Source organism: Pinus tabuliformis, chromosome 4_2, assembly GCF_031772625.1.
Source record: "Pinus tabuliformis cultivar Carrire ecotype Pingquan chromosome 4_2, CPIR1, whole genome shotgun sequence".
Taxonomy (NCBI): domain Eukaryota; kingdom Viridiplantae; phylum Streptophyta; class Pinopsida; order Pinales; family Pinaceae; genus Pinus; species Pinus tabuliformis.
This window is the reverse complement of record NC_142304.1, coordinates 1,047,465,532-1,047,537,620: the sequence shown is the minus strand read 5'-3', so window position 1 is coordinate 1,047,537,620 and position 72,089 is coordinate 1,047,465,532. Positions and strand designations below refer to the sequence as shown.

The 72,089-nt window shown below is 37.9% G+C and overlaps 1 pseudogene; it reads left to right on the top strand.

The window, feature by feature from the left end:
* The first annotated feature begins 31,485 nt into the window (after positions 1-31,485).
* Positions 31,486-63,113, top strand: LOC149173208 (putative methyltransferase PMT20; annotated as a pseudogene).
* The last annotated feature ends 8,976 nt before the right edge of the window (positions 63,114-72,089 follow it).

Sequence of the window (72,089 nt, the reverse complement as noted above, 5' to 3'; positions counted from 1 at the left end):
TTACTGTCAAGGAGGGGGTAAGGGGATTGAGCTTGCTACTCTGCCCTTGCGTGCTGTCGGAGTTTAGACTGTTCCCCCAGGTGTCCTTGTTGCCGTTGGTAACCTTAGTGACCATAATCTTTAGGATTCTACCTAAGGTGACGGTGGAGGGAAGATCCCACTGTACCTGGAGCAGACGTCGGTAATACTCACTTGGATTTTCCGGGGGGTTCACTTCACTTCGAGACGGTTAAAGTGGAGGAACTTGTGCCGGTCTATTCATTAAGCAGGTTGCCGGGGTAACTGTTCCACCCGCCATTCCCGTACTGAATTCTGCGAGGTTGGGCTTAATCACCAACTAGTGTTTTCGGTCCGGAGAACTTACTGTTTGTGTGTGGTTTGACTCCTAGATTTGATGGCGTGTGTTAATTTGTTTGTTTTTACTTTTAGAGACCATAGGTGTGAATTGTGAATTTTAATTGTTAAGTGTGAATTGTGAACTGTTAATTTTAGTTTTAGTTATAAATTGTTAATAAAATTCACTGAAGTTGAATATAATGGCAAATGTTCCGGAATTTATCAACCTAGGAACCCCTCCTAATGGGAATCCTAGTACTTTTCCTTACTTTGGAAATGTTGGTCCTCCTTATATGGCTACTTTGTCATTACCTGGATTTACAATAGGTTTACCGATATGGTTATTTTCAACTTCGTTGGCCCAAAGTACTCCAATTGTTCGACCTCAACCGGATGCTTCACCTCAAGAGAGTTCACCATCTCAACATCACCAACCTTCTGTTGACCCTTTACCTTCTTCGCCTAATTTTTCTTCCTCCATTTCTTCCTCTTCGCCTGGTAAAAGCCTTGATGCTAGTAACCAGGAGGTTAAGAAGAAGAAGAAAGGGAAGAAGAAGAAGAAGAAGAAGAAGCAAGATAAGAAAGAAGTCAACCAACCAACCATGGCTGTAAGTGTTAGTTCTGTTGAGGAAAATTCCGACATGCACCGTAAACCCAAATACCCTTGCAGGCTTTGTAAGGGTGACCACTTCCTTGTCAATTGTCCTGGTATTCCAAAGGTCTTGGAAGTATGGTCAGAAAAATCTCATCAAATTTCCGTTGATCCATCAACAAGTGATAGTCAGGTTTTTGGGAAAAAGGGTAAAGTTAGGTTTCCTTGTAAGTTATGCAAAGGGAGTCATCAAACTCACATTTTCCCTCACATGGATGAAGCCTCAACATTGTTGGAAAACCTTACTGTTTTACAGCAAGAATTTCCAACTGGTTACCGTAAAATTTCTCCCAACCTACCGTCAACTGACGGAGTGATTGATCTAAATTCAAGTACAGTCGATCACACTCTCCCATTGGAGAGTGAAACTCATGTCGCTCAGGTTGGTGATCAAGTAGTTGATCAAGTGGTCGATTCAATTTCACATTCAGTCGATCCCACTTTCCCTTTAGAGAGTGAACTTCATACCGCTCAAGTTCTTCTTGTTACATCAGATTCTTCTCTGCCAGGGGGCATTTCACCTATTTCTACAGAACCCCCTCCAAGCACTGAGGTCTTTTCCTTTGATTGGAATAGACTGACAGAACCTCGTCTTCCTTCCTCCATCCCTTTCCAAATCATTGTCAAGGCTGGTGGTAGGGACATACATCGTACACAGGTAGGTGAAGGTGCTTCTGTTAGTATTTTATCCTCAACTATTTGGAAAGCTTTGGGTTCCCCTCAGCTTGCGCCTATTACGCAGAATCTGAAAGCTTTTAACCGAACCATCAGTGAACCTTTAGGGATTCTTCCTAAGTTTTCTACTACCTTGGAAGGTAAAACTGTTTGTATTGATCTTATGGTAGTTCGAGGTCCCTTGGATTTCAATTTACTCCTTGGGCGAGACTATGTTTATGCAATGAAAGCTGTCGTATCGACACTCTTTCGCGTGATGTCTTTCCCTCACAATTGCAGTATTGTGACTGTAGACCAGCTTTCGTTCCCTAGTCTTGTCTCAACTACCAATGATATGACACCCCTAAATGTTCCTGATTCTAAAGTGGTATCTACCCTGCCACAGGTTAATTATGTGGCAACTGGTCCCATGTTTTCAGTTACCAATGTAAGTGAGCCTCTCATTGAATGCTCATCTTCCTTTGATTTAGATCCGGTAATTGACATGGAAAACTCTATGGGATTACTTGAACATGATGTTCTTATCCCTTTTGAGTCCCTTGACATGTGTTCCTTCCAGAGAGCTATTCTTCCTTCTGATGAAGATCTCTTGGAAGCCATGATCAAGGTGTGTCCATTGACATGTCTTTCTTCTAGTTGGAAGCCATGATCAGTGTGTACGAGGATAGTTTTTTCCTGTATCAACCTCGTTAAAAAATGAAATAGGCTGTAGCGAGGAAAGTTCCTTTTACTGTGTCAACCTCGTTAAAAAATGAATCAGTGTGGACGAGCATAGTTCCTTGTCTTGTGTCAAGTTCGTTAAAAAATGAAACAAGGAGTCACGAGGATAGTTTTTCCCTGTATCAACCTCGTTAAAAAAATGAAACAGGCTAGCATGAGGATAGTTTGTTTACTGAGTCAACCTCATTAAAAAATGAATCAGGTAGATTTTAGGATATGTAGGTAGATTGTAGAAAGTAGAATTTTGAGGACAGTTCCTGTTATTGAGTCAACCTCGTTAAAAAATGAATCAGGTTTGAGGATAGTTCTTTTCTTGTGTCAACCTCCTTTAAAAATGAAACAACTCCCTTTTCAAGTTAAATATTGAAAGTAAACCTTCATTCCATCCACCTATTTGAATGCAATGAAGCCTGGGGGGCATGTACCTCACTTTGCATCATTATCCTGGGGGCATGCAAACTTCTTGAGCATAGTTCCTTGTCTTGTGTCAAGCTCGTTAAAAAATGAAACAAAGGTAGGTTAAGTAGGTAGATTGTAGAGAGTAGTCATGAGCATAGTTCCTTGTCTTGTGTCAAGCTCATTAAAAAATGAATCAAGGATTTTCGAGCATAGTTCCTTGTCTTGTGTCAAGCTCGTTAAAAAAAAAAATTGAATCAAGGTTTTTAGACTAAAGTTTTTGTTAGGTAGATTGTAGAGTAGTTATGAGCAGAGTTCCTTATCTTATGTCGAGCTCGTTTAAAAAATGAAACAAGGGTTTGAGGATAGTTCTTTTCCTGTGTCAACCTCACTAAAAAATGAAACAACTCCCACAAGTCTTTCCAAGATCTTGAAAGTAAAGCTTCATTCCATCCACCTCATTGAATGCAATGAAGCTTGGGGGGCATGTACCTCGTTTTGCGTCATTATGCTGGGGGCATGTGAACTTATAACAAGCATAGTTTTTCGTTTCAAGCTTGCGTAAACATGAAACCGAATCCGAGCATAGTTCTTTTCCTCTGTCAAGCTCGTTAAAAAATCAAACAAATCCTCCTCTACTTGAGTCGAGAGATTGACTAAATCTCATAAATGTTAAGTATTTAGGTTAGTTATTTCAGTTTTTTGCATAATTTTCTTACAGTTTTAGGTCGAGTCTTTCAAATGATCTCGTAACTCAACCTTCATTTCATCCAACTGGTTGAATGAAATGAAGCTGGGGAGCATGGGCTCTAGAGTTACGCATAGGGGGCACCAAGCACAGTTTTCTCTTTGTTTCAAGCTTGTGAAAAAATGAAACTTGAAGCATAGTTTTTCTCCGTTTCAAGCTTTTGTAAAAATGAAACCTATCTCGAGTCAATTTCAGTTATTTTCAAGACTCGTTAAACTCATGAAAATCCCGAGATTGTTTTGCTATCTTTCATTCTCGTAAAACAAATGAAAATGCCGAGTTCTTTCCGTCTTTTCCTGCTCGTAAATTAAATTGAAAGTCGGCCATATGAGTACATTTTTATCATTTTTTCGAACTCATTAAAATTTACGAAAAAGTGAAAACCATGAGTACATTTTTATCCCTTTTTCGAACTCGTTAAAGCTTACAAAAAAGTGAAACCTTAGAGTCATCTTTTAAGCCCTTTTCTGACTCCTAAAAAATGAAAAGATTGCCGAGCGTTTCTTTTACACTCGTTAAAACGGAATTAAAAGACGGTCCCCTTTTAGCTCTTTTCTGACCGTAGAATCAGGAAAAGATTGCCGAGTTTTTGTCGTTTCAAACTCGATACGGAAATAAAACGACGTGTCCTTGATCGCTTTTTACTTTTTAGGTCAGTGGCACTAATTATGAAAGTACTCATTGGTCGCAAGATCAAGCGGTTCCCCAGGTCTTATTTTATACTTTTTCGGGCTTGAGGGACACAAATCTACGAAAAAGTTCAACTTGGAGTCTTCTTAAGTTTTTTAGACTCTCTAAAATTGAAAAATGCCGAGTTTCTCCTATACTGGGCTCGTTAAACATTTCACAGTAAAGGACCTGTTCCATTACAAACAGGAATGAACCACTCCTTCCTAGGGTTCGAATCAAAACTGGGTTGGACTCATCCGAAGGATGAGCTTATAATCAAGCATATGTTATCCTCCTCAAGCTTGTTAAAAATAAAGAGGTACTTGCCAGAAATGGTGGGGGAAAAGAGAGAAGAATGAGCCTATTTGTTACCTTTTGTCTCAGAAGAAACTTTATTACCACTCTTGGACACGACACTTTTCATTCACCTGGGTTGGGAAATCCTTTACCTCACAATTGATCAAACCACTTTGAAAGTCTTCAACCGGGTTCCGGGGATTAACTTTGAGTCGTTTATCACCAAGCCATCTGTTGTGTCGTTATGTGTTCAAGAGGTCTGCAAGTAAAACTTTCATCTACAAAATACTTGTCATCCATTTGACCATCCCTGAGTCAGTCCTTACAGCAACATTTCTTCAACTTGAACAATGATTTCATGTTGTGGGCTTGCCTGCAACGGGTCACTTTCTATTGACATTAGCACATTATCTAGAGAGATGACTTAGAAATCGTTAGTACCTTGAAGTCTGCATGCATCAATGGCAGGTTTCTCGCCTTTGACGTCAGTTTACATCATTGACTTTCGATCAAAGGATTCCGTGAAATGTTCGACATCAACTCATTCATTCGCATCTCATGGATTGTACTGGGTACTTTGAGAACCATTGACATTACTGGTGGTCTCTCTCACGCTTGTTAACAGTTCACATCATTGACTGGTAATCAAGTGGTTTCTACCATGTTCGACATCGACTCATTTATTCGCATGACTAGAATCGTACCAATTCGAGAAGTAGGAATGAAGACCCTGGATCAAATATTTACCATCCAGGCTGCGAGGAGTTTTGTATTCATTATCTAAGTAGACTAATCATAAACAGATGGCTGCGACCATACTGTGTCTACAAAAGTCTATGATTATGATGTACTGCAAGATCATTCCTGTATCAGAGTAGTTAGTCTATTAGTTAAAGTTTTTATCTGAGTATGGGAATGCCTACCTCAGTGATGATATAATCTTATCCATGTATTTTGTGTTGAAAATTGCAGGTTCCAACCAGGTTCTCCACGAGATAATCCTCGAAATGATAAAGCGCTTCACCCTTCCTAGATAATACAAAACCCTAATCTATTCCAGGCTTCGCACTTTAGGGGGCAATCTGTTACACTAAAAAATGTCACCATGGCTATTTACAGTTGGTATGGCTCAATCAACAGTCATACTACCCTTTTGAGCAAGTCTTATGCCTCTACTATTCATGTCAAAATCCAAGAAAGAGAGAAAGTCCTTATAAAATATGTTTATCTCTAGGTACGCAGGTTCTCTCAAGCCTTGCCTGCGGGTACGCACCTTTTGTTCATAAGGTCTGCGTCCAAGGATGCTCTGTATCTAAAGGGGCAGGTGCCTCCCTCTGAAAAGGTTAAAATGTGCGATTTTTATCTTCAAAAACTTACTTTTGGTCACTTCTAGAGGTTTCTAGAAGGTTCTTGGATGAGTATTGAGCGCCTCCAGATGGTTCATGCACTCCTATCAAAGAGGAACTTATCCCATCAATAAGGGAGTGATCCCATCCAAAGAGGGGACTATCCCATTGATGGTGGACCTAATTAACTTCCTCTTGAGAACTATAAAAAGAGGCATTGAGCCAGAAGGAAGAAGGTTGAAATCTATAGATTTCTAAGGGTAAATGCTGCAGGAATTAGGACTCCCATTTAGAAGCTTGTGAGGAGAGATTGTCACCCTTACTTGTTCTATTTGGAAGTGGGTGAGCTTTGTCAAAGTAGAGGAAGACTCTTGTGGACCCTGGAAGGAGTTTGCACAACACCAAGGCTCAGGTTGTAATGGTTCCTTTTGATTACCTTTAATGCAAATTGGTCCATTCTTCTCAATAGCTTGTTGTTAATGGGTTATTTCATGTACTCCTTGGTCTATGTGTTGAACATGCTTTGTTTTATGTTATAACCAGATGCTATTTAATTGTTTGACTGTTGGTGATTGCAGGTTTTGGAGAAAGGGAGGAGCTCATCCGGATCAACAAAGCTTGGACTTCTACAACAGCGTTTGGACAGAGGTAAGAACGAAACACTTGATTTCTCATATCATAATGTATGTTTAGAGAAGGATAGCTCCAGTTTGTTTTGTTTGTCATTAGAATGTCTTAGACTTCTAGGAAGGTCAGCTGTGTCCGCACCCTTAACTGATTCCGTGTGACAATTCGGGAAGACATGACTGGAACCCAGGGGGCATGCACCCTGGTCTGTTTTGGCGGAGAACTCTGGGTATAAGGTAGGATTTCCGCGAAAGAATATGACTAGTCCATACCCCATCCGTGAAGGAAAGAGGCTTTTTCTAGAATAGGATTCTTTTGTTAAGGTACTTGGAAGAGGCGGGGCCCGTCTCCCATCTTTGTCTATTTCGGTAGGCACTGCCAAGGAAGTGTCTTGTTTAACAAAACAATCTTTAGGTAACCTGAAAAAGGTAGGCCAAGGAAGTGTTTGATCTAATGAGACAATATTTGGGTAAATAGAAAGAGGTAAGCCTCCCTCAATAACACCAATGTTTTGTCTTTGAGTAGTGTTCTTCTCTTGCGATCTTGCGAAAAATCTATGAAAAGTCGGGCTAACGAGAAGACAAGTATCGTATAGACCCGTTAAAATTAACGAGAAGACAAGTATCGTTAAACTGAACTAGCAAATCAGCAAGTAGCTGTGAACACCCAAAGAAAAACAGAAGTGAAAAGGAGGAGGGGCAGCCTTGAAATCATATTTTATACCTGGGGGCATGAAAACCCTTTTGGAGTGCAAGAAAAGAGCGGCTATTTATCTGTTTTTTGGGTTAGCTGTGTCGGAACCGGTTATTTATCTATTTTTGGGGTTGGCCGTTTTCGAACTTGCATAAAGGAAGGGTGCGGAGCAGAGCGTAGTGAGATGAAGCTCCATAAAAAATAGGGATCTCACAATGAGACAATCTTATCATATGACTGGTATAATCGAGCAGTTTTAGCAGCATAGTTCATGCTCGTTAAAATATAAGCATAAGCTTTCGAGCAGTTTTAGCAGCATAGTTCATGCTCGTTAAAAAATAAACATAAGCTTTCGAGCAGTTTTAGCAGCATAGTTCATGCTCGTTAAAAAATAAACATAAGCTTTCGAGCAAGTTTAAGCTCGTTAAAAAATGAACTTCCCGGTAAATAACCTTTGAAGTGTGTAACTTGATCAACCATATAAAAGCCTTGGTCGTGTTTCTGCAGCCTCACCTCCACCGTTCATTTGGCCGATCATTTACCTCCATATGATTGTTTACCCATTTTGAGGAACAACTGCGAAGAGTGATTTCACCTAGCCATCCTTGTGACACTGCCGTGATTGGAAAATTCCAACCTGTACCTGGAATCAGTTGCTATCCCTGTTTATCACTCGTTCCTCAGAAGACGAGTCTTCTTTAAGCTCTTTTCAATTGACTCGTAAAATAGGAAAAGATTGCCGAGTTTTGGCCTTCCAGCTCAAAGGACAGGAAGAGCTATCTTTCCTCTAGATTTTAATCTTTTTGTACCTGAGGGATTATTGCACAAAACGATCGAGCGCTTGTTTTGTTCGGCTCGTTAAAAGTACCGAAAACTCATCCCTTCTGTATTGTTTTATACTTTTTCGGACTTAAGGGATTAGATGACGAAAAAGGAATTTTGGAGTTAACTTTATGTACCTTTTCAGACTCTCTAAAACTGAAAAGGGTCGTGTTTTCCTTGTCGTTAGACTCGTTAAAATTATTAAATAGCGACAAACTTGTCTTTAGATGAGAACGAGTTTCCCTATCGCTAGGCTCGTTAAAACATAGCGATGGGCTTGCCCAAAGGGTAGGTTATAGAACAAGCATATGTTATCCTCCTCAAGCTTGACAAAAATAAAGATGTACTGGTCAGCAATGACTGGGGAAGAATTTGGAAAAAATCGAGAAGTCTTTGAATGGTAGCAGGTCGCTCTTGAACATGACACTTTTCCTCCGTATCACATCGGGTTGGGTTGTTTCATTCACCGGTCACATCACCATGGTCCTTGCAACACCATCCATAATTTGGGTAATGCTACCGATCCATCGCATCAGTGTCGCCATATGTTCAAGAGAAGTCGTTCCGAAAGAGTCAACTAGGTCCCATCCACTGCCATACATTATCCTTCATCCATTCATGACCGCCACCCTGAATCATATGTCACAGATTGTTTTCACCTCCACTAAAATCATTAGCTTTGTTCTGTGTCACTGATGTGGGATTCATTAAGGCCCTCCTTTGACGGATCGCTTCTTGTCGACATCAACTCATTATCCAAGAAGTTGATCTAGGAACAACCCCTTCAGTACTTTGAAGCTTGCATGCCTCAATGGCAAGTTTCTCACTTCCGGCGACAGGTATACATCAATGACCTTCGACCAGAAGATTTTGCGTGGTGTTTGACGCCAAGTCCTTTATTCACACCTCGTGAATTGTACTGCAGTACCTTGAGGGTCATTATCGTTATCGGTGATTCCTCTTGCGCTTGTTAATGGTTTACATCATTGGCTGGTAATCAAGTGATGTCTTTCCATGTTCGACTTCAGCGAAATTCTCAAATGGATCGACTTGTACTTAGAGTGAAGATCGAACGATTTTGAAGACCCCGGATCTAGTTTCATCCATCTGGGCTGCGATAATATATTCAGGAAAATAAAGACATTTGATATGTACATCATTGCAGTAGATGATCATCCTTCTCAAACGATGATAGTTTCACCAGAACTATCAGTCTACCATCAGACAATCGTCTGTTCTATGTACCAAAATGTATTTATAAAGCTGAGCATGGGAATGCCCGCCTCAGCTAAATCATGAAAACAGAATGAATCATAATGTATTGTATTGTATCTTATTACAAGTCTCCTCCCAGCAAATGGATGAACTTCGGACTCCCCTGGATAAAGCATTTCACCCGATAAACGGCCTCATACTTTAGGGGGCAACTGTTATAGACATTTTTGTGCATTGCATCACTGAGCATGAAATGTCAATAATTAAGGGATCCAAAGTCCCTAAACATGTTGTTCCTACCCCTAGAGGAACAAGGCCAGCAAACCACAACAGTTTATAAAAGTTCTCCACCTGAAAACACTCAAAAACAAGCAATTTCTGGATCATGTCAACTGCTCCACTGAGCATCTGCGCTGAATGTCAAGTGCTCCACTCTGTACCTGTGCTGAATGTCAACTACAAAGAAGGCCACCTGCGCTGAGCGTACTTGGACAAGTGGCAAACTCATTCCTCAAGGTGTCAATGCCCAGGAAGCTTCCAAAATGACACTTGGATCAGGGAATTTGACTGGTGATGAGTAAGAGGTTCCAAATCTCTAAGTGGAAGTTAGAATCTCCAAGTGGACTCAAGAACTGAAGTGAGAGAGGAAACTAGTCAGCTTCATGCCAGCCTCAAGCTGACTCATCCTTTCTCCAAAACTCCTATATATAGAGCTCTCTCATGAGGTCTAGGGAGGCTGGATTGTATTGCAAAGAATTGATGTTGGATTGTGGTTGGATCATTGGGTGTTTATGCTTTTGAAAGGGGTTGAAGAAGGAATTCCTTGCTGTTGGGAAGGTGATGCTGGGTTGGAACCCTAGGGGTTGTATCTCTTCCTGAACCTTGTTTATCAATCAATAAAGCTTCTTGGTTCTTTCCTATATGCTGGTGTTTATTGTATGATTTGCATTAGTGTATTTGATTTACTTCTAATCCTGAATCATTTATGAATATGTATATTTGCCTTTGTATTGTGTCCTTCTCTTGTTGCATGTAGCTGTTCTCTTGTCACAGGTAGTTGTTCTCTTGTGATCTCGTGGGAGCAAAGGCGAGGAGGCAAGTAGTTGTGGACACACAAAGGGGAGGATCTAGATCGAGGGACAACCGAAAGACAACGGTAAGTCTACCAATCTCCTCTCTTTCATTTTCATAAAGGAAAGAAACCGAAGTAGCTGCATTCGTTTGTTGCTAAGGCACTATCACGCCTTAGGTGGATAGGATCGTCCTGCATAGGCATTTTTCCCCACAACATTGTATCGCACAAATATGTGGAATAAGAACTATATGACGAAATCCTCTATAGCTCTTGGTAATGCTTCTGCATCAACCCATTTGGTAACCTATTATGTTGCTACCAAAATATATGTTTTCTAATTTGATGATGGGTTAATTGGACCAACAAAATCAAGCGCCCATCGTTCGAATGGTTCAATAACTAGTTATGGGTTCATGGGCATTTCATCAGCCTATCTAGGGCGTCCTACTCTCTAGGAGCTATCACAAGCTTGAACGAACTTCTTTTCATCTTTGAAGATCGTGGGCCAAATACCCTGTTTGTAGGACCTTCTGACCAGTTCTCCGATCTGCGAAATGTCCGCCACATGGTCCATCGTGACAAGATTTCAAGATGTCAAAAATTTAATCTTCACGGACGCATCTCCTGATGTGCATACCTACCCCTGTATGAAACAGGTAGCCCCCAATCCAAGAAAATCAAGTGTTGTGCTAGACAATCTACTTTCGTTCATTGGGGGTCCGATGTTTCGGTAATTTGTCGACTGCTAAATAATTCGCAACATCAGCATACCAGGGTGTTTTAACAGTGACAGTGAACAAATGTTCATCTAGGAATTGATCTTCGACCACTATTACATCCATTGGTTTTGGCATTCGTCAGAGAAAATTAGCTACAGGATTTTTTTCCCTGGTCGGTCCTTTATTGTGATATCGAATTCCTGTAATAAAATGAGCCATCTGGTTACTCTACCATTTGTGATTGGTTTATTCACTAAATATTTTATGGCAGAGTGATCTGTATATGAAATAACAAGATATCCAGTGATATAATGCCTAAATTTATTGGCGGCATGTATTATAGCTAAAAATTCCTTTTCAGTCACAGTATAGTTCAATTTAGTAGGAGACAAGTTTTTTCTAACATAATAAATCGCATATAGTTTTTTATCTTCTTCCTACCCAAGGACTGCTCCTTGTGTCTGAAGCATCTGATGAAATTGGAAATGGGAGGTGCCAATTTAGTCCTCGAAGTACTGGGGCTGTTGACACAAGATTTTTGAGATCCTCAAAAGTGTGATCACATTTTTCTATCCAAACAAAGTCAACATTCCCTGTCAGTGCATATAAAGGTGCAACAATATGAGAAAAATGTTCTATAAGTCTTCTATAATAACCAGAAAATCCAAGAAAACTGCGTACCTCTATCTGAGTGGCAGGAGTAGGTATTAACAAAATTATTTGAATTTTGGCCGGATCTACCTGTATTCCAGCAGCTGAAATATAATGGCCTAGAATAAGTCCTTTAGTAATCATCATATAGCATCCTTCATGGCTCAAACAGAGCCTAGTGGCAATGCATTTCTACAACACTTTTTCTATTATGTCCAATGCTGGGTCGAAATCATCTTTGTATGGCGTAAAATCATCCATATATACTTCCAGGCCTTCATTTATTAAATCTGAAAAGATGTTGAGGATAGCCTTTTGAAATGTGGCAAGGGCATTGCATAGGCCAAAAGGTAAAACTTTGTAGACAAATGTTCCCCAAGGACAGGTAAAAGTAGTTTTGTCTTGGTCTTCAGGGGCAATTTGAATCTGATTGTATCCACTGAAGCCATCCAACAAAGAAAAGAATTTCCTTCCTGCTAACGTATCTAATACCTGGTAAATGAATGGAAGGGGAAAGTGGTCTTTCTGTGTTGCTTTATTTACCTCGCTGTAATCTACACAAATCCTCCATTTTCCATTCTTCTTTGGCACCACTACAAGCGAAGAGACCTATTTGCTATCGAAGATAGGGTAAATAAATTTCACATCTAAAAGCTTTTTAAGTTTGGCTTTTACGATGTCTTTTAGATGAGGGTTAAGTCTCCTTTGTGGTTGGAAGACAGGCCTTGCATCCTTCTTTGTGTAAATGTGGTGTGTACATAATTTGGGATCGATTCCTTTCATGTCAGGATAATCCCATGCAAATGCTTCTTTGTATTTTCTCAGTAGCTGGATTAGCTTCTCCTCGTTGTTCTAGAGTGAGGTTGCCATTAATGTTTAAAGTTTTTCCTAGCTCAATTTAAATAGTTTTGCTATTTGATAGAAAGGTAGTAGGTATTGTTTGATCGTGAGTGTCTTTGAGAGGATATTCTTCTAATTCATTATCAAATGTTGCTTCTATCATATGACATTGTATGTGGGATCTAAATTTATTTTGGCTAAGAAAGTTGTTAATGACATCATCCTCTGTTTGATCTTTGAAATCGAGGGCATCTTCTATGGTTAATGGGGATCTAATATTTTCAGTGAGGTATAATATAGGATGTTTGTTAGTTTTCATTATTGTGACACTTGGCTGGGCTGGAGGATACAAGGCTAGATTCTTGATATTACCCCCTCTAGTTATGGTCATGCTGCCTTATCGACAACCAATATAAGCGTCATCGGTTGCAAACCAAGGTCTGCCTAAAATCAGTGGATGTCCATCAAGTCAATTTTTGGGATTTATTATCAAAAAGTCAGCAGGATACTCCTAAAAATCAACAGATACCATGATAGGTAGTGTGCCTTCTGTCCTAACCATAGATCGGTCAGCCAGTTCTAATAAAGTGGAAGTTGGTTCTACTGATGTAATGCCTAGTTTTTGACAAGTGGCGGTTGTTAGGATATTAATTGCAGCCCCTAAATCAACTAAGGCATTTTCAAAGGTTTGTCCATTGATTTGTACTATTACTATTGGATTTCCTGGGTCTTCATATTTAACGGGTGTTTCTTTTCCTGATAATAGATCAGATAAGGTGCCAACTACTTGGACTGTTGGGTTATTTGTTATTCTCCTCCTTGGTTTTTTTATATATAACTCTTTGATGGTTTTTGCATATATTGGGATGTCTTGGATGGCTTGGAGGAGTGGAATTTTTATGTACAGATTTTTAAGTTCTCCTAGAATGTCAAAATCAGAATGTTGTATAGGTCGAGTTATAGTTGATTGTTCTAGGAATGGAGGAGAAGATGTGATTACTTGATCATCAGTTTGTTGTCTGATCACATCCTCTTCTTGCAGTGGTTGTTATATAGGTAACTCATTTTCAACTTGAGCGATTTTTTCTCCCTCTGTTTCTATGATGTGCCCAGATCTTAATTGAAGGTCATTACACTCCCTTAGATTGGTTTCTACCTCTGGTGTTTCAGTTATTTGGATGGATTGAACCAGTCTATTATTCAAATTAGGGTTGGGTTGGGCTAGGAGTTGTGGTCTTAAGTTAGACTGGGGGTTTTGTTGTAGTGCTGACAGTGTAGGTTGAGGGAATGAAATGGTTCCTACTGCCTGATTCATCGGTCTTTGCCAGTTTGTCTGCCACGCTTGACTCTGTGAAGTAGGAGGGGACCATTACGCTGGATATACATTGTTTTTCAAATTTGGTGGGGCATAGGGAAAATTTTTCCAATTAGGTTGACTTTCTAGATTTGGCCATGGTGGTGATGAAGAAAATGGTTGTTGTGACCAATTTGAGAATGGAGGTTGATTTTGCCACATAGTATTATATTGCTGAGCATGATACATTGGAGGCTGAAAAGAAGAAGTTGGATCAAAGAACATACCTGATTGTCGCGGTTGCCATTGACGGTGTTGATTAAGTAAGTACACTGGTTCTGGCTCTTCTTCTGCTTCCTTGTAGATTGCTTTCAATCCAGGAAGTGAGGGACAATTTTCTGTAGAATGGTATTTTGTACCAATGGTGCAAACTTGAGCCGCATCTAACGGACACTCTTTGTGGTTGTGTTTCTTTCTGCATCTGGGACAGAAGATTGCCAAATTTTGTTCTGCCTCTGCTTGTTTCTGCTTGGCCTGCATAATATCAAGTTGCATTGTTAGAGTCCCCAATATGTCGGTTTTGAAATTTTCTAATAAATTTCCAATTTTTGCACGAGTTACTCTTTCTGCAGAAATTTTGTTATCTCTTGCAAACCTATCATGTTCTGTTGGCTTTAGTCTTGTGCTACCTCTTGAACTCCTGATACATAAATTAATAATGTTAGCAAAATTTTCCTGATAAATATCTCCTTTTCCCATAATATTTAGTGTTTCAATCCATTGTTCCTTCATTCCTCTAATTAATGTTGTCTTTAATACATTAGCAGGTAAGGGTAATGATGCATAAGGAGATATTTGAAGATTATACTGAAAACGCTCAATATATTCTTCTAATGTTTCATTTGGTCTAGCTACCATTTGAAATATTTCTCCTTTAACTCTCTAGACCTGCAATAATCCTGATATTTTTTTAGAAAAGACTCTTTCATTTGATCCCAGTTATTTATAACACCACCACCCAACCCCATAAACCATCTTAAAGCAACCCCTTTTAATGTAGAGGGAAATAATTTCAGTTTCTGGGGATCAGTGGTATAGTCATAACCTCTACACAGCACATCAAATTCAAACAGGAATGCATCCGGATCTTCTGATGTAAGGCCATGGAATGTAGGGATATGCTAGAAGGGAATTGCTTTCATAGGAGCATTAGCTGCAGTGTTCACAATGAGATATTGCAGTGTAGAAGTTTGGGTGTTCAGCTATTTTTGGTCCATTTGGTCAAATATGTGCCAATAATCTTTTGGGATGTCTGGGAGGGTATTCCTAGGCTGACGAGGGGGATTGGTTTCAACAAGAATGGCCTTAATAGCACTTCCTTTATCTGGGATGATGAGAGTTCCTAATGTTTAGGGGGATTTTGGTTCCTTAGGTTATTTAACTTCATTATGGATGATTTTTGTAGCACTTCCCTTATCTGGGTTGCTTAATGACAGAATAATCCCAAGAGGAGATCTTGGTTCTTCAGTTTCCCCAGTTTCTCCTCTCCCTTCATAGAGGTTGCTAAGGTTCCCTTCTTGCAATGATTTTCGGCTAGAATTCTCAATTTCTTGAAAATATTGCTCTTCGGTGTGACTATGCACCTCAACAAAGGCTACAGATGGTGGTCTTGTTGCCTGAAGGGAACTAGAAGGTTGTCTAGAGGTAACTTTTCTAGGTCCTACTAAAGGCCGAGATTCTTCATTCTTAAGGATTTCTTCTATAAAGGTTGATCGGCTAAGGGTCACTAGCCCCTTAGATTTATCAGGCTTGGGTACGAGTTTAGGATTCTTTTTAGGCTTTTTCTGCTTAGTCATGCACACAAATCAAATGCTAATTTCTACAGGAACAATTCTGTAGGAGAGCGGGTACGGGAGCAGGGCTATTACATGCTCCGTACGTAGGTTCTTACCTTCCATTTTTAAAACGCAATTCTCTCTTAACATGGTCCTACACTACCCTGGAAAAGAAACAAATGGCTACGCTCTTACCTGGAAACGGTGCCAAAATGTCAAGTAGTAAAAAGGATTTTTTTCAGCTTTATTTACCCTACATTAATTATCAATCCAGGAACGATTTGTTATCGCAAAGAGTGTACTCAGTTTGAGGCGGTCATTTTTCAGAGTAATGCTAGTAGTATAGTGCTCTAAATACAAGAGTAAACAGAAGCTTGGAATAAAATCTACTTGCAAAAAGAACCTAAGACTCAAATCATGCGTTCAGAAAGCTACAACAATTTATCAGTCAAGGGTACAGTAATGGTAACTCTTCCCTCTGTAAACTGATGCAATCAAAAAGCACTCAAAGAAAGGATCATCAATCTGGGAACTAGACAACATATGTCAATGTTCACTACAGCTTCAGACCTTTTTCACACCAAGGTGATGATAAGTTTAAATGACAAGAAATGCAACAACAACTATCTATATAAACAGGATTGAACAACAAAACCTTAATCTACGAAAATGAATGCAACAATAATTATAAACTATAAGAATTAAGTAACAACCTTTGAATTGAGCAGAAAACAGAAATGGAATAGTGGACTAACAGAGACAAAATATAGAACAACAACTTAGATCGAATATGAATGTACGAAAAACTAGATTAAACACGCGACACACTTAACGTTAAAAAAGGAACAGTAATCCGAGCTTTGATACAATAAGCATAAATCATAGCTATAAAGTAACAATAATTGCAATCACAATGGAACAACAATCTTGAATGAATAGCAATCATAATTTAAGAATGAACCATACAGTAGTACCAATTTAGGAACATACAACACTATTAATCTGCAATCGAATGACAATCTGTAAGGAAGAACAATGTTATATCAATTGTCAAAAGGAACAAAAATGTGATATAAAGTTAGAATGAATAACATAGCATTCCTCCTGTAGATAATAATGTTACTTAGTCAAGTATATATAACGGAGCCAATATGTAAAACAGTAAAGCATGTCAAATTATTGAACAGAGTAAATGTTAGGGTCCCACCCTAACCCCCTTATGTATGTAATGGGATCAAGTCATAGTAAAGAGTCAATAAAGCCCATATTAGTAATTGTAAGTGCTTAACCCGCAATTAATGACGGGACCACAGTTAGTTGCAAATGGGCCATGGTATTAGATAGATGGTATTAATAAAACCCATGGTATTGATCCATGGTATTGCATGTATGAGTCATATATAAAGGATAGAGACTCCCTGCGAGGAGCATCGTGTCTTATTTTTGTATCGAGCTCTGCTCTATTGGAGGTTGCTCCCTTGAAGAGGCCAGTGAACATTGCTTTCTGAATAATAAAATATATGTTATTGTATCTCATTATTCTATGTTCTGGGTATCTTTCTTCGCATATTCTGTATTTGGGTATCTTTTGCAGGTTAAGAGTATAACAAGTGGTATCAGAGCACTTTCCAGGGCCAGTGGGATCTCCAATTCTTAGCAAAAAAAATTTGGCTAGAGACGTGTTCCGGCGTCTTTAAACCACGGGATCTGTCATTGAGCGCATAAACCTGCGGATTTGGGGAGGCATGCATGCAGGAAATACAAGAGGTGGTCATGCTTGTTGGACTCCCTTGTAACCCCTATGGGTACCCCTTCGAGTAGTAGCGCATTAGACAAAACCACGTACAGACTATCTTCCAAGTACCTTCTGGGTATATCGGAAGCCCCTTAGGTCCTCTGCAACCTAGCCATAGATAAACCATCAGTCGTCTTGCTGCTACAGTACATCGAGAACAACACTTGGAGAGATTACTTGCCCGTACGATAGGGTAGTCGGGTTGTACGGCTAAGGGTACGGTTGATCCTCCTTAGTTAGAGCCCTGAAACATTGGGCCGAGTACTACCATCAGACCCTTATGTATATTGCGATCTGTAGCACCTGAAACTCCTCAAGACCATAGTTCCCTTTTCTATCTTGGGATCACGCATCTCTGCCAGATTCGCTCGTGCAAAGGGGTGCAGCAGCAATAGACATCAGTCTTGCGGTTCTGCATTAGCAAACCAACGATTCCAATCTATTAGATCCACAGCCGCAATTTGTTCCACCGCTCAGAGCTACCTGATCCGCCATTCAGATCTCTCAGATCCACCTGACCTGAGTAGTTGTGTGGGGTTCCTATACCGGGGCATGATTTTCGCAGGACTTTTGGTAGCATTGACATTTTGAGGATTCAGTTACTGCAGTATTCCTAAGGAAGGAGTAAAACTCAGTTAGAAGTTTTCAGAGAAAAAAAAAGTCTGAGATCTGCCAGGGCGCTTATTGGTGATCTATCCCATCAGAATCAGGATGACGAGCTGAGCATGGTGGTACGATTCAATTCTTAGTGAAAAAAATTTTTGGGCGGTCCCAAATTTCAAGAACATCAAGTCGGTGCATGGTAGAAACTAGAGCTCAATCTATGGCCAATGAGAGGATGGACAAACTTGAAGAATCCTTGCAATCCCTCCAAATTCATCTTGATCGACTAACTAGCATAATCCCAAGCATAATCCCGATGGGCAAGGAGGCAGCCCATGAGGAGGCGTATATTGGCAATGGACACAGTCAGGGTGAGTCTAGCCACTCTCTTCACCTCGGGCGCCCCCACCAACAATCCCGTCCGTGACCTCCCAAGTTGGATATGCATAAATTTGATGGTTCTCACCTGGCAGCATGGATAGCACAAATGGAGCAGTATTTCAATCTGAATAACATCTTAGATAATGAGACTCAGCTTATGGTGGGGAGCATGTACTTGGACATGAAAGGTGCCAATGGTGGGAATGGCATCAATGTTGCAATGGACCTTTTGTGGCTTGGACCACCTTCAAAAAGGCTCTTACAGAACACTTTGACCAGGAATCTTCTTTTTTCGGTCGTATTACTAAGCTCTGACAGACTGGCATAGTGGATGAATATATTATAGCCTTTGAAGCCTTAGCCTTCCGCACTAGGGGTCTCTCAGATGTGTTCTACACAGAATGTTTTATCAGCGGTCTTAAAGAAGCCATAAAAGCCCACGTCTTACTGAACCAACCTCCCACATGGACGAAGGCTTGTAAGGTAGCTCGTAACGTGGAACGTGTGTTAGCGGCCCAGTACAGTCGCCCAAATTTCACCGCTAAGGGTCATCCCCTATAGCTCACAGCACGAATCAAACACTTAAGGTTCAAAAGGTGTCACCTACAGAAATGGCCGAAAGAAGAAAGCAAGGATTATGCTACTACTGTGATGAAAAATACTCCCCAGGTCATAAATGCAAGGAGCCAAATTTTTTCAAATTGATGCCACTAATTACAGCTCATTGGAGGAAGACCCACCACTGGAGGAACATGAGGCGGTAGAAGAGGACAACCAAAAGGACAATGTCCCTGATGAACCAGTTATTTTGCTGCATGCTTTGGTAGGGATTTCTTCACCTCAAACTCTCAAAATCAGAGGTTTTATTAAACATTGCCCAGTAGTAGTCTTGATTGATAGTGGAAGCACACATAATTTCATCCATCAAAAAACCGCAGAAGCAGTGCATTGTTTTGTACGAGCAGTTTCTAACTTCTAATTCCAAATTGCGGATGGGGGCACAATGAAATGTGAAGGTCGTTGTGAAAATGTCAAACCTCAAATAGGGGATTATCAGTTGAAGACCCACATGTTTTCCATATACATGGGAGGGTGCAACATTGTCCTCGGTGCTAAATGGGTTCGCACTCTTGGGCCAATCACAATGGATTTCTAGGAGTTATATATGAGTTTTAAGCAGAACAATTCCACAGATACCCTCCATGGACTCCAGGCGGGAGCTCCCTCTATCATCATCTCATATAGGATGGAAAAATTGCTAAAAAAGGCCATCATGGAGTTATAGCGCAATTATTTGCCATCCAGGCAGTCGAAACCAAGTCTCTGTCGATTCATCCTGAGATGCAACAGATTTTAAATAACCATCTGCCGGTCTTTGACAAGCCTAATGAGCTTCCACCCTCGAGAGGGGAACATGATCATAGCATCACCTTGGTTCCAGGGGCCCAACCCCCAAATGTGTGCCCATACAGATATCCGTTCACCCAAAAGAATGAAATAGAAAAAATAATCAAGGAACTTTTGGAAGCGGGTGTCATTCGTCCTAGCATTAGTCCTTATTCATCACCGGTGGTCGTGGTGCTCAAGAAATATGGGGAGTGGCAGATGTGACTAGACTTTGGGGCCCTCAATAAGTTGACAGAAAAAAATAAATTTCCCATCCCCGTGGTTGATGATTTTCTAGATGAACTCAATGGGGCTCAATTCTTCACTAAGCTGTATCTTCACTCAGGCTACCACCAAATTCGCATGAAGGAAGTCGACATTCCAAAGACTGCTTTCCAAACTCGTGAAGGCCATTATGAGTTCTTGGTCATGCCATTCGGTCTTTGTAATGCCCCATCTACTTTTTAGAGCCTTATGAACCACCTTCTCAAACCATATCTCAGGAAATTTGTCCTTGTCTTCTTCGATGACATCCTCATCTATAGTTACACTTAGGCCGCACATCTTCAGAATGTAGATCTACTCTTGCAACTGCTCCGCGAGCATAAATTATTTGTGAAGATGTCCAATTGTTCATTTGGCATGGTAGAAGTTGAGTATTTGGGCCACATTGTGGGGCGTGAAGGTGTCAAGGTGGACCCCAAAAAGATCCAGGCAGTGCAGGATTGGCCTCAACCTAAGACCTTGAAGAGCCTGAGAGGCTTTTTGGGTCTCACAGGCTATTATCGCAAATTTGTCCACAATTATGGTCGCATAGCAAAGCCCCTCACTCAAGGCCTGAAGAAAAATTCATTCTTCTGGAATGAGGATGCACAACAAGCATTTACAGCTCTCAAAAATGCCATGTGTTCCACTCCAGTCTTAGCACTACCTGACTTCACAAAATGTTTTGTCATTGAATGTGATGCTTCGGGTACGGGTACTGGGGAAATCTTAATGCAGGAAGGGCGATCTTTGGCCTTCACAAGCCAACAACTAAGTGGGAAGAATCTGGGCCAATCTACCTATGAGGAGGAAATGATGGCCATTTTACATGCTGTAGAGACCTGGCGACCTTACTTATTGGGGCAACATTTCCAAATCCGCACAGACCATCACAGTCTTAAATATTTTTTGAGCAATGCCTATCCTCCCCACAGCAAAATAAATGGCTTGCCAAAATGCTGGGATATGATTATGAGTTCATTTACAAGAAAGGGCAAGAAAATAGTGTAGCGGATGCATTATCTCGCCAATTTGAGGAAGAAAGTACCTTGCTAGCAATTTCCCTTCCCATTCCAGAATGGATTGAAGAGGCTTGTAGGGAATGGTTTTCACATCCCAGGCTACTCATGGAAGGATGAGATTCTTCGCTACAAGGACAGAGTCGTAATATCACCAATATCCACCCTCAAAAGTCGCATTTTGGCAGAATTGCACTCATTCCCCATTGCAGGACATTCAGGATTTCAGAAGACGTATGCTCGCACTAGAAGATCATTTCTTTTGGACAGGCATGAAAAACAACATCCTCACTTTTTTAGCAAAATGTGATGTTTGTCAATGCCACAAAGGGGAGACTGTCAAAGCACCAGGAACATTACAACCGTTTCCCATCCCGACAGCAATATGGATGAATGTTTCTATGGATTTCATTACAGGTCTTCCAAAGTCAGGAAACAAGTCAGTCATCATGGTGGTTGTGGACAAACTTTTGAAGTATGCTCATTTCTGCACCCTACCCCACCCGTTTACACCAACTTTGGTCGCTCACTCTTTCATGGATCAGATCTTCAAATTGCATGGCATGCCCACTTCTATTGTGTCTGATCGCGACCCGGTCTTCACCAGTAATTTTTGGCAGGAACTCTTTAGGCTACAAGGCACCCAACTAAAACTTAGTACTTCTTAACATCCACAAACAGATGTTCAAACAGAAGCCGTCAACAAATGTCTGGACACCTACCTTAGGTGTTTCACTTCAGAAAAGCAACATCTTTGGGTACAATGGTTACCTCTGGCTGAATGGTGGTATAACACCAACTATCATGCCACCACCAAAATGACTCCCTATGAAGCAGTATACGGTCAACTCCCTCCTTCCCCTACTTCTTATATCAAGGGGGGCTCAAAGGTACAAGCAGTGGATCAACTCCTACAAAACTGCGGAACCATGCTCGCCCATCTTAGAGAGAATCTTCATCAAGCTCAAAACCGCATGAAGCAACAGGTAGACCAGCATCTCTCAGAGCGCCAATTTCAAGAAGGGGATCAGGTCTTTTTGAGGTTGCAACCACATAAGCAAACATCACTCAAAGACAAGGGTTGTTAGAAACTATCTCTAAAATTCTACGGACAATATCAAGTACTTCAGCGCATTGGAGAAGTAGCCTACAAGCTGGCTTTGCCACCTACTGCAAAAATTCATCCAGTTTTCCATGTCTCATGCCTCAAGAAAGTGATTTGGAACAATTTCAGAATTCAAAACAATCTACCTGAATTGGACGAGGAAGGGTCAATCTGGCTCCAACCTGAATAGGTCCTTGACACACGAGAAAGGCATCTACGTGGCCGGATGATTAGGGAAGTTCTCGTCAAGTGGAAAGACACCTCTCCGGAATGCAACTTGGCAACCAGCCACTATTCTTCAGCAGTTTCCGTAGCTTTAGCCTTGAGGACAAGGCTATTCTTAAGGGGGAGGGCATGTTAGGGTCCCACCCTAACCCCCTTATTTATGTAATGGGGTCGAGTCATAGTAAAGAGTCAATAAAGCCCATATTAATAAATGTAAGTGGTTAACCCACAATTAATGATGGGACCACAGTTAGTTGCAAATGGGCCATGGTATTAGATAGATTGTATTAATAAAACCCATGGTATTGATCCATGGTATCGCATGTATGAGTCATATATAAAGGATAGAAACTCCCTACGAGGAGCATTGTCTCTTATTTTTGTATCAAGATCTGCTCTATTGGAGGTTGCCCCCTCGAAGAGGCCAGTGAGCATTGCTTTCTGAATAATAAAATATTTGTTGTTGTCTCTCACTATTCTATGTTTTGGGTATCTTTCTTTGCATATTATGTATTTGAGTATCTTTTGCAGGTTGAGAGCATAACAGTAAGTGGAAGAAATCAAACAACACATAAATCAGAGATAATGGTACAGGAGCAAGTGATCCACCAGGGCCGGGCCCTTAGCCTCTAGGGACTCACTACTTCAGATTACTCTAGAATCAACGATAGAACGACAACAAGGTTTATATATTAAAACATTAAACAGAGTTACAGTGAATCTCTCTTCAAAGAGAGTTGATGATCAAAGTTCAAGTACCGAGAAGAATTTCATAAAAATAACAATAGTTCTCCTTTCTCTCTCCTCTCCTTCAAGCAAACAGTGCTACCCCTTCTTATAACAGCCGAGTCAGCAATATCAACAATACATAGGATTGTTAAGATAGTGATCCCTCAGGATCAGAGGATCCTGAGGGATTTACCAAACTATTAGTTCTCAGTTATCCTCTTGTTCTTTTGTGCCGATTGGAGATCTCCTTTTCCTTTTTCTGGCTATTACGCTCCAATTTGGATCGTCTTGTTTGAATGTGGTCCCCTATCAAAGGGACAATAGTTAACTTGGTCTTGTTCTTTCCTTTTGGATGACAGTCTTTCGTTTTCTCCTATTTCTGCATAGAAAAAGGGTAATTATTAGTTATTTCACATTACATATAAATCTTCTAGATTTTATCATATTCTTTTGTCATATACCTAGCTCATGATGTAAAAAGGTTATGAGTTTTGAAGGAAAGATAACAAAGTAAATGAAAATAACATACCTTCTCCATTGCTCAACGGTAATATAACTAAAAATGGCTAATGTGAATGACTAATGTAGTATAGGAACAAAAATACAACAACCTAACAAGTACTACAATAATACAAATTGGTCATTAATGTTAGCCATTTTAATTGTTGGACTTCAACAATCTCAAATTATAAGTGATAGGGGATTCAAAGGTTTTTAAGTGATAGGGGATTCAAAGGTTTTTATCAATTTTCTAAAAGGTTATACTTCCTTACAAACTTCTTTATTGGATCAGTGGATGACTAGAGCTATGGAGTTGATTATAATATTCAGGGTTATATCATTTGATAACATTCAAGGGGAATTATGTTTCAAGCATTTGTCAAATGTGCATGCACATGACATCCTTGTGAACTATCAACTTAAACAACGAAATCACAATTCTACACATCATTTAGAAACATTGATGGACAAATACAACAAGGCCAACATCCAACAAAAACCCATGTAATGAAGAATGAACTGTAATAAATATTTGACCATAAAAAATGAATTATTTATGCTAACTTTATCATAATTATAAACATGTTATGTTATATTACTCAAGTATGGTTCCATGGAACCATAGTCGAGTAATATAACATAATGAGTTTAGATTTATGGTAAGGTTAGAATTGTCTATATATATATATATATGGTCAAATATATGTTACAGAAACCCTAATAAACACACATGGAATCGTCAATCCTTAGTTTTAAATATTAAGAAACCCATGCAAATGCTCAAATCCACCAAACAATGTGGAAATATGAATGAAAAGGGAAATAAATTAGCAAATAATCAAATCCACTTTGACCCTCACGCATAACACTAAGCATCACAACTACAATATTAACGAGTAGAAACAAAATTGAGAAATACAAAAAATAATAATTAAAAAAAGCAAGCAAAATCCATCTAATGGTAAACCACAATGGTGATGATTGCAACACCAACCACAAAAAGTTGCAAAATAAGAAAGATCCAGCCACTTATAGATTGCAATAAAGAGCCTCACAACATCATCTCGCCAATGCCGAACCTCCATAAAGTTTTGATTTCTAAGGAGTAACAGCTATGCATTTGGTGGCAATATAATTAAATTCAACTTAGATTTCAATAAAAAATTGATTTTTTTCTTTGCATTTTTCTATAATTAATCATTCTAAAAAGTGACTTTGAAGCTCCTATATGCTCCCTCTCCCATATGCTCCCTTCGCCCCAATTTTTGAATAGAAACAGTGGTCATTCACCCTTTGATGAGAATGAAATCAAACTTCAGTTAAATATCATCAACATGTCATAATTGATCCATGAACCATGGGGTTTCCAATTGTAGATATCATGCCCAGGAACTAAATTTTTTCGAGATCAAGATGATATCATCAACATATCGTAATTTATCCTTGAACCATGGGGTTTCCAATCGTAGATATCCTACCCAGGAACTAAACTTTTCTGAGATCAAGATGATGAAGATCCCAATGCTACAATGAAGATTTACTTCCCAGAGTAAAAAAAACTAAGGTGATTCCCTCCTATGAACACGACCACATTTTCTTGGCGGGAGATTCAAAATTTTAGAGTTTCAAATTCTATTTCGACTGTCATTTTTGCATTGCAGAACAAGTATCCATCCAAATTTTGTCCTGCCCATTGGGCAAAGCTTATCATCCCAAATGCTAACTACATTTGCTAGATTTCTATCTAGTGTCTTTATTTCGAATGTGATGGCAATCCGCATGTAGGGTCACTTCTTGTTCTTTTGATGAATTCTGTGTGAGGTTACAGGAGAATTTTATGTAATGTTGAAGTTAATTTGGGGGATGTTTGGAAGAAAATTGTCTATATATGTTGTATGTTTAAATACCCAACTATTATTATATCAATGATTGGCTTTCACTTGCATATAATATGATGGATTTAATCTATTCTTTGTAATGGATTTCAATCAGGTTGCTATGTGATCGTCTTCATTTTGGCTGGAGTATGGTTGTGAAATGGAGCAGTATGGAAAATTGGGGGCACTGAAGAGTGGAATGGGTCTGGTTATGGCATGGACAGACAAAACTTCAAGTCACTCAATTTACTCAGCCTTATATTGTGAATCTCTGAAGGGACTGGTGGATGTTGTAGGTGACAATTGTTGGGTTGTGTTATTCTTTCCATGACTAGCCCACCTAGTGAACGGGGGGTTAGAGGGGGAGCGGAGCCCCCCCTTCGTTTCACTGATTGTGTAGTGGGTGGGTCAGAGGGGGAGGGGGGAAGTATCTCCCCTTGTACAGGGGGTTTGAGGGGGGTGGGTAGCCACCCTCTACGGGGTCCAGACCCTAGATTAGGTTGGGCATACCTACCTATGGTTTTGTGCATGATTTTCATAGATGGTTTTGAACGCGATGGTTTTCGGTCCATGGTTTTGGACGTGATGGTTTTCAGTCCATGGTATTGGATGCTTTGGCATGTATAAATATGTATTGTAACATTGGAAGGAACATAATGAAAAATCAAGCTGGTAGTCTCGGTTTTGGGATCCTGAGGAAAATCTCTGTGTATATGTGTTTTATGTGTTATGCTCTCGCATTGTTTATTTTCTGTGTTTTAGAATTCGTATGCAAGTTATTTGCATATGGGGTGAATACCTACATTTGGTATCAGAGCTGTTTTGGCTTCAAGGGGACACCTTTGCTGCTGAGGGGTTTCGCTCGGGCCTGTGGTGGACCCCGTTCAGCAGGAGATCCATGGGATCAATTCTAGTGGTGAAAGAATATGGCAAGTAGTGGAAAGATAGAGATCGATAAATTTAATAGTTAGAGTTTTGAGTTGTGGAAACTCAAGATGGAAGATCTTTTGGTGGATAAATATCAGTGGATCGCGGTAGATTCGGGCACTAAACAACCGAGAGTGTCCGATGAAGAATGGAAGAAGTTCGATCGGAAGGCAAAGACCACAATAGGATTGTGCGTCTCAGATTCAGTATTTTTGAATCTATCAAGGGAAGATATGGCGAAGGCTTTGTAAAATGAGTTAGGGACTTTGTACCAATCTAAGTCTCTGGTGAATAAACTATTCCTACAGAAAAAGCTATATAACCTGAGGATGAAATATGGAGACTTGGTGACAGAGCATCTGAATGTGTTTAATACTGTGGTAAGTTAGTTATCATCTGTTGATATCAAAATTTCAGATGAATATAAGTGCATTATTTTTTTTATCTCTACCAGATTCGTGGGATAGTCTGGTTATTGCAATAGGTAGCAATGCAACTGCCTTGCAGGTTGATGAAATAGTGTCATCCTTGCTAACAAAGGAGATGAGATGAAAAATATGGAGATCAAGAATGGTGATGCCTTGCCTGTACGAGGATGATCCTAGAACAGAAAAAAAAAAAAAGTCATCGAGTGGGAGATCTAAATCTAGAGGGAGATCTAAATATCCAAGAAAACCTGTAAAGGCGGTGTGCTAGAAATGAAGAAAGGAAGGGCACTACGAAGGGGACTATAAATCTAAAGCTCCTGACAAAGGAAATAAATCTGATTATGCTCCTTCTGCAGAGGCAAAAACCACCTCAGATGAAGTTGGGGATATGTACTTGGCTTCTTCAAGTACACATGTAGATCATGAGGTATGGTTGATTGACTCAGGTGCATCCTTTCACTTCACTCCCCATAGAGAGTGGTTCTACGAGTATGAGAAATATGATGGTGGTGATGTATTCTTAGGGGATGATAGGAAGGCTAGAATCATTGCTCGTGAAAAAGTAAAGTTGAAGAGGCAAGGTGGAAGAGTTAGAACACTTCTGGGTGTTCTACATATTCCTGCATTGGCCAGAAATCTGATTTCTGTAAGCAAGCTAGACGATGCAGGTGTAAAAGTAGTGTTTGAGAAGGATACCTACAAGATGGTTTGTGGAGCACTGGTATTGATGTGGGGAGTTCGGATTGGAACTTTGTACAAGCTGCAAGGTAGCACTGTTGTTGATGGGTGCAATAGTTCTATGGTTCCTGAAAGTGGAGCAAAAAATCTAGTGGTCTCTGGAGAGAAGACCATGTTGTGGCATCAAAGGCTTGGACATATTGGAGAGAAGGGCCTTAGAATACTTAATCGTAAAGGTATGGTAGAAGTTATGAGTAATAGCTCTATGGATTTTGATTTCTGTGAATATTGTGTAAATGGGAAGCAGAATCGGGTGAGTTTTGCCCTCTTGTGGTAAGAGGGCAAAACAAATATTAGAGCTTGTGCACAGTGATGTGTTTGGACCTGTGAAGGTTCCATCATTGGGTAATTCTCTGTAGTATGTATCATTTATAGATGACTTCTCAAGGAATACATGGATATATTTCCTTAAGAAGAAATTTAAAGTCTTCGACAGGTTTAAACAATTTGAGGCTCTGGTGGAAAACTAGATAGAGAAGAAGATAAAGGTGCTGAGGACAGATAATGGTGGAGATTTTTGCAGTAAGGAATTTGAAGAATTCTGTAAGAAGTGTGATATAGCATGGCAGGAGACTACTCCATATACACCTCAGAAAAATGGAGTTGCAGAAAGAATGAACAAGACATTCATGGAAAGGGCAAGAAGAATGTTGAGTGGTGTCGGGCTAGGACATGAATTCTGGGCAGAGGGGGTGGAGATAGCATTTTACCTGGTCAATAGGTCACCTTCATTAGCATTGGAGGATAAGACTCCAGAAGAGGTATGGAATGGTAAGAAACCCTCTCCTTCACATGTGAGGGTATTTGGATGTGACGCATATGTACATTTCCAAAGGAGAAACGAACCAAGTTGGATAGTAAACCTAAAAAGTGCATCTTTATTAGGTATAAGGATGGTTTAAAGGGTTATAATCTTTGGAACCCAGTAACAAGGAAGGTTATGTATAGTCGAGATGTGGTGTGTAGTAAAGTGAAAGATGTTATTAAACATGAAGTCCAACGAAAGGAACCTGAGAAGATAGAGTTTGAGCTAAAGGAGGAACAATCAGACTCTACAGCAGAGGAGGAATTAGAAGATGAAGAGCCACAAACTCCGAGTGTGAGAAGATTAGTTCGAGAAAGAAGGCAACCAGAAAGTTATAGTCCATCTGCTTTCTATTCAAATTTTTCTTTATCTATTACTGATGATGATCCCAGAACTGTGAAGGAAGTAGTAGATTCAAAGGATGGAAAACTCTGGAAAGAGGCCATGGTTGATGAAATGGAATCTTTGCACAAAAATGAGGCTTGGGATTTGGTAGAGTTGCCAGTTGGAAGGAAACCCATTGGCAAAAATGGGTGTTCAAGAAGAAGACAAATGTAGAAGGAAAGGTGGAGAAATACAAAGCTCGGTTGGTAGCAAAAGTTTATTCCGAGGTGCTGGGAATTAATTTTGCTGATATTTTTTCTCCTATTGCCAAGGTAGCTTCTATTAGATTACTTTTATCTGTTGCTCCTGCTTTTGATTTTCAGGTAGAATAGATGGATGTAAAGACAACATTTCTTCACGGGGATCTAGAAGAGGAGATCTACATGAACTAACATGAAGGTTTTGTGGTGAAGGGTAAGAAAGAAATGATATGCAAGTTAAAGAAGTCTTTGTATGGGTTAAAACAGTCACCAAGGATGTGGTATCAGAAATTTGATACATTTATATTGGGACTTGGCTTCACCAGAAGTAAAGCAGATCACTGTGTGTATTTTAAATTAATTGGTGACTATCTTGTTTATCTGGTCTTATATGTGGATATATGTTGATGGTTGGAAATGACAGAAAATATCGAGGATTTGAAGACCCAATTTTCCTCCAGATTCAACATGAAAGATCTTGGTGCTGCAAACTATATTTTGGGCATGGAAATTAAACGAGATTGGGAAAAGAGGAAGCTCTGGTTAAACCATAGGAAGTATGTCCAGAAAATATTGTAGAGGTTTAATATGCAGGATAGTAAACCGGTGAAGGTTCCTATTCCTGTAGGTGTAAAGTTATCTGCTAAACAGTGTCCCAAGACACAAGAAGAGGAAGAGGATATGTCCCGTGTTCTATATGCAAGTGTATTCGGTACCCTGATGTATGCAATGGTCTGTACTAGACTAGAAATTGTACATGCAGTGGGAGTATTGACCAGGTTTATGTCAAAACCAGGGAAGCAACATTGGACAATAGTGAAGCGAGTTTTCAGGTATTTGCGTGGCACTAGTGATTATGGTGTGTGCTACCAAGGAAGACTAGGATTGGACAGAGTTTTGGATATCTGTGGCTTTTTTGATGTGGATTGGGCTGGAGATCTAGATCAGAGAAGATGTACAAGTAGGTATGTGTTTAACCTATTTGGAGGTGCAGTCAGTTGGATGAGTAAGAAACAATCTGTAGCGGCACTATCAGCTACAGAGGGACAATACATGGTAGCCACTCATGCAAGAAAGGAAGTAGTTTAGTTGCAGAGATTGTGTTCAAGTATGGGGTTAGTATGGGGAGCTATAAGGATAGACTGTGATAGCCAAAGTTCAATTTTCTTGGCAAAGATCCTTGCTTACCATTCAAAGAAAAAGCACATTGATGTTCAGTATCAATTTGTGAGGGATATGATAGAAGAAAAAAAGGTGTTGCTGGTAAAGGTGGACAATTTGAAGAATACTGCAGATGCATTGACAAAATCTGTGAGCTCTGAGAGGTTCTCTTGGTGTATAGAAACAATGGGCATTGTAGGATTGGATAAATGACTAAGCTCTCTTCTGCCCCCTTGTGGAAAGAAAACAACAAGTGGGAGAATGTTGGGTTGTGTTATTCTTTCCACGACTAGCGCACATAGTGAACTGAGGGGTTAGAGCGGGGTGGGTAGGCCCCCTCTATGGGGTCTGGGGCAATGCCCCAGGAAATTGTTTTTTGGACCCTATGTTAGGTTGGGTGGATCTACCTATGGTTTTGTGCATGATTTTCACACATGGTTTTGGACACAATGGTTTTCGTTCCATGGTTTTGGACACGATGGTTTTCAGTCCATGGTATTGGATACTTCGCCATGTATAAATATGTGTTGTAACATTGGAAGGAACATAATGAAAAATCAAGCTAGTAGTCTCGGTTTGGGGATCTAGGGGAAAATCTCTGTGTATATGTGTTTTATGTGTTATGCTCTCGCATTGTTTATTTTCTATTTTTTAGAATTCGTATGCAGGTAATTTCTGTATGGGTTAAAACCTACAACAATGAGCACTTGTAGAGGTCATTCTCTTCGAATGTCGATGGATCAGTGAGTCGTCGATGGGCCATCATTCATCGATTCAATGACTAATACTTCTAGTATCTGGCCTATTTGTACGTCCACTCCTCTTCCTACCTCCTCCCCTTCATCCTCATCACTTACAAGGTTTTAATGGAAGGATGTGCTATTTTATGCTAGTATATTGCAATCGAGCAATACTTTTGGAGATGCACTTGATTTCTATGAAACTAGTCTCGAAATAGAGCCTACCAAGATCAAGGCTAGAATTGAAAAATGAATTTGTCTCCAAATACAAAGTCTCATTCCAAGGGCATTTGAATGATTTATAGAAATTATTGTGCTCAATCCCCAGAATGCATGTGTTGTCATGCACTGTGGAGTTTTGTAAAAAGATGATGCACCACTGGTTTGTTTCTCCCAACTAACAATGTTTTATTTTTTTGTTCTTTTTCTTGTGTACTATTTTTTTCGTTACATATTTTTTCGAGCTTCTATATAGTAGTAGGTGTTTTATAATTGATTTGAAACTGAATGCATTTCAACATGTATCTTAAAGATATCAATTCTTGGATTTTTATCTAAAAAACGTCAATGTACACCCATGCACTAGTTTAGAAGTTAGGTTTAAGTTATGGAGGTGAGCCAGCAAATCTGACAATTGGTCCAGAGTTTTATATTATTACAACCAGATTGTCAAAATTTCAAATCTTATAAGACTGGTAATTTCTTAATTTGGTTTACAGGCAAATGGAGTTTCAATCCTAAAGTATGCCACTGAAAGAATAGGTAAATTATATCAAGGAACTATATTTGAATACAACCCTTGCTTTTTCTTGGCAGACCATAACACTAACCAAACTATGGTAGAAGTTTCACAATTGGATATTCTTGCAGAGAATGTTATTTGGGAAGCAAAAAAACTTGGGCAAGAGGTTCAAAATTTGACTATGGAAGTGATTGAGAAAGTGACAGAGGAGTTTGGAAAATACAAAGACAAGCTCAAGGAAATGGAGGTTAGTTTAGAAGTTGGGTTCTCATTAGAACCTGATAATAAATCTCCTGCAATGGATAAAGATGATAATAATTTTTACAGTTGTATGATCCTTCCAAATGTTGATGGGCCTTCTGTTGAAAATAGTGATCTTGTTTAGTCTATAAAATTGCCTTATATTTCAATGAGGGGGATGATAACTAGAGAAGGTTGAGACTGAATTTGGAGATTTAGAAGCCAAGTCTATTTCTCAAATTAGAAATACTTTCACATTTGAGATTGGATAAATAATTTCACCACTGGAGAGGGTATTTATGGGTCAGTTGATTTCACCCAGTCTGGTGAGATAGATAAAAATTTTGGAGGCTGGAAACTCTTTCTAACTAGCCATCCAAACAAAGTGATTCAGTTTTACTTCCATTTATGATATAAAGTTTATTTTTATTTTGTTAAATGAATTGCATTCTTCATGTAGAACAAGTCTTACAAACGAAGCTTATGTTCATTACAATGTCATTTGGAATTATTGAATATGTTGTGGTGATCGAAGCCGGATTCCTTTCTTTTTTCTAAAAGATTTTGATTATTTAATTGTTGGGGTCTTATTCATTTCGACTTCATTATTTGGACTGGGTTGGAGTGGGTCCTTTCTTTAGCTTTTCATACTTACAAATAGGGTGTTTATTGAAAATATCTTATTTTTATTGGATTTTGCTCCACAGAACAAGGCTTTTACAACATGCCTAACTGGGAAAGATGCAAATGATAATTTCAATTCTGTAGTGCCTGGTACAATTTCAATACTCTTGAAGGGTGGTTATGCCTTTGTCAAAACCAAAGCTAAAAATATACCCATTGGAGAGAAAATAAGTCATGCAAATATTGTTACAGTGCCAGACAACAAATTTACAAGTCATGACAAAAATGTGGTGATAGTGAGGTGGTACGTTTATGTACTATGGCCATGATTTGTAGTGCATCAGTTAGTCTAGGGAGCCATTCCTTGAAAATTGAGGCTAGATAGGAACAAAAGCCTTCTAGTATAGATCTTCCTGACATTGGCCCACAATTTACATCATCATGTACCATGCAACTATCAACATTAACATATTTGAATGCAATAGTAGTACCAACATCAATGTTGTTTCATCAACTTTTCACAGAATCACAACAAGTACAATTGCGTGCATAAATTCTTGTGTAATAGTCGCTTATGTGAGTTATCTCTATTGTGTTTATTCTACCTCAGAACCCACAATTGTTCTTAATTGGGATATGCATTCTAACTAGCAATGCATGATGTGTTTTGACATTCAAGGGTCATTACCATATGAGGCATTGATGATAACAACTTTTTCTAATATAGCCGGAGGTGTGTGACCATGTTCTATGCTGAGTTTGTTATCTATGTGGGATGATCATTGCTTACATAATATTTCATTTTTATTTATTTCTTGTCTCTCCAATATCTTTAAGACATACAATTTTCTTGTGTTCTAATATTGTGTGTTAGCATATCAAAATGGTTCCTTTGCATCAGATAGAAGGAGTATGCGGGAGAATTCTTGGTATATTCTTGCATATCATATTCATGTGAAGGGGCTCTATAGTACCTCAGACACACCTATTCACACCCATTGCTCAAGAAAAACATCAACAATATCTAGCAAAATTGTTTAAGTCACAGAGATTACAACTCCTGCATCAGTTGATCCCCCTGATGCAAGGAATCTTGTTTTATGAATGAGTTCAAAAGGCTTGGTAGTGTCAAGGAGCCATCTATTATTGACTAGAATGACCAGGGATTCTAACTTAGGGAGGGTAGGAGAAAGAATACCCCTCGGGCAATTATGAGTCCACTTCGCCCACTCACATTGTCACCACTAGTGTGGAGTACTCCAGTGAATAAAGGGATGCATAGGTACACCATTTAGAGGAGTCTACATTTTCAACCCCACCAAATGACCATAGTAAGGAATCTCTATCAATCTGCACAAATTGGACACTAACTACTCTAGAAGTACTACTCCTTGGATGCCTCACCTACCTTTCCCTGGACCATGGGTGGTCTCTCCTTAATGACCACCATCAGATTTTGGCTTATATATTTCTAGGCTTGAAGTTCCAGAAGGAACTCATGATGCACTTAATAAATAAGGCATTACATGTCACCTTATGTACCAATATGCCAATGACACCTGTGGTTCCCCATTTCCTAAGTATGGTTGGGGCTACTACAATTCACACTAGTACCAATGTTAGTACAAATGTTCGAAAAATAGTTGTGGTAGCTTGTAGGGAGTCCAACAAGGAGCAGAAACCTAGAAAGATGAAAAACAAAAGTGTTTTAGAAGAAATTGTTCGAACTGGTGGCTTGCAAGTGACATCTAGTGTTCCTAAACACCCTACTGAACCCACGTCAATATCTTTCCTTGGGTCATTAATGATTTTCTCAACTACTTCAAATGATTTCATTTCATAAGGTACTGGCATCCTAGGTACACCTTTTGTTTCTCATTACCAAGTAATAACTAGAGGAGAAACTGTACAAAGAATTATATTTTTAGAAGAAAGAACAAATTGTATAGAAAAGGTTAAATTGAATGTTGAAGATGTTGCTTCTATTGAAGCTATTGTGGTTAGGAACAACCAGGGCATTTAGAGTTAGTTAGCGTAATTTCTCGGTGTTATAGACATTTTTGGCCCTACAACCCCAAGCATGAAATGTCCATAAACCAAGGGCTCCTAAGTCCCTAAAAGTGTTGTTCTAACCCCTAAAGGAACAATGTCAACAGATTACAGCTTCTCCCAGAAGTTCTCCATGAGAAACTACTCAGAATTGGTCAAAACAGGATCATTGCAGCTGCTCCGCTGGCTAAGTGCGTTGCATCTCACCTAAATACACTCTGAGGGTGCATTTCATTTCAAAATCCCTTCTGTGGGGTGCGATGGGGGAGAAATGACAAATGGCAGTGTCATTCTGCAAGGTGGAGAGGCAATGGAAGCTTCCAGAATCTTTTCCTGTGACACTTGCCTCACTGAATTCGACCAAGGATGACTAAGAGGCCCTCAGTCTCCAAGTGGAAGCAAGAACTGTCAGAGAGAAGACACTAATCAAATCAAAAGCTGACTCATCCCCCTTACATATATCTATATATGGATCCCTCATCCCAGAGATCCAAAGGCTGGAATTTTGCATATTGTAAGGAATTGTTGTTGGTTTCTAGAGACAAACATCAAATCGTTGGGTGATCAAAGCTTTTTTTGAGGTGAAGAGGGCCTTCTTTGCTGGGAGGTTGATGATGGGTCGGAGCCACTGGTTGTAACTCCTCCTGGACCTTTTCTTGTTTATCAATAAAAACTATTTGAGTTTTCCTCCATGCTTTTGTATCATTGATGCTTGTTACATTTGTATGGTCAATTTATAACTGATCCTAGATTGTTTATGATTATAGTTCCATGTCTTTGTATAGTGCTATGCTTCTGTGATCTTACTGGTACTTTGTGAAGCTAGGCCTGCAAGGGAGCAGGTAGCTGGGGACTATCAAAGAAGAGAGGGATCGAATCGAAGGATTAGCGCAAGACAGAGATTGGTCTTTTTGCTCCTCTCTATCTATAATTCATAAAGGAAAAACCAAAGTAGTTTTTCTCTGTTTGTTTCTAAGGCAGCTGTCACACCTTAGTGGGATAGAGCAATTCTAAATAGACACTTTTCCCTGTAACAAAATGGTGACTCTGCTGGGGAACTAATTAGTTTGTTTGTTTATCATTCTTTGTTGTTTGTTTCATAAACTTACGAGTAGCATTCAAATTGCATTTGCCATAACAAATGCAAAGTAGACAATTGCTACTTCAATCCATCTACTGGATTTGTTTATGATTTAAAAAACTGATTCACAAACTATCTGATTGCCCTTGTGATAGCTCTTAGATCCTCCGTAGATCTACCCCTGATTGTTGCATTACTGATTGCCTTTTATTCGGCCAAAACCCAAGAACTGAACTGCAAACTGTGACCTGAAACCTGAACAGAGTCTCGTTTCTGGCCCAGCACAGGTACTATTCAGGGATTCTGAATTTCAGTGCACTTCCCGAGTGGACAACCTCCACTGCATTTCAGATTCTTTGTGTTACAGGTGCACTGATCAGACTAGCTCTGTGTAGTTGTGGCTTCTGTGATTCATTCTTTCCAGTTCTATTCCTGAATTTTGCTGCCTGTGATCAGTATATGTCTGTTTGAAACCCCTTTTTCATACTGTTATTCCACCTCCTTTGTAGAAAAGAACTGTAGATTTTTTTGTGTGTTTGTTGAGTCGTTTATAGTTCTCCTTTGCAAAAGTAGCGTAATTGTACTATTGTCCTTTGATTTGAATCTGTCGCAAGTGTCGATTTCGATCGTAGGAAAGAGTTTGATTGTTGTTGATGGTCGATTATCCTGTTACTATTTCTTTTGGTCTGAATTTTTAATTTTCTAGTGTCGAGAACAAGTATTCATTTCAAAATCATAAGGTGTTGTAATCGTCTCCATTTTTTGATTTCGAAAGAAGCTTGTTAATATTTGTTGCTTGAAAAGAAATTTAGTTTTGTGCATCAAATTTCTTTTTAGCATTCATATATTAAGGAAGTCGAAAAAAAATACATGCATGTGCATTTGCATATAGACAGTCTGATTGGCTTGATTTAGGAAAGTGCATTTAGAGTGTGCTCTTTGCTCTTTGTGAAAAGATTCTGTCTTTCTTTTCCTTAGTAGCTAGGATTTTCATTGCATAAAGAGGATAAAAAGTTTGTTTATAATCTTAGATTGCATTTTAGGAATTACATCTACATCTCGTGGTAAACCCAAAAGGCAAACTTCATAAAAAAGATCAACTTAAAATAAATTTAATGAATCTAAAAACACTTTGGAACTTAACGCACAACATTTAGAAGTATAGGCTAGAGACATATTCCGGCGTCGTAAAGCCTGGTAACTGTTGTTCTCACTGACAGTTGGGTGATTCCTCCACTTTGAGACGATAAGTGCCAGTACAGACTTGTGCTCCCACGTACCGTCGAGTATATTTTGGGAGACCCCAATAGGATTAATCCTTTATCTATAGGAAGCCGTGTCTGCCGCCCTATCGATCGCAATGCACTGAACACAGCATTCAGGAAGATTGACTGCCGTACCATAAAAAGTATTCTGCAGTTTTGCGATTGGTTTGGTAATCCCTCTACCTAAATTTCCAGAGCAGTCCCTTTCGTTCCTTTTTAGACTCCTTAACAGAAAAGGTCCATCTGAGCACTTGTCACTTCAGGCTCATTAAAAATCGAAGGAGACTAGAGTCATCTTTTGTTTTTTCTCGACTCTTAAAAATTGAAAAAACAAGTTGTGTCAAAGCATATAAAATTCATTTAATTCGGAAACATATTTCCCCTTGATTTTTAGTTGATGAAGTAATCCGCGACCATGGAAGAAAGTCAATCGAAATCGCTAGAAAATATTTTTGATAGACTACATATGTCTGAACAACCATCGACATCCAGGACTGTGTCATTCGACGTAGCAACAGCAGAGCCTCCTGCTACTACTCCAACGATGTTCGTTGGTGTACCATCTGTCCTGGCAAGTTATCAACAACAAGATAGAGTCCAATTAGAGACTGTTTCGACGACATGGTCAGTTCCTATTTCTTCATCCGGATTATCATCTGGTATTTCTTATGTTGAAACTCAACAAATTGATCCAATGTGTCTTCAAAGGCCAATCTACCCTTTAAGTACTGGATTGCCACCATATGGAGGGCAGTATGCCTTTTCATTGTTCCTTCCCGGAGAAAAACCATATGGGAGTTTACAACAAAGTTCAGGTCAAACTGGAATTACATCTAGTGGTTGGGTACCAATACTGCCTCAACAACCAAGGGTTGTATATTCAATGCAACTAGTCCACCCTGTGTCGAATATTCCCACTATACTTGCTATGGTGACTGCATCGCAAGTACAAGGGCTACCTGTTGTATGTCAACCCCGACGGCCTCAGGTTGCAATACAACAACATCTTGTCTCAACGACTCAATCACAACCTCAGGTTAGTGCCTCCTTATTCGGAGCGACTCTGGCTCAAACAAGTACTATGACTTCTCATCTTGGTCAATCATCTAGTACTGGGCAACAGCCAATGGTCCAACAACCATGGTTGATTCAATCTCGACAACCACCATTCCCGCAATCACATCAAGGACCTGAGCAACAAGTCTTTGTAAGTAATGGGCAACCGCATTTCCAAAGCGGTTATCAATAACCATATTATAATGTTTATGCCCATCAACCTTGTCAAAGTTGCCAACATCAAATACATTATGTTGGTATGCAAAGACCCACTGCTCAAGCGATTCCATCTTATCCTGGGTATGCTTCACCTAACCTGAATCAACAGTTACCCTTTGTAGCAACTCTAGAATTACCATATCTAAACCAACTGATGAATGATCCAATTGCTTATGCCCCTTGGTGGCCAGCAATTCCGCATAAAATTCCGTTAGATATTCCTAAATTTAATGGAAATCAGGGTGAAGACCCGTCGAATCATGTGATGACATTTCATCTGTGATGTTCATCAAACACCCTAAACGATGATTCGATTAGGCTTCGCCTTTTCCAGAGGACGTTAACTGGTCTGGCAGCAAAATGGTATATCGAGTTACCCAGAGCTTCGTTTGAAACTTCAGTACTCTAGCCACAACCTTTTTAACCCATTTTCAGTTACCAATAAGGTACGAAACGGGAACAGAACTTCTTACCAATTTCAAATAAACAACGGCCACTCACATATCTGATCATATACATGAGTGGCAACGTTGTCGTAGAATGGTAAAAACATATGTTCCTTATCAGCTTTTAGCTGAATGGTTTATTAAGTCTTTGTTACCTTCCATCATGGAAGGTGTGGAAAAAGGGGTAGTCGTCACCGAAGAGCACGTTATCGCTCATGCACAATATTTAGACTTGATTTACACTCAATCTGGCATGCTCTACAATAAAATACCTGATGCTCCTAGACCAGAATTCTCAGTTCCTCCTCCTCCTAAATCAAAAAATGAACCTCATGCCAGCGATGGCGTGATTGGTGCAACAGACACAAAATCAACAAAGGCTACATCTAAAAAGGCCCATAATATTTCTAGTCAAAATGCAAATGAGGAACTTCTTGCCTCAAGAGTAATTGCCGTGTCGATCGACAAGGGAAAACACCTGAAGCAACCAGGGGGCAAGAAGAAAAAGAAAGGGAGAAGAAAGAAGCAGGATGAGGCATTTCCTGAAAAACCTTCTGCAAATCCTTTTGGGCAAAGGAAACCCCCTTCGGGGTGTCACATATGCGATGAGGATCATCGGATGAGAGATTGTCCACATAAAGTTGAAATTAAGAAACTCTTTAAGAGTTCAAAAACCTCAACAGTATTGACTTATCTGTTTCCAAACTCAGGAACCAAACTGGTTGCTAATCAAAATGCTTCCCGATCCCAAGTGCTTATGTTTTTTATCTCAAAGCGACAAAATGATGCTTTGACAAGGAATAAAGATTACGGGAATCCACAGCTGTAAAATAACAAGGCTAATGAACAGCCTAGTAGTTCGACAACAACTTTGACCAAAGTTGTGCCACCCATCATTCCTGAACCAATGATAAAGTCACCAAAGGGAGTAGTACACAAATCGACATCTAATCCTCGTCCAAAAGTAGCACAAAATTATAATATAATAGAGGACTTGGCCCAATCACCGTGCGCTATGTCGACACTTGGGGTACTGCAAAATTGCCACTCCCAAAAGCAAGCTTTATTATCAGCAATAGGTGAGATTGGCCCAATGCATTCCAATCTTATGGCATTTGATTATAAAGGATATGACCCTCAGCTACGAGCTCAACTAGTTTTCCTTATTCAAGTGAAAGCCCTCAACAAAACTGCTCATCGAACAATTATTGATGAGGGGGCATCTACATGTATTATGTCAATGAGTTGCTGGAAAAATTTAGGCTCACCACCATTGTCACGATCGTCAATGATGTTAAAAGCATTTGATGGACGATCATACACTCCATACAGTATTTTAAGTAACTTGCAAGTTGAATTGGGGGGGGAAATAGTAGAAATTGATGTTGAAGTAATCGACGGAAACCTCGATTACAACATCCTACTGGGAAGGCCCTGGATATATGCCATGGCCGCAGTTGTGTCAACCTACTTCAGGAAGATTGCATTTCCCTTCCAAGGAGGAATTACAATCGTCGACCAACAAACATTTCTCCCCAACAGTTCACAAGTTACGGGAAGCATTCCAATGATCCATGGAAGCAATCAGTTGCTTCAAAATATTGGAGTAGGCCTCCTAAAAGACCCTGCCTTAATGGGTACTTTTGCCCTACTGCCTCCGAGTAATTTGGTGGAAGTAGCCACAGTGGAAACCTACAATATGAAATCTTCTATATCTAATGGATTTGGAAGATTCCTAAACATTTTGTCAGAATGGATCATCGCCATTTTAGAAGTATTGTAGCAATCAATTTTCTTGGCTTGGCGGGCAATCCCAAATCAATGCTCATCGAGTGTTTGGATAGATAGGTCTAAGGAATATGGCACCTCTTCAGATCCTTGGTCGCATGTACATACTACAGACGAAGGAATCATTCAATCAATGATGATAGCTGAGGCACCATGGGAAGATTACCACCATCGTTCCCTTCTTCCGGATTGTGAAGAAGATACTCCTCATGACCTTCATCATCCTTCAGTTTTTGATTTTCTATCAAATACTATAAATACGGTGGATTCCGAGGATGGTTCTTATCTCATGTTGACCTCGTTAAAAAATGAAACACGGAGTCATGAGGATAGTTCTTTTTCAACCTCATTAAAAAATGAAACAAATCCCCTTTCCAAATCTCAAAGGTAAACCTTCATTCCAACCACCAAGTTGAATGCAATGAAGCTTGGGGGGAATGCACCTCGATTTGCGTTATTATGTTGGGGGCATGCAAGCTTATCACGAGTAGTGTTACTGTAGGGTTCAAGCTCATTAAAAAATAAACCCGCCACGAGTGGTGTTACTGCATGGTTCAAGCTCGTTAAAAAATAAACCCGCATCGAGCAGTTTTAGAACATAGTTCAAGCTCGTTAAAAAATAAACATAAGAGATGAGCAAATGTTTCCACCCGCATTTAAGCTCATTAAAAAATGAACTATTCCCCGATAAATAACCATCAAGAATGTAGTACTTCAGCTGTTAAAGCCTTGGTCGTGTTTGCACCGTCACCTCCACTTTCTCATTGGCCGATCATTCACCTCCATTTGATTGTTTACCCATTTTGAGGAACAACTGTGAAGAGTGATTTCACTAGCCATCCTTGTGACACTGTCGTGATTGGAAAATTCCAAACCTCACCTGGAATCAACTGCTACCCATTTTATCACTCGTTCCTCAAAAGATGAGTCTCCTTTAAGCTCTTTTCAACTGACTCATAAAATATGAAAAGATTGTCGAGCCATTGGCCTCTCCAGCTCGTTAAAGGGATAGGAAATGCTATCCATCTTCTAGATTTTAATCTTTTTGGACCTGAGGGATTATTACACAAACATATCGAGCGCTTGTTTTGTTCGGCTCGTTAAAAGTATCGAAAATTCATCCCTTTTGTATTTTATTATACTTTTTCGAACTTAAGGGATTAGATGACGAAAAAGGAATTTTGGAGTTACCTTTACGTCCCTTTTCAGACTCTCTAAAATTTAAAAGGACCGAGTTATCTTTGTCGTTAAACTCATTAAAAATATTAATAGAAACAAACTTGTCTATAGAAAAGAACGAGTTTCACTATCGCTAGGCTCATTAAAACATAGTGATGGGTTTGCCCGAAGGGAAAATTATAAAACAAGCATATGTTATCCTCCTCAAGTTTGACAAAAATAAAGAGGTACTAGTTGGCAATGACTGGGGAAAATTGGGAAGAAAGCTTAAAGAAACTTTGTTGGTAGCAAGTCGCTCTTGAACATGACACTTCCACTCTGTGTCCGATTCGGGTTGGGTTGTTTCATTCACCGGTCACATCACCATGGTAACGCCATACCATCCACATTTGGGGTTAATGCTACCAATCCATCACATCAGTGTTGCCGATATGTTCAAGAGAAGTCATTCAGAGAGTTCACCTGTGTCTCATCCACTACCATACATTATAATCCATTCTTTCATGACCGCCACCCTGAACCTTATATCACCAGATCGTTTTCACCTCCATTAAAATCATTTGCTCCATTCCGTGTCATTGATGTGGGATTCATTAAGGCCCTCCTGTGACGGATCACTTCTTGTTTACATCAGCTCATTATCCAAGAAGTTGATCTAGGAACACCCCATTCAGTACTTTGAAGCTTGCATGCCTCAATGGCAAGTTTCTCACTTCCAGCGACAGGTTTACATCAATGGCCTTCAACCAAAAGATTTTGCATGGTGTTCGATGCCAAGTCCTTTATTCACACCACGTGAATTGTACTGTAGTACCTTGAGGGTCATTATCATTATCGGTGATTCCTCTCACGCTTGTTAACAGTTTACATCATTGACTAGTAATCAAGTGATGTCTTTTCATGTTCGACTTCAGAACATTTCTCACATGGATCGACTTGTACTTCGAGTGAAGATCAGACAAGATTGAAGACCCCAGATCTAGTTTCATCCATCTGGGCTATGATATATATTTAGGGAAAATGAAGACATCAAATGTACATCATTGCTGCACAGATAATCATCCTATCAAAAGGATGATGGCTCTATAAGAATCATCAATCTACACTCAGATGATTGTCTGTCCTATGTACATGAAAATGAATTTACAAAGTTGAGCATGGGTATGCCCGCCTCAACTAGATCATGAAAATATTATGAAGATAATGTATTGTATTGTATCTTATTACAGGTCTCCTCCCAGCATTGAAAGAACTTGAGATCCTCATAATAAAGCATTTCACCCGACACCAAAAGGTTAGTGGCCTCATACTTTAGGGGGCAACTGTTATAGACATTTTTGTGCCCTACAACCCCAAGCATGAAATGTCCATAAGCCAAGGGCTCCTAAGTCCCTAAAAGTGTTGTTCTAACCCCTAAAGGAACAAGGTCAACAGATTACAGCTTCTCCTAGAAGTTCTCCATGAGAAACTACTCAGAATTGGTCAAAACAGGATCATTGCAGCTGCTCCACTGGCTAAGTGCATTGCATCTCACCTAAATACACTGTGAGGGTGTGTTGCATTTCAAAATTCCCTTCTGTGGGGTGCTATGGGCGAGAAATGACAAATGGCAGTGTCATTCCGCAAGGTGGAGAGGCAATGGAAGCTTCCAGGATCTTCTCCTGTGACAGTTGCCTCACTGAATTCGACCAAGGATGAGTAAGAGGCCCTCAGTCTCCAAGTGGAAGCAAGAACTGTCAGAGAGAAGACACTAATCAAATCACAAGCTCACTCATCCCCCTTACAGATATGTATATATGGATCCCTCATCCCAGAGATCTAGAGGCTGGAATTTTGCATATTGTAAGGAATTGTTGTTGGCTTCTAGAGACAAACATCAGATTGTTGGGTGATCTAAGCTTTGTTTGAGGTGAAGAGGGGCTTCTTTGCTGGGAGGTTGATGCTGGGTCGGAACCACTGGTTGTAACTCTTCCTGGATCTTTTCTTGTTTATCAATAAAAGCTATTTGAGTTTTCCTCCATTCTTTTGTATCATTGATGCTTGTTACATTTGTATGGTCAATTTATATCTGATCCTAGATTGTTTATGATTATAGTTCCATGTCTTTATATAGTGTGATGCTTTTGTGATCTTACAGGTACTTTGTGAAGCTGGGCGTGCAAGGGAGCAGGTAGCTGGGGACTATCAAAGAAGAGAGGGATCGAATTGAAGGATTAGCGCAAGACAGAGGTTGGTATTTCTGTTCCTCTCTATCTATAATTCATAAAGGAAAAACAAAAGTAGTTTTTATCTGTTTGTTTCTCAGGCAGCTATCACACCTTAGTGGGATAGAGCAGTTCTAAATAGACATTTTTCTCTGTAACACTCGATTACATTTCCCTCTTAAATTAAACATTGTAAATAGGCTGAGTTAGGGACATGGGTTCCAGGGATGAGGAAGACTTTGTGTGGGGACAAATGGAAAACAAGGGGTAGGTGGCATCATAGGGATTGGCTTGAAAGACTTGGCAAGAAAACATAGGTAAGTCAACACTGACAAGGCTAAGACACATAAAAATATGGAATAAGATGGACAACTATGAAGGATTAGATTGGCTTGCTTGTTTTGTGCTAGGTTGGAAACCAATAGAAGGAGGCAGATATTTTTTTCTTAGGTAGTAGGAGTAGGGGTGTTGAAAAGGAGAAGAGTATAGCTCAAAAGAGGAGCATGGACAGGGGTTTTGTTTCCACTATTGTAACCAATGCTAGGAAGGAACTATTGGGTTGCATGCGTAGAAGGAAGTAACAAGGAGAACATTGCACGTCCTTGTGCATAACTCAAGGGATGCAAATTCACTAAAGGGTGGAGGGAATCAATCCCTCGAAGTTCCTACACCAACCACCTATTTTCAATTTAATCCATGATAAATTTATCCCCCAAGCCCTAGAATATGGCTTGGGGGTGATTGGATTGTAAGAAAAACAACATTCCGGTGTCGGCTAGTCTACATATGTGTGGAGAAATCTAGTCCCTAACTCAATTTCCATACCCGGTTTAGAGATAAGTATTTCCAACATTGTTGATTTTAAGTTATATCTCTTGAAAACATCATTATAAGAATAATCACATTTACATGATGCTATGTTGTTGGGAATTTAATGTTTCCATTGTCATTCTTATTATTTCGTGCATATCTTGATAGGAGGCTATGGGGTGGTACAGGAAATGGGTTTGTCTATTGTACATGAGGTGAAAATTATTCCTGTGCATAAATTTATAATAGGTTGTATGTAGGTTACGTTATGTCTACATAGATTGTTCCTGAAGGGTATGATTAGAAAACCACACCTCTAACCAACGTATATATTCACCTTTTCCCACCACTAATAAGTAAAAACAAAATGAAAGGGTAATATTCAAAAGATGCCCTATTTCTCATCAAAGAGGTGTAAAAACTTATTAAAATATTACTACAACAATGTCGCTGGAAAAACTGCATTCATTATCGATGAGGGATGAAAAATATCTATCACTCCTTAAGGTTGAGTTAATGACTTGTCAAGGAACATTGGGTTCCTATTAGATAAGTGAGTCAAATCCTCCCATTAGTTTAATCTACAACTTCAACCTTGGAATTGGTAGACTTTAGTCCTGTATGTGGTGTTAATATTAGCTTAACATGTTCTTTTCTTAGGACAATTACTTCAACGTTCCATATTATCCCATTTATCAATCCATTTTATTTCCATTAGAAATCACATGAACCATTATCACATCGGTAGTAACTAAAGAAAGGACATAAACAATAAATGCAGAAGACAAGCTAAGATAAGAGAACACAATTATATGGCTCAAGCCACGGAAAGTCCCCAAGATGGGGAAATCCATTGATCAATTATTCTTATTATTAATGTCAAATGTTCAACAGAGAGAGAGTACAATAATTCAAAGTCAAAATGACATGGAAATTTTGAGATCTAGTATCGCTTCCCTTAGACATGTAGATGGCCCAATCAAAACTACAATTTCAACACTCTGTCAACAAAAGGCAAATTGTACCATATCTAATGGTCAACAATGGTTATGTAATCAACAAAACAACCCCTCTTGAGCTCATAATTCTTTAGTAAATTGAATCTTGGTTAGGGCTTATTAGATCACTGTAATAACTCCTTTTCCTAACTTCAGACTTCCTTCAAGCAATTCGAATCATCCTTCTAGAGTTTACACTAATTCTAGCCCTCAAACATGCTTCAAGGCCCTTCTTCTTCCATAAGACAAGGTTCACAGCTTTCCTGGGTTGTTACTTACCTTTCGAGCCCCTTGTCCAAGCACTATTAGGCTTGTGTCCTTCCTGATGAAGCCTCCTAGTGTTGCAGCCTACCTGAAGAAGAGAGATCCCACACAAAATAGTCCCAACACACATTCTGAACTACCCTGAAGTTTGTAATTGCCTTCTTGTAGGATCTCGCCTACAAGATAGGATAAACGTTTGCAAGAACATGCATCAAATTAATCCAGACTTTCTCTTAATAACCTAAAATTCCTGCCTAAGGAACTCGGCCATCAAACAACCCAAAAGAACCTTGCCCTTCCTTATTCGGTGGATACATCTTCTTTCTTTGACTATTTTAGAGAGGAGAAAATAAGAGATGTCTATGTATCAAAAGAGGTTGGAGGTCACTTCCATTTATAGGAGATGGAGAGGGGTTCAACTTGGTTGATTAACCTGAAACTGACCTTGTTAAATTACACATATGTCAGCTTGAATCCAAAAACATATATCTCCTTATCCAAATTTGGGAATCTTTAGGTCAATTTTGGTTCTCTCGAAAAGAGGAATTCAATGCCATGATTATATTCCTCAAATAATATTCCCAAAGTGAAATTTGGCCCTAGTTTCCAATTTTAACATTGTATTAATTAGTGAGAATTCCACCTACCAATCTATCCATCGACATGCCATCTTATCATCATGAGCTATCTCTGTATCCCTTATCAACTCTGCTGAACACTAATGTAGATAATGAAGAAGAATTGATTGAGAGTGAGTCACAAGACCTTGCAACTTTCCACAGACAAAAGTCAATCCACATAACTAGGGGTAGAACCCTAATTGGGCTTGTTCCTAGACCAAGTTTTTGAACACAATCCATCCTAGTTAGAAGGAGTACAATAGTACATGATGCATCCAACTGCAATGCTATGGTCCCTATCCACTTTTCCCAACTCATTGGCCAGATGAGAGGTACTTCCTATGAGTCCAATACTACATGGGTAGGATGTATGTTGGGGCATTCGCAGGAGAAGGTGAACCACTCATCCTATGAATCATAGAGGAAGGTGAACCACTCACCCTATACATGTGTCATCATACTAGGGTATATTCTCACAGGGGAAGTTGAGCGAGTCAACCTGTACATAATGAACCGATAGGGGAAGGTGAACCACTCACCCTAAAGTCATACATAGCTCTAAGAAGTACCCTAGGCCCCTAGGAGCTCCCAGAGCTCAATGTTCAACCAAGGCCCTCATATTAGGGTCTTTCCATGACTCCCAACCTCTCTTTGAAGGAAGATAAACTTGACCTTACTAAGAGGATTTGAGGGGATGTTCAGAACCTACACATCCATCTTGGAATGTTTGAGCTTGATTGCTCCCTATTGTACCATATCCAAAATAAGGTGGTACCTAATACCAATATGAAAGGAAAGTTCATGGAACATGAGATTAACTGAAAGGAAAATCCCACTCTGTAACAATGGTTTCCAATATGTGCCCAAATGGCTCACTGAAGAGCTTCCGCAACCAAATGGATTCATAATAATCCATGCTTACTACCTTATACATTCAGCCTCAATGGTTCTCCTAGAGTAACAAAATTCAGTCTTTGATTTAGTCATGAAATAAAGGTGTTCCCCAAGACATATGGCACTTAGATGTGCTCTTTCCATTTACCACACTTCCAATCCAACAATTCTCAACATCATATTTCAAATCATAATTAATATTAATGAGAAACTATCCAATATATGAGTCTTAACCGTAAATTGTCTCAGTGTCTTAGTATTATGGGCCATCACATACACGAGTTTCCTCACAAATTGTCTATAACTAGATCAACAACGTCTCCATCTTATTAGACCTTTAAGCTTAGGCACAAATCTAGGTCTCTCATCTTGATTTTAAAAGTAAACTCCCTCTTACATTGATAAATGATAGGATCATCATTTGTTGGGAAGAGATCATCAATAGCTGCATCCAAACATCATATCTCCCTCTGAATATCGAGAAAGTAACTTTGTCCAAAACATAACCATTGAGCTATCTGCAACCTGATATTAATCCTTTGGACCATGTACCAAAATCATCCAATCATAGTCATGTGGCTTCTCAAGTAACAAATATTTATCAAATCATCATTAGAGAATTATCACCTGTCATGTCTTGCCTAATGTTCTTTAACATGATCATCCTTCTTGAAATAATCATTGGGCAAAAGGATTCATCAAGACATTTGGCTAGGGATTATATAGCTCCCTCTGAAGTCTTACATCAGTTAGTTATCCAACCTTCATGAATCTGCTCCTCATCTTTAAGATGATAAATTGTCATGCTACATCAATAGTACCTCAATATTACGTATATCACGAGTACTTTTGACTGTATGAAGACACCAAGAGACTTGTTCTGAATTTTTCCTTGGAATGATCTGCTCTGTTCCTTTTGAACTGTCTGCTTCAATTTTGATTATGTCAGGGTGTCTAACCCTTATTAGCATTGTTCCAAACATCTTCTACCATACTTAACATAGTTCAAATAGAACCCAAGGAATGAATATCATATATCGAATCAAGTTATGTCAATTTACTTCTTAGCCACAAATTTTTAAACTGTAGAACATGTTATCATAGGATAGTTTCATAAGGTCATCAATATGATTAGAATATATATAACTGTTGATGTACTAGATTTCTTCAAAGATTCAGTGTTGTTACAAAAGAATGCGACGAATAGATAATGCACTTTAAGCTTGTTGTTGAAAAACTAACTTCTTCCCTCAAGGTTTTGATACTTTCCATTGATTGTTGAAGATGAAAAATTGTGAACACTTGTTGTGGCATAGATATGATGTTCATCACGTATTGCAATATAACTTTCACTTTATTTCTCAGTCCAATTTAGGTTATCTGGTATATAATGTATGGTGATAAAGAGAAGTGATCTCAACCATATATAATATTAGTGGCATCATAACCTCATAATCAACAATGATTCAAAGTTAACTAGCTGCTCATCAAGTCCTCTGGTCCGTTGATGTGCTACTATAATCCTTGAAGATGTCTATTGTTTCAAAATGTGTCACTTGTGTATTTTAAGATGCGTACCAAGTATATCACTAACAATTCCCTCAAGTTTGGTATTCCAAACTTCACTGTACATCTCTTTTCCACAACTATACAAGCCTGAGATTATCCACAATTATTTTGAAGATCCCTCAAGGTATTTTCATACATATTGTAAGGATATGTTTTAATCAACCAAAAATAGCCTCAATCTCATACAAATTTTCTCAGCTTCAGTCTTTAGTTCATTTATGCCACAGAACCTAATCAGATTTTGCAATAGAAATAGACATTCATGCTCTAGACCAACTTTAATGCCTATAATCGGTCATACCTTGAGCGATGTGTCGTTTATCTGTCAATAAGAGTGTGCCTGAAGTTTCTTTTGATAGCTTTCTTCCTTGTGATGAGGATTCATGCTTCGCACTGTCCACTGGCCCTAATGTGTTGTCACTAAAACTACCTTCACACGTGCCAAGTATGAATGCCTTAAGTCTGCTACTGAAATTTTTACTCACAATTGCCATTGAACTGATTATCTCTTTTTATTTTTCCTTTAGAGAGGAGACTCCCAACCAGACGAAGAAGAACTACCTATATTAAAACCTTACTGTTTCAGTTCAATGTTAATTTTTTGCTTCATATTTGTTTGTGACTAAACCCTCTTAAAGTTCAAATATAGGCAAGCCACACTTGCCTTAATAAAATTCAATGTAACTCTTATTCAGATTAAGACTTTAAGAATATATTGAAGAACATATATGATTTTATTAAAGCCAAAAATTTCTACACAGATCTACAACCTCATAAATTGACCTTCGATTGTGGACTTCAATAAAGGTGCTAGAGTGAAACAATGATTTAAATCTTGGATCACATAACCATTAGTTTCAGATCAAATTATTCATGGTATGGTGTCCGTGAGAGGGTTTTCTTGATTCTTTCCTAAATAAAAAGGTTAGGATATCTGAATTTTTCAGAAATAACGCATACCTTAGAATGAGGTAGAAATATTCCTTGATGTACTAGCTCAATGAATTTTTAGCCTGTATCTTGTACAAATTGCTGATATAACTCTTCCATATCTGTCTTGAACAAAAGCGATGATGCTGCTTTAAAGAGGTTGATTACTTGCTTCCAAATGACTTATCAAATAGTTTTAAGAGGTATGTCATAGAAAACGCTTATACCAGGCCTCAAAAACCCTTTGAATAGTCATGAAACTAACCTTGAGAATGAGCGAAAGACCTCAAGAAAGAGGTTCAAGATCAGGTTATAAACTTCCATGAAAAATTGCCTAAACAAAGCTTGGATTACCCTCAAACTACTTCAGAATAAGCCAACAAATACCAAGAGATTACTTCCTGTTCAAGGGAGAGATTTGATCTATATTGAGATTGACGAGACTCCCTTGGATGCAGAGCTATATAACAGAAAGAAATCACTCTTTCAGCTCAACTTGAAAGGCCTTCAATAAACTCCGACATGGTTGCTTCCTTTCTCAAGTAAGAGGACAACTTCAAAAAGTTTTTCAAACAACAATTTAGATAATATATTCATAGTGATTCTGAATTTCAGACCTATAAAGAAACTCAAAGAATTCAGTCCTCCTAAATTGATTTCAGACCTCATATGATGTGCCCATGATTGTGTTTTCTTTGACAAATAACTCGACTTTGTGTGTGGGCTATTAGATTAGCCCCTCGATCTTCTATATTAGGGTTTATATGCCACTCAAAAGTCTTCACTCTTCTTGATTAGTTTTTTGTACTAGTCATAGTGACTATGGCTTGAGATCATGCCCAAAATTTGAGTTAATGTCGTAAGGAGCTTGGTCCTGGGTATGTCTCTATATTTTGATGTGATGAAGGCTTATCTTTAGTGATTTCTTTGTCTCTTGTTTGGGCTTGTATTCACCTGAGCTCTAAAACCATGTTAATTTTAGCTTACCATGTTCTTTGCTTAGGGTAGTTACTTCAATGTTCCATGTTAGCCCATTTATCAGTCCATTTTGTTTTTGTTAGCAATCATATGAGTCATTATCACATTGAAAATAACTAGAGGAAGAACATAAATGATAAATATGGAAGACAAGCCAAGACAAGAGAGCATAAGTATATGGCTCAAGCCAGGGAAACATCCCAGGATGGGGAAAACCCTTGATCAATTCTTCTTATTATTAATGTCAAATGTTCAGTAGAGAGACAGTGTACAATAATTCAAAGTCAAAATGACATGCCAATTTAAAGATCCAAGATCACTTCCCTTAGAAAAATAGATGGCCCAATCAAAATTGCGTTTATGGCACTCTGTCAGCAAAAGACAAATTGTGCCCTATCTAATGGTCAACGATGGTCATGGAATCAACCAAACAATCCCTCTTGAGCTTAAATTTCTGTAGAAAAATGAACCCTAGTAAGGGCTTATTAGATCACTGCAATAACGCCTTTTCTTACCTCCATAATTCTTTCAAGGGGTGGGACCTTCCCTCTAGCATATCAAATATTCCTTCTAGACTATTTCTAGCCCTCAAACATGCCACAAGACCCTTCTGCTTCCATAAGACAAGGTCTGCGGCTTACCTGGGTTGTTACTAACCTTTTCATCCCCCTGTCCAAGCACTATTAGGCTTGTGGTCTTCCTAATGAAGCCTCTTAGTGTTGCATCCTACCTGAAGAAGAGAGATACCACACAAAATAGTCCCAACACACATTCTGAACTACACTGAAGTCTGTGGCTACCTTCCTGTAGGATCTCAGCTTGCAAAAGAGGATAAACACTACCCAGAACATGCATCAAATTAACCTATACTTTCTCCTAATAGCCTTTGCCTCCTACCTAAGGAACTCGGCCCATACAACATTCCAAAACAACCTTTCCCTTCCTCATTCGCAAGAGACATCTTCCTTATGTGACTATTTCAAAGAGGAGAAAACAAGATATGTGTATGTATAAAATCGGGTTGGAGGCCACTTCCTTTTATAGGAGATGGAGAGGGGTTCAACTTGATTCATTAAACGCAAGCCAACATTGTTAAATTGTGTTGAGATTTTATGTTTTAGTCAAATAGGCAAAAATCTCTGAAGGATGACAACAATAGGGATTCAGTTCCTATATTAGCTCCAGGTTGTTGGGAGGGAGTTAATGCCTCCTATATTTGATGTGAGGGAGTTATGAGGTTGTTAGATTCTCTATGCTATATAACAGGCAGTCATTTGGATGATTTGCTAAGAGTGTGTGAGGATTTCTTGATGTAATCTCCAAATTTGATTAATATATTCCTGATGCCTATGTTTGGTGGATGTAGCCCAGATTGGTTGGGTGAACCACGTTAAAAATTGTGTTTATGTGCTTGATTTATTCTGTTGTGTTTTTAATTAATTTTGTTGTGCACCTGACCCAACAATTGGTATCAGAGCATGTTGGAGGTGCTAGTGCAGAGAGGATAGCCTGGATCGTTTGCTGGCAGCGCGCGTGGAGCTGTATATTGCTGGAGCGCGGACTTGTGTTGACCGGAGCGCTGGAGGTGATCTGATCTAATACCTGGTGCGCTGTGGAGCTGTTCAAACAAGTGTGGAGACAAGCTGATACATATACACCTGCGTTAATATACTTCAACATGGTGAATTGCATGGTATGTATTCATAACAAATGCGGATATATATATTTTAGAAAACAGCACGGATTTATTTGAAAAAAAAAAATAGCGTGTTCTTGTTGTTTTTTGGTGCTGCGTGGGTATATATATTTGAAAAACAGCGTGTCAATATCCCTTGGAAAAAACACGGTGTGGATTTTTTCAGTTTGTAGCAGCATGGATATATCTATTTTACAAGCCGGCATTGTTTATATCTGTTTATATCTGTGAAATTGGTGCGTCTTTCCATTCAAAGACCTTGCGTGGGTATGTGTTTAAACCAGCATGAATATATAACATAATGGAAACATAAACGGTATAACATAAACGGCGTAGTTTTCCATATATGCGTTATGGTTTACATATATATGTTTAAAAAGTTAAAGTGGAAACGCATGTGTTATATACCATGTTAAGGTAATGGAAAGTGTAAGTGGTGGAGTACGTAATTTTTTAGAAATGCCATTAAACAAAAAGGGAGTTATAAGGGTTATGTAACATGGGTTTTTTCTAAAAAATTACAAGGTTGGAACGCATGTTAAATGGTGGGGTGTTAAAATATATTGGGGTATATATTTTGGGAACCAGGTTTGTTCAATACAGTACTCCCACGACATTTCCAGGATACTTGAAACAAAAGTTAATAAAACAAATATTTTTTTGTTTTTGGCGGAGGTCTACTGTAATAAGGCAGTTTTTTGTTGTGTCAAAACAAAGGCATAGGCATAAATTTTTTGTGTGAAGGGAAGATATTTTGTTTCAAAGGCATAGGCAATTTTTTTTTAAATTGCTGGTTGGATATTGGAGATTATTGTGTTTTTTTTTGTTGATACAAATGGCGAAAACTCTAAGTGCCCGTTTTGAAATTGAGAAGTTTAATGGCAAGAATAATTTTGAGATCTGGAAGGTGAAGATGCATGACCTGCTGGTTCAACAAGGTGTGGCGAAAGCACTGTTGGAGAAAAACAAAAGGCCTCTTTCCATGACGGAGGATGATTGGGATGAGATGGACGATATAGCTCTGAGCGCAATTCGGTTATATCTGGCGGACGATGTTTTGTTCAACATTGTGTCAGAGAAAACCGCCGCAGGCCTATGGTCGAAGCTTGAGAAGCTCTACATGACGAAATCTTTGACAAATCGAATTCTCCTGAAATGGCAGCTTTATGGTTTGTGGATGAAAGAAGGTACCTCAATTGCTGATCACCTGAATGTTTTTAATACCTTATTGGTGCAATTAGACAGTTTAGATGTGAAATTTGATTCAGAGGATAAGGCAATAACTCTATTGTGTTCATTGCCTGAATCCTGGGATCACTTTGTTACTTCCATAAGCTTTAGTACATCAGATATCCTTGAATTTGACGATGTTGTTGGAGCCTTGTTGGCTAAGGAGACGAGGAAGAGGTCGAATGTAGACACCTCTACATCAGAGGTAATGATTGCCAGAGGTCGCTCACGAGAGAGACACTCCGGGGGAAAGCATAGCGACTCTCGCTCGAAGTCCAAAGGAAAGAAGCTAAAGGTGAAGTGCTGGCATTGTGGCAAGGCTGGACATCTAAAAAAGGATTGCTGGAAGCGAAAGCAGGCTGCTAAAGAAGGCTCTTCGACAGAAAAGAAGGAAGCCAACACCACAGATACAGGTTCAGTATCTGGTTCAGGTATGAGTGATGAAGTATTGTCAGTTAATGTTTCAAAACATGATCAACATTGGTTGCTAGATTCCGGGGCATCTAACCACATGTGTATACATAGAGATTGGTTTAAAACATATAGATCAATTGATGATGGTGTTGTGTACATGGGTAATGATGTAACATGTAATATTGTTGGGATTGGAAGCATACAACTACAAATGTTTGATGGCACAACCAAAATATTAACTGATGTGAGGCATGTACCAGATTTAAGGAAAAATTTGATTTCATTAGGAGCACTTGATTCAGATGGATATAAAACTGTAATTCAAGGTGGAGTTATGAAAATCTATAAAGGTATCCTACTAGTGATGAAAGCTAAGAAAGTAGGAAATCTATTTCAGTTAGAAGGTAGAACTGGGTCAGATCATGTGTCTGTGTCTGAACATGACAGTAGTTCCATTCAGTTATGGCATCAAAGATTGGGGCATATGAGTGAAAGAGGATTGAAAATTTTGGCTGACCGAAATTTACTTCCTAATCTAAGATCTGGAAAATTGGATTTCTGTAAACATTGTCTGTTTGGTAAACAAAGTAAACAAAAGTTTAAAACAGGAAAACATACTAGTAAAGGCATAATTGATTATATCCATTCAGATGTGTGGGGTCCAGCTCCTACAGCTTCATATGGTGGTTCGTCATATTTTGTATCATTCATTGATGACTTTTCTAGGAAGGTATGGGTCTACATGTTGAAAAAGAAGTCTGATGTTTTTACAGTTTTCAAGCAGTTTAGGGCATTGGTAGAAAACAGAACTGGTAGAACAATAAAATGTTTAAGAACTGACAATGGTGGTGAATTTTCCTCCAAGGAGTTTGACAGCTATTGCAAGGATGCAGGGATCGAGAGACATAAGACCACGGTTTATACTCCTCAGCAGAATGGAGTTGCTGAACGCATGAACATGACTCTTCTAGAGAGAGCAAGGTGTATGCTGAGTAATGCCGGGTTGCCGAAGGAGTTGTGGACGGAAGCAGTGGAAACTGCTTGTTATGTGATAAACCAATCTCCATCAACGGAAATAGACTGCAAGGTTCCGCAAGAGGTATGGATAGGACACCCTTGTGACTATTCTAAACTCAGAGTGTTTGGTTGTGATGCATATGCTCTAGTGCCTAAACATCAGCGAACTAAATTAGATCCGAAATCGAAAAGGTATGTCTTTGTTGGGTATGGTGATGGAATAAAGGGATTTCGATTGTGGGATCCTACTACCCGCAAAATCATCATCAACAGAGATGTAAAGTTTAATGAATCCTCTCTTGTACAGTTAGATGTAGATAGAAGATTGAAACAGGATGATGTATCTGATTTCCAGCATATTAAGTTTGACAGCATTTCTAATGATAGTCATAACGACCATAGTTCAGATTCTAGTCTTGAACATGTTTGAGAATCAGATTATGAACAGGGTTCAGATGGAGGACATGAACAGGTCTTAGATGGCGATCATGAAGAAATTCCTACAGTTGATAGACGGCCAATTGTGGAAGCACCAGAAACATTCTTAAGGAGGTCTACAAGGATCAAACGCCGTCCGAGAAGGTATGATGATAATGTTACTTCAGTTGCTTTGATCGCTAATGATGATTAACCTTTGTGTTATCAGGAAGCTGTAGAAGGTTCAAATAGTGACAAATGGAAAGCAGCCATGAAGGAATAAATGATGGCCTTAGGTAAGAATGGTACGTGGGATCTGGTTGAACTTCCAAAAGGCAGGAAAACTGTGGGATGCAAGTGGGTGTTCAAGCTGAAACATGGTGTGAATGATACGGAAGACAGGTACAAAGCTCGGCTGGTTGCAAAAGGGTTTTCTCAGAAAGCTGGCATAGACTTTCATGAGATATTTTCACCAGTGGTTAAAATTGTTTCAATTAGAATTGTCTTAGCATTAGTGGCTTTGTTTGATTTGGAGTTGCAGCAGTTAGATGTTAAGACTGCATTTCTACATGGTGATTTAGATGAGGAAATATATATGGAACAACCGGAAGGGTTTGTTCAGCATCGCAATGCGAAATTTGTCTGCAGGCTCAAGAAGTCATTATATGGCCTGAAACAGTCGCCTCGGCAGTGGTATAAGAAGTTTGATTCTTTCATGTTGAGTCAGAAATATGTAAGAAGTGAATATGATCATTGTGTTTATTTTAAGCAGTTAAATAATGGCATGTTCATTATCTTAGTGTTGTATGTTGATGATATGCTTTTAGCAAGCAAAAGCATTGAAGAAATCAACAGGTTGAAGACTCAGATGGCAAGGACGTTTGATATGAAAGATCTCGGAGCGGCAAGACAGATTTTGGGCATGGAGATTTTCAGAGACATGGGCAATGGTAAGCTGTGGCTATCACAACAGAAGTATGTTGAGAAAATACTTTTGAGGTTTGGTATGAATAATGTGAAGCCTGTGTCAGTCCCTTCAGATTCCCATTTTAAGCTTTCTTCGAGTTTATGTCCTAATACCGTTGAAGAAAAGGATTATATGTCTCGAATTCCATATGCCAATGTAGTAGGATGTTTGATGTATGCGATGGTGTGTACGCGACTAGATACTTCACATGCAGTTGGGGTTGTCAGCAGGTACATGGAAAATCCGGGTAAAGAACACTGGTCAGCAGTGAAATGGGTGCTTCGGTACTTGAGAGGCACAAGTAGTTATTGTATTTCTTACAATAAGAGTAGTGAATTTGTTTGCGGATATGTTGATTTCGATTTTGCAGGTGATCTGGATAAGAGAAGATCAACTTTAGGGTACGTCTTTACTCTTGCAGGTGGACCTATAAGCTGGACCTCAAAGCTACAAAATATTGTTGCTTTATCCACTACTGAAGCAGAATACATTGCTATTTCTCATGCTTGCAAAGAGGCAGTTTGGTTGAAAGGTTTGCTTGGTGAGTTTGGTAGGTTATAGGATAACATCAAGTTACTTTGTGACAGTCAAAGTGCAATTCATTTGGCTAAGAATCTGGCCTATCATAGTAAGTCAAAGCATATTCCAATCAAATATCATTTTGTAAGACAGGTTATCACTGAAAGGGGAGTTTCTCTTTAAAAGGTGCATACAAAGGAGAACTGTGCAGACATGTTCACGAAACCAGTTTTGTTGGAGAAGCTATGCTGGTGTTTGGCTTCTCTTGGCTTGCAGAAAAGATAAAATAATAATAACAGGGCATCAGGCGAATTGTTGTCAAGGTGGAGATTGTTGAGATTTTCTGTTTTAGTCAAATAAGCAAAAATCTCTGAAGGATGACAACAATAGGGATTCAGTTCCTAGATTAGCTCCAGGTTGTTGGGAGGGAGTTAATGCCTCCTATATTTGATGTGAGGGAGTTATGAGGATGTTAGATTCTCTATGCTATATAAAAGGCAGTCATTCAGATGATTTGCTAAGAGTGTGTGAGGATTTCTTGATGTAATCTCCAAATTTGATTAATATATTCCTGATGCCTATGTTTGGTGGACGTATCCCAGATTGGTTGGGTGAACCATGTTAAAAACTGTGTTTATGTGCTTGATATATTCTGCTGTGTTTTTAATTAATTTTGTTGTGCACCTGATCCAACAAATTGCACGTGTGGGCTTGAATCCAAAAACATATTTCTCTTTGTCCAACATTGGTGATCTTTAGGTCAATTTGGTCCTCTCAGAAACAGGAATCCAATGCCACAATTACCTTCTTAAAGTAAGCTACCCAAAGTGGAATTTGGCCCTATTTGTCTATCTTTATAGTGGTGAGTTCCTCATTAAAAAAATTCCTTCGTACCACAAAATACGTAACAAATTTGAATATCTCTTCAACTATGGCACTACGAGACTGCTCTCTCATTCCATATCCTAAACAATGGATTAATTCGTTCTTGAATGCTAATGGAAGCATTGAAAGTCGAGGTTGGAATCCCATGCAGAATAGCATACAAGTATTACGCTGCTCGCATGCTCCAAATGTCTAGTATAGGTTACTTAGAATTACATCAACGATGTATTAGTCCTCACATACCTAACTAATCATGGTAACAAGATTTCATTGTTGTATGTTCAGGCTTGAACAACATACATGCTTCACTCAAATCTTATACAAGTCACCTTGATATAGGCATCCTCAGAAGATCTCATATGATGTAGCTGCATTAACCTAATTAGTAAATTATATATACAAGTTTTGTTGCTAATGAAACTTTAATTGGCATGGTATCTAGTATGACATTGTGGCGATTCTCATAGTCACACAACATTGTTTGTTTGCATGATTCTGTGCACTAGTCATGAAAATTTAGTGTTTTCTCAGGTACGCCTTGCTACTGCATACACATTCCCTAGTAGTATTTCCATTTTAGCATATGGTAACAATAACATGCAATTTCTTGAGTGAAAATAAGTATATTATCACCTGTTGTAGTCCAGCAGCATGCCGCATCCCATCACTTATTTAATCCCAATGTATATATCCATTGTCAAGGAAATTTTTCAATCTACTTGCATCGATTCATTGTACAATCATAAGGTCTTTTGGCACTACACGGTTAAATATAGGTCTCCACTCAAAACATGAATATCTATTTTTAAATCCAAATCCAGGGTTTTTAAGTCTACCTTCCCTTCAGGTCGATATGAAATAAAGTTTGTTTAAGTGTTCTGTCATATTTATATCACTAAAATTTAATCATCGAGGATAGTTGGATCATTAAAGATATTGGGATATAAGTTCCATGCCAAGTTCATTGGTTTATTTTGGGTCCTGTTCCCCTGCTTTGGTACAAAGTGTGTATGTGTTAATGGAAAAATTATGCTTTTCCTAGAATTTGCAGGTGATATGAAGAACAATATTCCAATGGCTCAATAGCTTTTTACTGGGTGAGTCTGCATTAGTTTTTCATTCCATGGGGAACAATTTACAAGGTGGATTGTATAGTAAACATACAAGAAATAAAATAAAAATGATGACATCAAAATTAGAGTAACAAATAATTAATTCAAGCAAAAGAGATACAAAGGATTAAAAAAAACATGTAGAATGTTGTGAATGATGAACTGTAAAGGGTTCCCCACCACTGTAATTTCCTACTATTTCTCTGCAATATCTCGTGGAGAATCAATTATGGAATGAAGGTGTGACTACTTCGCCTTATCTGATTTTTTAAGGGAAAACTTGTGAATTTTGATGCTTGATTATTTGTTATTTGGAAGGATAGGGGCCTGTGGTCAATGTTGACCATGCCACCCAAAAAGTGGCTGTCTAATTCACTGGGACAAAAATGCATATCCAAAAGGCATATATTTTGGCCTATTACTGTGTATTGCTACCGTAGTGGATCTTTGTTATGCTAGCCCCTATTTTGACAAAGGATAATTCAAATGATAGAAATTTCCTATTTGTTATTGTGAGTTGTGTACCTTTTTCTGTGGCCATTTCAATATTCCTTGGTTCAAGGCTCAAGCATGTCCAATTTCCTAACTCTTTATGTAGTTGATTGTTGCTCATCTTATCTAGTACCTTTATTTAATATTTTCTTAACTATGAACTGTGGAGTATTCATGGAAAAATGATCTTAAAGAAACCCCATTTCTATGAGTGAAAGGAATGTGCCTCATTCATTCAAGGATATTGGAGAAGCAAAGGATTAGTGTCTTTATTTCATATCTCACCTTTTGTCTCGACAAATTCAAGAGTACCATATTGCATCCTGGACCCGCTAGAATATGGTATTATGTTGACATGCAAGATGATGGTGATGATTATTGAGAAGTCTAGTTTTTTGCAATGGTTGTCATTCATACCTCTTTGAGCCCCCACTCCTTAGATCCAAGCATGTAAGACTTTTGTTATAGGTTTCCCCACTCGAACTCCAAATGTAAACCTTTTGATATTATTTCACCCAAATGTTATAGAGGATCTATGATAATAATTTGGCATTTTTTTCGGACTTATTGCTTCTCTAATGTTGTTATTTTCACAAGAGTGTCCCCTATGAATGGGTCAATAATGAAAAATCAATTCAGCATTGGTTGAGGAAGGAACGAGAGAAATTCCTCTTCCCGGGTGGAGGTAAAATGTTTTCCAATGGAGTTGGTGAATATGTGGATCATATGGAAGAGTTCGTCCCAGGAATGAGAGATGGAGCCATCTGAACTGCAGTTGATACTAGATGTGGGGTGGTAACATTCTGACTAGTGTCAATAGTTTTATCAAAATGAATCCAGTCTTTGATGTCTTTCTGAGTTTATATTGTCGATCACATGACGTAGTCAAGTTATGAAGGAAGTATACTCCATAAACAACAAGAATCTAGAGTCAAGTTAAACTGATGGATGCACCATCAACACACATGGATGATTCACCTTATGATGCTCACTACACCTGAGAGTCTGAGACAACTAGATTATCAAAAGAAAGCTAACATAAATTTTCATGTTAGAAGAAAGAGGATTAATAGGAATTGATCTAAATTTATTTTTCTATGCATCATTTTACTTTACATAACATCTGAACCTGCTCTTGAGCTAAGTTTAATAGTAAACATTTTGTTAGAGAGACATTTCTCTTCCCTCCTACTAGCTATGACAAGCTGGATTTATACAATTAGGCCTTGGTGAACATGTTGACATGGTACTTAACAAAGAATAGCTGTAGAATTACAGCCTTAGTGAACATGTTGACATGGTACTTAACAAAGAATAGTTGTAGAATTATAGGTCTTTTCTAGAAGTTGATTCTTAGATAGCCTTACATCTAGTATTCATTAATCTATCTGTAATTGCTATTGCTTGCCATGATATGTATATTTTTGTATCTTACATGATAAATATCAAAATAATTTACTTAATGTAAATGTTCATAGATATGTTAGTGGAATATGACTTGTGAGATCTACTATATAAGTATACATGTCCTTGCTTATATAAGAGAATACCTTTTGTTCATGTTGCCAGTTGGGGTGGTGATTTGCTGGATCGTGGAATTATTACAATGTCACTGGCACCCAGAGACAATCATGAAGCGCAAGTGCAGTTTGCACTTGAACAGGGTATTCCTACAATGTTGTGTATCATCTCTACATAATGGCTTCCTTATCCACCCAATGCATTTGACATGGCTCCCTGCTCTTAATGTCTCATTCCATGGAAAAAATTTGGTATGTTTGATGCTACCTTCTAAATTTTCCTTGTGTTCTAGGCTTAGAAGTACTCAGATTAACATGGATAGAGCACAACAATTTTCAAATCATTACTTGGTAAAGATAAATATAGTTTCATTCTTATTGCACAATCAATATGAATAACCAGCGACAAGAGTATAAGTTCTACTGCAACTAAGTGTAGGGGACATCCACCCAGCACCCAGTCAATTTCTTATTCTTATTCTTCAATACTTTTCCAAATAAAAAATATTTCATTCCCTTCTCCTTATTTATTGAATAGAAATTTTCATATTCAGTTTTGATTTGATTGTTATAGTTTAGGAAGGTGTACATACTCTGTTTCTTTGGATTTGAAGTAGTGCTTTTTTATGAGAAAACACATGTTCTTAATCATTAACCACATACTAATTATTTAATTAAAGTAGTTACAATTATTTTATTTTCATTTATTTATTTCGTTTTTAGTATTTATTTCAATTCAATCAAATGTTATGGTTATGTAGCATTTTAGATTGATATTCCTATTCATTTTAGTAGGTTTTGTTCATTGATTTAGTAAGAGAGTGATTTTATGAAAAAAATAATTTCCCTAGAAGACATAGGGAACATGATCCAACTAAGGTGTTTGATTTAGTTTCATTTTATCAAAATTATCCTTGATTGCTCTTCAATTCTTTAACTTTTATGGGAGCTTGGTAGCTATTTATTGAGTGAAGTTTTGTTGATGCAAGTAGAGCCTACCTTATGGAAATAGATTGAGGACTGCAACCAGGAGGCTTCTGTAGAGCACCAACAAATTATAAAAGTAGACGACATTAATGGAACACAACTATAGAGGAGCAGAAGGCTGACTATGATGCCCTTCAAGGTCTTTTGAATAAGATGTGCTATAAAATATACAATGAAAAGGATGACATTGTTGTATGGAAAAAATATTTGCAAAATGGTTGCTACACTACCCATGAAAAGATAGTTTACCCCCATAAATGTGATGACAACATTGAACCAGATGCTGCCTAGTATGTTCCCATGTGGTCTTGTGTAGTAAAACCAAATCCCAACTTCAAGCAGTTAGGAGTAAGACAAACTCCAAAGTGGCCACAACATTTGAAGGTAGCCCCAAAGTGGGTCCATACATATTTTGGGGGCAATGATGGTGCTTTCAAAAATGATACAACTCAATGGGTGGCACGCATTAACCATTACAAGATAGTTGTACCTGATCTTGGAATAGATAAAATAAGAAATGTTATGGATATAAACACTCTTTATGGGGGTTTTGTTGTAGCACTGATAGATTATCTTCTGCGGGTCATGAATGTGGTTTCCTCTTATGGTATAAGTTCCTTGAATGTCTTTTATGACCGAGGAATAATTGGTACATATAATGACTGGTAAGTTTTTTTTCTCTCGATGCTATGATTAGGAAATATGGTGTGCTCAACACCATTATCTTCGCTAATACTTGAGGCTTGTGTTGTTCAGGTGTGACGCATTTTCAACCTATCCAAGAACATATGATCTCATACATGTTGATGGTATTTTCAGTGTAGAAAGTCACAGGTAGGTACAAAATTTTCTATCAAGTGGTGCTAAATGTTGGTTTTTTAATCCTCATGACCTTGAGTGAGGAAAAAGTACATTTGATTATTGATTATTTGTATTTTGTGAAACATATATGAGATGAAATATGTTTTGTTGGAAATGGACCGTATATTAAGACTTGTTGGCTATGTCATAATGCGGGAATGATCCCATTTTGTCGATAGTGTCAAGAATCCAGCCATAGGAATGAGATGGAATTTCCAATAGAGGGACACTGAGGATGCAAAGAATGGGGATGAAAAACTTCTCATTTGTCAGAAAAGGGATTGGAGGTTTTCAAAATATACTTCTGAATGATAAATCAAATCTTAAAATTTCACGGCCTCTATTCCTATTCTATCCAATCAATCTGGCATTAAAGTGAGTGCATGGTTGTGAAGGTATCTATTGATAGGATGCATTTTCCAGCCATTATATATCATTTCAGTGAAATAATCCATTTCACTTTCCCAGGATGCCAAGTTATATATTCCCCTCGTATTTGGGAGATCTAATACTGAAGATTAGAACTACTATATTGAATCAAATCCATTTTTTTATCTTGAAGCTCTAAGGTGGGTAGTTAGGTGTTATTTATATTTGCAGTTTTCATTATGGAGGAATTTTGTAATGCCAAAACACTTTGCGCTGTGGTGTTTTAGAACTCTTTTATTACTTTCACTTCTTATGATACAAATAGGTGCCCAATAATGAGTTGTAAAAAGAAAAAGCCATGAAAGTACTTATTGGAGCATTTTAATGCCTATCTAGGTATAGGAAATGTACTTGCATCAGTAGAGTATGAAGCCTGAGATGATTTTCAAGGTAAAGGGAGGGAAGAACTGAGAGCACCATCTGAGAGGGATGAATTTGGTCTTCCACATTGGAGCTTTTCATATTCTTGGTAGTCTGAGGCTATTTGGAAAGATTAAATATTATGCCCTTCATTTTGAGCTCTTGAATACATATAATCATAGCCTTAGAAGTAACCCTGTAATTACCATTTTCCCATTCTACAATGAACTTGGAATTATCCTTTATCCAAGAAACGTGTATACCTCTTTCAACAACAATTTTTAGCATCAACAAAGTGAAAATATCTCTACTCTGTTATTAGTCTCAACCCTGTCTGCTGCCTTTAAAGAAACAACATGGTTGTCTCCAATAATTAAGTTGTATCCTTGTCCATATTTTCCAGGAATACCTTGACAAACTCCATCAAAATAGCTCCATGCCTTACATTTATCAATCTCATAGTTTTTCAAATTTCATTGGTTGTTCATCTTTATAGGTTTGAAAATACCTTGATAGGCATATCTAACACGATGAACTCATGATACCCAACTAATAGGTGATATTTATGATATCCACTCAAAGATCTCCTCTTGCTAGCACAACAAAATTCCTATTCAATTTTCCTAAACACTAGAGAAAAGAACACACATCTAGCATTATACCACATGATTATGCTCAAATGCAAATTTGAGCCTTGAGGAAATTTTGGCTACAACATGTAACTTCATTCAATCTTCATTGAAGCATCAATGGTCCATAAAAACCAAACGCATGCATAGAAACCAATTATACTTGTCAATACAAAGAAAGCATATGAGATAATTGTGATGTAGCTGAAGTATAGAATACCAAAGACAAGGTTCATAATCTCCATCTTGGTGAACAATTAGAATGTAGCCTACATGAATACATAAAGTGTAGATGAGCTTGAAGTTAGATAAGCTCTCCACCACCAGTTGTAGTCCTCACTACACAACTGAAAGTACAGAGGACAATAATGATATTTGCAGAAGTAACAATAATGATAACAAAGACAATGAATAGAAACCCAAAAATGTTATAAAAATGATGTAGCCAAATATATGTTAAGATGAAGAAGAATTCAATGAAATATACACCAAAGGGTAATATGCCTCCAATGAGTATTAAGAAAATTGACTCCATGTACCATGCCTGCTCTGGAATCTACCTAGAAATGTTATTTGTCTTAACAATATCTTCAATTATACGTTTCTTATAGCCAAAGTAACTACCAAAAAATACCAAAGACACAGATATCACAAACCATAAAAATACCAAAGTAGCTATTGTTCCAATTGGTACAACACTAGAGGGCTCTTCACCTTAGATCAGTGCATTGAGGACAAGGAAAATGCCCAAAAAAATGCCAGTGAAGATGAACACAGTCTTAAACATGTTTGTTTTCCATTCTATCCCCTTGAACTCTATATTGTGTTTATGAAGTTGAATTATTTTCCAGTTGGGAAGAATTTCTTGATTAAATAAGAAAATATATAAAAACTAGGATACAAATTCCGCAAAAAGGGACATAAATCTTCTCGTGCACTCTTGGATATTTAGTGAACACAGTGGCCCCTTAGGCATTAGAGAAATTCAACCTACAGGTTTCAAAATTCGAAATATTTGCAAAGGCTTCAATTGTGTCATTTATCCCTTCTTGCATTCTAAGTTCCAGTCTTCTTTAGTGTAACTACTTTCCAAGAAGAGAAAGGCAGATGAGGTGCCTTGAGGAGGTTAGTCACCTTAGGTATGAAGGGTCTCAATTGTCTTAGAAAATAGTGTACGTTGTTGGAATTATTTTCCATGAATTCCTACATTTATAACAATTTGTCAGTGGTTTTATCTATAGTCACAAAGTGAAGATGCTATTATTGTATTTCCAAGTATTTATTCTCAATGCCACTTGTCATTCTGAAAATACTATCCACTCAATGAATGTATCAACATCCATTTAGAAATTGATTGATGGATGTTTTTTGAATCAAATGACAAATTCTTTTTCATAGCTTGTTTGTCCATGTGAATTCACCTTTGTTGCTCATCTCATCATTTTAATTTGGAGTTGCTTCCCTTGACCTTTTCTTTTGTTTCTGCATAGGATATACCAACACTGAAGCTTGAAACAATAGAAAACAATTTTTTTCTTTTTTTAATTCTGTTTATTGTTGTTAATATTGTCGTCATAGGTTCAGTGGCTAGATGGACTTGGAGCATTGAGAGAGGTAGGATTTGTATGTCGGGAGGTGAAGGACTGGGCAGGTACAGGGTACGACTGAGAGGAGATGAGGGAGAGTGTGATGACCATATGGTCAGAGTATCTTGTCTTGTACTAGTGGATGTATGATGGCAATTATCCCTAGAATGGGAGCCCTAGAATTTTGTATTATATGTTGTTAGTATAAAAAAGTTGGGTTGAAGAATTAAAAAGTTGTCTATGTTCTATGCATATGTTATTTACTGTTTTATATTTCAGCTTGTGCAAAGTAGTTTATGGTTGAGATTCTTAGTTTGGTAGCGTCATTGATTTGAAGACACTAACCTAGACCTAAGGTCGTGGAAATTCAATAGTGAAATTATTTTCTCTAAGGAAAAAGGCTTTGTCATAAAAATCCCATATCAGATATTTCTTCACATTGAACGGAACACTAAGTCCTTTCACAATTTGTCTGTAGCTCAGAATTTTGATTTTTTTGTAAGTTTACTATTTCTAACATCTCGGTGTATCGAGCACTGAGTCTCCTCTTGTAAGATGAATTGGCTTGTCATTCTGAAGTTGGAGGAGTGGATCTTGATGACTTCTCTTATTCTTATGATTTATCTTCCATCCAATAAAATCTAGAGTGGTCATTGCCCTGTGAATATACTTTCTTGATGTCTAACACCAATCCCAAGAGCAGGAAGGATAAGGATTTGACATACTTCCTTCCATATACTGTCAACAGGAAGAGTTGCAGAATATTTATAAATGAAAATTCAAAAACGCATTCAATAGGTCACTTCCATCTACATTTTCCATCATGGAGCTAACTGGCATGTTAAAAACAATATTCTCCAATATTTAATGGTCACACCCTTTTCTATACAGGAATATGGATGCCCATCCTTGCCACAAGCTCGTAGGCCTCTTCTTGTCTTGACATATGAACTTTTATATCTATTTTCTATCTTGCACATTAAATTTTGAATAAATCATAATTAGAGCTCATGGTATAGGGAGAATGAGGAGTGGTGTTCCTTCCATTTGTAACCAGTTTTCTAGCTGGTAGGAAAGATGTTGCATTTGTTGAGTGACCTACCATCTGGTTTAGTCCTCTTAGCACATGGTATAAATCAATGAAATCAAACCTTTTTTTCCTATTGTTTGATCCTTGAGATTCTTCTTGCATGATTAAGAACCACTGGACTCGATAAATTTGGCATGTATCTTATAATAAGAGAAGAATCTCCTATGATGACTAGTTGATCAATTATTTGATGCCTCCCTAGAACCCACCCACAACTATTTTTATCCCCCTGAGGATCAAGCACATTCCCCCCCAACACCGGCCAGTGGATTGCCCTTTGAGTCCGTTGAGAAAGAGTATTTTTTTTAGATCTGTCATTTTTGGGATTCATTCTCATCCATTCAAATTTTCCATAATGAAAGGTATTATTATTGTTGTTAGTGTGTTTTTTTAACTGGTGACACTCATGCCTCAACCATAACCCCATGCTTCCCACTTCCTCTATTGTGTGGGAGTCCACAATGGCCATTTATGTAAGCTGGGGTATTCCTTAAGTTTTTCCTCTTATTACAGGTGGACATGTAGTTAAAGCTTATTGAATTTCCTTTGATGTCATGGAAAGGGTGGTGTACACTATAGTGACAACAATATTTGCTCATTTATCTTGAGACAACCATTTGTGGAAGATGTAATAATATTCTTTTCATAAGATGATGGCTTGACTTCTTAAAGCTTTAGAATCATGGGATTTAGCAATGTTTATATAGTCATTGGTCATAAGACACTTTTTCTTGTTATTAATATGCCTATCAATGCTCAACGTGTTGGTTTTTTTGTAAATACGAAACTACTACCATGCTATGATATCCTCACCTAGAATCCAATGAATCCAAATGTATTTATGGGTGTTATTGTCACTTCCGTGAAAGATTATTGCCCACATTTGGATAAATTCTAGAGCAGACCATTTGGCACAAATGATAGTCTCTTTGTAATTATGTTGGAAGACGATCAAGTGAGTATTCTATTCTTAAAAACATCATATTATGATGTAGTTACTTTGCAATCTGCTTGTTTTGAAATTCATTTGCTAGTTTTTTACACAAATTTTTATGTATGATTTTTGAAATTTCTACCATCCTATGAATTTCATGAATAAAGGATTTCTTATTGTTGCTAAATAGATTACTGTGCAAGAACTGCATCTAAATTAAACTATGGAGAATTTTCTAGACAAAATAGCTTATGGAAGTTCACTTTGTACATTATATGGTTTACCACTACAAGAGGAGATGAGGCATTTGAACCATATACTATGGAAATGTTTCTAGTAGGGATTCCTATGGTTTTTAATTTTGTGATTATTTCACCTCATGGTTATTTTGGGCAAGAAAATGTTTTAGGAATGCTACACAAAACACTGGTGAAGAGGTAAAGTTTGCAAAATGTATACCTACATTTAAATCTTGGGAAAAAAGCATATGATTTTTATCATTTAACTGATCCATATCTCTTGGAGCCCAAAAATCCATTTGCTTTGGATAATCTTTATCTATAACCTCAAAAGAAACCCTATTATAAGCTAAAGGACCATTATGTCCTCTTGAGTCTTGAAAAAGTATGATGGAATGAAAATAGGTGAGGAACAGATCCAAGTTTACTATGTCAGAACCTAGGTTCATTAAGATGATGATATTGGTTTGAAGATATCCACTATACAAACTAGGACTGCCCATACTTATCGTTGCCATATCTCTTTCATCATCAAGACTAACATACTGAGGACCTGTAACTTGTGGAGGCCCATGGCAGTCATTGTAATGCAATTTATTAGAATAAATGTCATGTCGACAAGTTTTTATATATACTTTGCATCCAATGTGGCAATTTCTTATTATGATATTTACCACATCCAAAATGGCATCATTCACATCATTTTGAAGAAGTCTACAAATGTCAACATAATTTTTTTCACATTTACAAGTTCCCTCACATTTGTTAGTTTTTGCAGCTCAAACACTTTCATAACAAAACAGGAAAAGTCAACTAGCAAAAATGGACCACTCCTTTTCATCTACTAATATTAGAATGAAGTTTTATTAGAGGCATTGTTTGTTTATTTATTTTGGTTAGAAAAGGGTTTTCTCTTTGTTTTATGTGACTTTAAATTTATCATATTTAGCATGTTGAGAAATGGGAAAGAATAATGTGTAACATTTATCTTGCAGAAATTGATGTCGAATGAAAGGATATAGAGTTTAACCAAGCTACAATTCACTTTGGTAAAGGCGGAGGAACATCTTAAAAATTTGTCTAAGAATACACCATATACATAGTTTGAACATAATAAATATATGGATTTTTCTTTTGTAGATATGTTCTTTTTTCTACCCAAGATATCATGGCAACAAAAATATTGATATTGTAGAAATTGTTTGAAGACCTCATTGAGGTCTATTTTTTCTGATGTCATGCTTGATTGATACCTTCTCTATGTCAGGAAGACTTTAAATATAAATTAATGTGTTCCTAAAACAAATAAGATTCAAATTTTATAGATATAAATGATAAAAACAAATTTTAATCCTTTCATTTGATTGTTACTTGAATTTTCTATGGGCAGGTTACAGGAAATGTGATTGGAAAAAGGATGGGGACAAAATGCAGAGCATGTCTTGGATATGATTCATTTGCTATTAGAGATCCTTCAAGCACTTGAGTTATTGACTTTGGAAATGTTTCTAGTAGGTATTCCTATGGTTTTGAATGTTGCGATTCTTTCACTTCATGGTTATTTTGGGCAAGAAAATGTTTTAGGAATGGCAGACAAGACATCAGTGGATAGGTAAACAAATTTTTTATAATTGCAATCTCCATTCCATTATATACTCTCTTTATTGTTTGACTCTATTTTGAACATTTATTTTGATTTCATTTTGTCCTTTAACTATGAAATAGAAAATACTTTGTATCATGTCCATTTAAACAACCAATAAAACTTGAAGATAAAATTAGTATTACACGATATTGATTCGAATCCTTATAGCTATTTCACGTTTAAAAAAATTCATAACTATAAAAACATTTGCTTTCATGTTGTTATTTGAGCACATGTTGTTTATAAACTTGACCAAGTTCACACATTAGAAAATGAAACGTTGTTCTGAATAAAATGACAAGAATTAAACATCACACCTTAGATTATTTGTTTTCACAAGTTATCTACAACTTGAGCTTTTTAGCATCTAACTTAGTTGGCACGGTTGTGCCTAAGATTTCCTTGAAGGTTGAATACTACGTTACTAAGGTGTTATTTTACATGGTGACATTTTATTTGCTTTGTTTATACAAGTCATCTAGCTACATTATAGTGGCCACTATCGCTCAACTGAAGAAAACTTGTTCGAGTTTCTTTCTTTTATAGGGAAAAATGGCTTTGACATTGTTGATGTTGAGGTATATGTCATGTAAACTCATTATATTATACTTTAGTTTATATTCTAGTGTTCATTGTATTTAATGTCTTACACTCTGCATTGTATATTCTTTTTTTTTAGAAAAGGAACTCAATATTGATGGTAAGAAACAGGAATTGAACAAAGAGGCTGAGAGAAATAAAACTGGAGCGAAAAATGAAAAAAGAGAGAGACAAGAGAGCCCCTCTAGTGATACCTTAGAGTCAATATCCCACATAAGACAAACACATAGAGACTGATGGTCAACTCTTTAGAGTTGGTGAATTCACTTGCAATGCCTTGGCAACACAATAATAATGCTTTGAAGTGATGACAAATCATTTCATGTGTAAATTGTAGTCCAACCAATATTAAGTTGGAAACTCATATTGTAATACTTTAACATTTCATATAATAAAATTTATGTGGTTGAAATTATTCATAGATGCACTTGATATTTTTTAGTATTGTAATTAACATATGCAACTTTGCGTGTTCATATTAGATGAACATGCACATTGTATACATTTTTTAAATTTAGTCAAAAACTCATAATATTAATATATGTTAATTAGTAATGAACACACAAAATCAATCTATAAAAACTAAATTAGTAGGTTATATTGATTAATGATGAACACAAATAAAATGAATATACGGCTAAATTATTCATTTATAATGATTATTAATGAAAGTAAATGAAATGAATATAAAATACTAAATTAGTAGTTTATATAATGAATATGAAACTACCAAAAAAAGATAAATGGCTACTGCAAATGATAAATTTGTAAGTACAAATAAGACTAAATTTTTCATATATACGTCTGTTAGTAGATAATCTACAGTATCTTATAACACAACCAGAATTTAGTCATATTTCTCTGGCCATTAATTGGTTTTAAATGATGACTAAAATTTGCATATATATGACTATTAGTAGCTAATTTATAATATCTTATAACACGATGAACATTTTGGTCATTAATTAGTTTTCCCCAATGATCATATAGTAATATATTTGGTCATTAATTGTGGCAATTAATGACTAAATTTATGACTATATATACTACTAGACGATAAAATTGAGACAACAATTTAATGATTAAGCAAAAAATGACTAAAATTTGGTCGTGCTATAAGATATTGTAAATTAGCTACTACTGGTCACTGACTGAAAAATAGTCAGTTATATGCAAATTTTAGTCGTTTTTTTAGTAATTAATTAGCCATTTTGTACTAGTGCTTGATGGCTTCCATGAAAAGTGGAGAAATTCCAATCCTCTTGTTAGGGTCCTATAATAATAGGATTGATAATTTTGAATTCGCTAGGATTAGTCTTGTAATATTCTACATACTTTTGCTTTCTGCAAAATATTTTCCCATATTAAAAGTAAAAAGTTTAAAGAGGGTAAGTCCTAAAAGAAAAATAAAAGGACTAAAAGAAAATGATAGAAAAAGAAAATAAATTATTAACCCCACCAAACATAAATAAAAAATAGATTCTGAAAGTGATGCAAATTCAAATGCCACTACTTTTTACTTTGCCTTGCATAATAAGATTGTGTGCAGCTTGTCAAAATGCCACAATCCATGATGGTCAAATAGTTTAACCTTGATTCATTCATGCTTTAAATTTCATGTTGATA